Below are 68451 nucleotides of genomic sequence, written 5' to 3' on the forward strand. Positions count from 1 at the left end.
CAAGATGCTTGATGCTGGTCATTCCTCAGAGTAGAAAGCTTAGGACCTAGGATTATTCCTGTTGTTCAGAAGCAAAAGTATTGGCACAGAGCGGCACGGTGGCCACAGGCAGAAGATGAGGGAACCACAGAACCTCGGGAAGGCCGCAATTTAAGAGAACCATGGGAAGCCACCATCTGTATGATGCTAGGCCTCCCACCCCCTGTCCTTAGGCACCCCGCACACACCAGCTCTTTATGTGCTGGTTTCTGCCAGTTCCCAGGTAACTGGAAGGCAGAGAGGTAGACTTCCTGATCGGCTGGGCATGTAAGCGTTCCCATTTCATGGATGAGAAGACTGAGGGCTAGAGATGACCTTGACCTCATCGGGGTTATATTCATGGAGGACTCTTGCTAAGTCACTTTCAACGTCTCTATGACTTACCTGGCCTGGCAGAGTTATGCCCCTTGGACACAGACCCTACTCCAGCCCCATCAGCCTCAGTATCTGGAGGGGTATCTCTCTGGCGCAGCCCACTGGCCACTCGAAGGAGTTGTCACTGTATCAATGGCTCGCCAGTCCCCTGACCCAGAGTCCCTCCCGGCAAGCCGCAGCCTGGGGAAGCTCTGTCGCAATTCTCCAAGACTTGAGATTCCACCCAAAGAGCCGTAGGCTGGGCCTGGCGCGGCGGGCGGGGCAGAGGGGGGAGGGGGCGGAGCGCGGGGGGTTGTTGCTGGAGGTGGGGGCGGAGCGCAGCGTTGTGGGGGACTGGGGGCGGAGGCGGCTCCGGGCGCTGTGGCTCCCGCCTGGGCGGGCAGGCTGCCACACTCGCCTTCCTGGCCGCCGCGCCTCGGCCCCATGGACGCCCTGTGCGGCTCCAAGTTCTGGGTAAGGAGGTGTCCCGGGACTGAGGGCGCGGGCCGGCGAGCCCCCTGCGAGGGCCCTGGGGAGGGGGCGACGCCACGCGACGCCACGCGACGTCGGGTGGAGGTCTGACCATAGCCGCCCTGAGCTGGGGTCCTGGGGACCTCCGGGACCTGTCCTGCCCTCCCCGACACAGGAAGTGCCTGGGAAAGCGGGGCACGAACCAGAAGATGCCCCCACATGGACTAGGGCTCGGTTGTCCACCTTTACACCTGTCCCCGCCCTCTCTCCCGCAGCCAGCGTGCCTGCCGGTTCAACCAGTTCAGCCAGGCGGGTAGTTTGGGAAGCTGGCACTGCTCTTCTGGAAAGCAATCCTGCCACCTTCTTTTCTCGGGTGTTAAGAGCTTCTAGGAAGCAGGGAGTCCCCCTCCAGCCCTCCGTTTTTTTTGTTGTTGTTGTTGTTGTTTTAGGATGTTATTTATTTGAGAGAGAAAGAGAGGGAGAGAAAGTAAGAGTGGGGGGCAGAGGAAGAAGCAGACTTCCTGCTGAGCTGGGAGCCCCATGCAGGACTGGATCCCAGGACCCTGGGACCATGACCTGAGCCCGAAAGCTGACGCCTAACCCGCTGAGCCACCTGGGTCTCCAAGGCTCTCCTTTTATAGATGGGGAAAGGGAGGCCCAGAGAGAGGAAGGGACTTGCTCAAAGTCAGTTAGAAGAAAACAGAGCTCAGAAAACAGATGGTCTCAGATTCACGGGGCTTGTCCATGGTCAAGCAAGGAACTCCCAGCCTAGGCTGACCTCAAATCCAGGGTCTCTGATTTTTTTTTTTTTTTTTTTTTTTAAGATTTTGTTTATCAGAGAGAACATAAGGGGGGGGGGGGGGGGGGGGGGGGGCAGAGAGAGAGGAAGAAGCAGGCTCCCAGTTGAGCAGGAAGCCCAGTGTGGGGCTCTATCCCAGGACACCAGGGATCACAACCTGAGCTGAAGGCAGACGCTTAACCGACTAAGCCACCCAGGTGCCCTGCGGGCCTCTGATTTTCCAGTCTCTAAATCTTTTTCCCATTTCAAGTATCTGTACCTATGTGCCCCATGTTTGTGTGCCCAGTGGGTATGATCCATGGGTGTGCTCTGTGTGGGTGCACATGCCTGTGTGTGTACACAGGGTGTGTAGCCCCTAGGAACCCTGTTCTTGGGCTGTTTGAAACTGGGAACGTGTAAAATGGAGTCCCTCTAAAATAGTGTTTTTGAGGATCTCTTTCCCCCTTTGGGTCACTAGTCAAAGATGGTACCACCGTCTCGCCCACCGGCATGGACACCCCCCTCCGTCATCTAGCTCGGACTCATCACTGACTGCCAAGTCCAGAGGTTGTGCCTGTGGCTCGGAAGTCTACTTTGTTTCATAACTCACTGGAGCCTGGCTGGCATGGCCACCGCAAGGTCAGGGTGTCTCAGTTAGCCAGGCAGAGCACATGCAAATCAAAGGGGCAAACAGGCCCAAGCCTCAAGTGCAAAGCCACCCTGTGCCTGGGTGGACAGTACATCCCCAGAGCCTAGGACCGCCCAGAGGCAGGCTTTGAGGAAGTGGGGTGAGGAACTCCTGACTCCCTTCTTGTTGCACGCTTAGAGGTCCTTTGGCTCTACCTTTCCGTGATCTTGCAGAATCTGAGAGATTCCCCAGAACTTGGAGCTTGAAGCAGCCAGCCCAGCCCCTTACTGCAGAGCTTTGGAAGCTGAGAGCCAGGGAGGGAATGGACTTGTTAAGGACACACAACAGGAAGCGGCTGAGCATTGGACTGGGAAGCGGGACCCCTGAGATATGGTTCCAACGTGGCCACTGTCTGACTCTACATCCTTGGGCTTCTAGGCCCCTTGTCCTGAGATTCCTCACGGCTCATGAGCTGTATGTACTTCTTCTGAGAACCTCGGGGTCCATGGGAGTCAGTTTATCTATTTTAGGTCCAAGGGATGAACCCCTTGTGGTGGGTCTCTGCTTGGATACCTCATAGGACAGGGAAATCACTCCTCTTCCTCCTCCCCATCTAAACAGCTTCCGTCTTCCACATGGCCTTCTGCCTCCTGAAAGTCGTGCCAGGCTGCACCCAACCCAATGTGCTTGGAGTCAGGAGGTGGGGTAGCCCACCCCTAGCCCCTCCGCTGGAAGTTTGCAGCACTGAGACGAGGGAGGGCCTGAGACCCGGAGTTCTAGATGTCACCATTCATGGTGGGCTAGTTTGCATCTCATTTGGATTGTGTATTATTTGGGTAGACTTGTCCCTGAATCTTTTAACTCAGGAGCCTGGGGGTGACCCACCCTGTGGGAAGCTGGGAGTGAAGAAGTGGAGATGGAGGGACCCGGCATGGTTCAGGCCTGAGGGGCTGTTTGTTTGCTGAGCTTACCCGAACCGCCTCAGTTACTCTACCTGTGAAATGGGGGACTAACCCATCTCCTACGTGCCTCCCCAGAATGCTGTGGAGGTCACAGAAGTAGGGAAGGTGAGACAATTTGGTGAACGACCAAACTTTCTGTGGGTGACTGACAGGTCCTGATATTCCTGGAAATGAGGGAAGCAAAGGGAAAGGAGGTTCGAAGTGGGAGTTCGGTCTGGGAAGGCCTAGACAAGCGGGGCTGACAGGGCCGAGAAGTGAGGGGTCCTGTTTCAGCTCTTTGCTGGGGATCTTGTGGCAACATCCATCAGCCTCAGCCCCAGCTAAGTCAGAGGGCAGGAGCCCACCCCCCCCCGCGGGTCTGTGAGCCCCTGGACTTGTGCCCAGAGACCCAGGTGCTCACACACTGAAGTCCCTGGGTGAATGATCTCTCTCTTTCACTCTCGCGTCTGCCACGTCGGGGTAGAGCATCAGATCTCTGAGCGTGCCTTGGGAGTTTTTGTGGAAATAAATTCCAAATGAATGAACGACAACCAAAGGGCCCGGAGCTAATGAGGCCAAAGCAAAGATGCCTCTAGAATAAAGAGGGGGTAGTGTCCCTTTCTTTGCTGGTCCATTGAGAATTACCTTCTGTGATGAGCAATGGATACAGAGGGGCACTTAAGTGATAAAGAGAGTACAAGTGCCTTGGGAGGTCTTGACCCGTGTGCAGAATTAGCCTTGATCTGGTTGTCCCTGGAAGCTCTGGGGAGGCTGAGGTGGGCTCAGGAATCTGAAGGTCCTGACCATAAGAACAGCCCAAAGGTGGCACTGATGGCCTGAAAAGTAGTGAGCTCCCCAGCACTGAGGGTATGCAAGCACAGGGTGAGTGACCACTTTGGTAGGGATGCTGGAGAGAGGATTCAAGCCAAGGAAGGAATTGGGGTCCCACCCTGAATTTCTGTGACCAACTAGGATAAGGACCAATGTGGCTGGTGAGGATTCATGGGTTCCTTCTCTGAGATTTCCTGACGTCTCTTTCTCTGGCTTTCTCTCCGCTTCAGACATGGAGTTTGCATAGCAGCAGCTCTTGGCAAAGACCTGTGAGTCTGCCACTGGTCAGGCATCGGCACCTTCACTGCTCCCTTGGCTGTCTGCCCACCCGAGGAAGAGGCAAAGCCCTCCTCCTACGGAGGCCCAGCTCCCTGTGTCTCTTGCCAGCTACTAGTCCAGCTACTTCCATTCTCCCGCTCACTAGCTCTGTGACTTTGGGCAAGTCACTCACCCTCTCTGGGCTCCATCTGAGCTCCATCCAGGGCCCCCTTCAGGTCCAGTTTCCCAATGCTGATTCTGGGAGGCTGATCCTTAGGCTCAGGGCCGTGGCCAGGATTAGAGCCCTCCAAACATTAGGGTATTAGAATCTCCAGCTTCTTTTTGGGTCTTTGCCTAGCAGAGTAGGTGATTAGCAGAGCATAGGAGAAATGGACTCTGATTTCAATGAACTTTGACTCTCAAATGAAGGTAGTGACTTGCAAAGCTGGGAGGCAGGCAGGTGGGTGGGAGTTGGGCACCCTCCTCCCCCCCACCCCCGGCCTACTGAGCACCAGCATTTCCCCTTAAGAACCCAATCTTCGGAGCGCTTGGGTGGCTCAGTGGGTTAAAGCCTCTACCTTTGGCTCAGGTCATGATCCCAGGATCCTGGGATGGAGCCCTGCATAGGGCTCTCCACTCAGCAAGGAGTCTGCTTCCTTCTCTCTCTCTGCCTGCCTCTCTGTCTACTTGTGATTTCTGTCTGTCAAATAAAAAAATAAATATATTTAAAAAAAAATAAAAAAGAACCCAGTCCTCCCTGCCAGGTGAGGGTCTCTAGACTCCCCTCCCTCCATCCCAGCTGCAGGGCAGCAAAGCTGGGCCTGGACCATTTCGAGCCCTTGAGCTCCTGGCTCCTGTGGGAGACTCTGTGGTCCCTTGTGACCCTAGGTTGGATTCTTCCCAGCCCTGCTATTCCCCGACAGCCCCTGGACCTGGGTCTTGAGGGCCAGAGATTTAGGGAAAGAACTGAGTCAGAGGTAACATTTGGGAGTGCACTTTGCCCCGCTGTCTGCTGGCTGCCAGTCTGAGAAATGGCCTTAGGGCCCAGGGCTGGCCTCCCCAGGGAGAGAGGGGCTGCCAGCCAACCCACGCAGGAGACAGCATCAGAGTGCCTGGGTCTTATCTCCCTGCTGGGGCTGTCCCGGGACAGCAGGTGGAGCAGGATCCCTGAGGGTGGTGGGGGTGACACTTAGGTGTGCCCCTGCTGAAGAGCTGGGCCTCTCCCTGCCCTCCCCGGAGCTGTTCGTGTTCCCAGGGTCAGGAAGTGGTACTGGGGGTGCTAAGAAGGGACCAACCCTTGGATTGGATCACTCTCTGTCTCACTGGGCGTTCAGGTTTCCAGCCCACTGGCTCCCAGAATCACAGCCCCTCCCCCTCAGCTTGGTGAGAAGAACCGCAGCAAGGGGGTGACTTGGGGGGTGGGCTGCACTAGCAGAAAGGAGATTTTTAATGTTCCAACGGATCTGGACACCTGTGGGATGTCATGTTGGAGCTCTGGAGGGTGTAGATGAACCGCCATAGAGCTGGGACAAGGACTCTAGAGCTGGGCTGCCCGAGTCCAAGCGCTGGGGCCAGCCCGTGGGAACCGGTGCAGTCACTCCCCCGCCGGCTGTGGGCCTCAGCTGTTGTGAACATAATAACCAAAGTCGCTTATCATAGCCACGGCCCCCTCTTCAGCAGCGGCAGGACCTGGGCCCCCCCAAGCTCCCCCCTCACCGCGACAGGCTTCACCCCCACCCCGCGGCCTTTGCAAAGCCTCCTTTGCAGCCGCAGTAGGACAGTGATTGAGAACTGGGATCAAAACAGGCCCTTGCCCCTTCTGCACCTCCATTTCCACGGAGATAAATGAACTTGTCAGTTGATCCCTTCTCCCCCACTTCTCCCTCCTGCACGGGATTAAGGAAGTAATTACTCTTCTCACCATGGAGACTGTCAGCAAGCCTGTCCCCAGCCCCAGGTGGGGGTGTGGGGGAGGGGGCCGGGGGCTGGTGTGCTGGAAAGTCCCTGACAGCGCTGTGACCCAGCTGGGGCCATCCTCCCTCCCACCTGTCCCCTGCTTGGGTCTCTAGGGATTTCAGCCACTGTGCCCATGGAGAGGCCTTCCCCTGTGCGGTCCATTCCGGGTGTCAGACCTTATCAGCCCCATCCAGCTGTTGCATTGCATTATTAGGGAAGCTGTTGTCACCGTGGAAACTGTGTGGTGACAGCAAGGGAGGGGTGGTGGGGCTGTGCTCCCAGCCCAGCCAGTGCTCATCTTCCCAAAGGGAACGGCCGAGTGGTAGTGGTTTGAGAGGGGATCTTCCATCCCGCCCAGGAGGACTGCAAGGAGCATCATGGAGTCCAGGAATGGCCTCCCCCGACCCTGTCCTTTGCACTTGACATTGTTTGGGTGCCAAGAGCTGTGGCCTTGGTGCCAGGGAGAGAGAGGACGGTGCTCCTGGGCATTCAGCAGCAGCATCTGACTTCAGAGGACGCCCTTCATTCCTTTGTCCGCTCACTCATTCTCGTGTTCACCAAAGGCGTACGAGCGCCTTCTGTGTGCCAAGCACTGTTCCGGGCTGTGGGGACACCCTGGTCCTCGTGGAGTTCGTGTTCCAGGGGGAGCAGACAGAGAAGCAATAGACACAATAGATCACTCCCTTCTAGATTATGCTGGATGGGGATCAGGGCTACGGGGGAAGTGGGATGGGCTAAGAGGGATGGGGTGTGCGGACAGGGTGGGGATGGGGGTGAGTTCCAGCCCTCCTTGGGAAGGTCAGGGTGGACCTCCATGAGGAGTGCTCACAGGTTTGAGAGCATGAGGCATTGGACTGCCACCTTGAGGGCAGAGTGACAGAGGGCAGTGGGGGACAGGAAGTCAGAGACCTGGGGAGGCAGGCAAGAGGGTCCTGAGAGCCACATGGGACTCTGGCTTTCACTCTGAGGGAAGTGGAGAGCCTTCGGCAGGGTTGCACTGTGAGAGTGACTTGGTAGCATGGTCTGACTTGGGTTTCTGGAAAATTCTGCCGGGGCAGGTGGCAGGGGTGGGACCAGGATGACCAGAGAGGGGCTAAGACAATAATCGAGACGAGAGAGAGAGTGGGGTGGAGACAAGTGGTTGGATTCTGGATCTATCAGGGGGAGCCAAATGAAGCTGCCGTTTTGTAACTAGAAACAATTGAATAGAGCATTCCATTTAGTTCAGCCTAGTGATTGAAGGTGGAATGGACAGGATTTGCTCAAGGGTGGGGTGTGAGGGGAAGAGAAGAATCAAGGAGGACCCCAAGGATTTCGACCTGGGAAGCAGTGGCCGCCCATCGGGGCGGGCAGGCTGCCGAGGAGGGGATGGGCAGGAGTTCAATTCTGGACCCTTCGGTGTCCTGGCAGCAAGGGCTCTGGGGTGAATGGTCTAGGGACACGCGCATGAAAGATGCCTGCTGACCCTGGAGAGGGCTCTGCCAAGGTGGAAAAAAGGGGCAGGAGCTGAGGCTGGATCTCCTGGTGGGTCAGAGCAGCCCTCTGGGGCTTCACGCCCCGGAGATTTCTCAATCATTATCATCAACATGGTGCCGCTTGTCTGTGAAACCCAAACAGGCTCCCAACGGCCTCTTTCTCCAGCACCTGTGAGGGACAGGGCAATCTGCTGTTCCTTCTCCCCCTTCCGTGGGGAGCCGGCTGAAATGCTGTTGTCACTCCCAGCACTCATGCCGAGGCTGAGCTCTGGAGAGATGAAGGAGCCGTCCCCGCTTCCATGATTCAGGAGAAGCAGCTCATACCTGGTTCTCTGCATCCGGGTTGGCGGCCTCTCCCCTCCTGCCTCGGGAAGCCAGGTCACCCACTTGCACATTCCTTTTTTTTTTTCTTAAGATTTTATTTATTTATTTGACAGAGATCACAAGTAGGCAGAGAGGCAGGCAGAGAGAGAGAGGGAGAAGAAGGCTCCCCGCTGAGCAGAGAGCCAGAGGTGGGGCTCGATCCCAGGACCCTGAGATCATGACCTGAGCCAAGGCAGAGGCTTAACCCCCTGAGCCACCCAGGCGCCCCACTACTTGCACATTCCTATGGTGATTCCCTGTCGTGGCTTTGAACTTGGGCTCCATCCTGGCTACATACACACAACTAGTTAGTCGCCACCCAGCCTGGATCCTGGCTGCTCCTGAATACCCAGCCTTGTGCTGGGGGCCGGAGGGGCCGGGGCCAGCATGGAGAAGAATAGAAGATGGGATGTGTTCCCAGTGCAGATGGCTGAGGTCAGGGGAAACCCAGGCTGGGAGTCATGAAACCTGGGTGTCTGTCCCAACTCTCAACTGCCAGGTCCTTGGACCTGTCGCCAGAACAGGCGAAGCCTGCTTTCTCTTTTGTGAGCCAGCCCTGATACTGTTCTTCCTCTCTGCTTCTGGAAGTTGTTCTGAAACAGCGATCAGATAATGGCAGTGTGAGGGCTGTAATAAAAAGCTGCTGGAACATTAGGGGCCTTTGTCACTCTCAGGTAACACTCACTCACTTGGGTGCTCAGCCCATGCAGAAGACAGCAAGGAAACACCTTGTCAGAGGCAGGCGTGCCCCCGAAAGCCTTCCTGTAGGAGGGGAAGCTCAGGCTGGACCCAGCCAGGTGGGAACCGCGCTCCAGGCCCGGAGACTGTCTGGATGGTGACTGATTGGAGGGGCTTAAAGGATTTGCTAAATTCAAAACAGGGTGGGGCTGCCCATGGGCCACAGAATGGATAAATCCATCGTATGAACCGTCTACCAGGCAGGGATGAGGAGGGAGAGCCCCAATTCACGCTCCACCCCAAGGCTGACACTCACAGTGAGGCTAGATGTGAAAGATCCATACTGTATCATTTCCTTTATAGGACGACCCCAGATGGGCCAAAGCAGTCCATATTGGATAGAAGCCAGGACAGCATTCCCCTGGCGACAGACGCGGCCAGGAGGGAGGCCAAGGAGGGGGCTCTTCGGTGCCAGCAATGTCTTGTTTCTTTTCTTTTTCTTTTTTTTTTTAAAGATTTTATTTATTTGACAGACAGAAATCACAAGTAGGCAGAGAGAGAAGGAGGAAGCAGGCTCCCCTCTGAGCAGAGAGCCCGATGTGGGGCTCGATCCCAGGACCCTGGAATCATGACCTGAGCCGAAAGCAGAGGCTTTAACCCACTGAGCCACCCAGGCGCCCCGCAATGTCTTGTTTCTTGATTTGGGTGCTGGTTGCCCAGGTGTGTTCCGGGTATGAGACTCTATCGAAGTACATACTTAAAATGCGTGCACTTTTCTGTAATTTTGTAATGAGTGTTCTATAAGTTGAATAAGTATGTTTTGTTTTTTTTTTTTAAGATTTTATTTATTTATTTGTCAGAGAGAGAGAGAGCTTCAGGCAGAGGGAGAAGCAGGGTCCCTGCTGAGCAGAGAGCCTGACAATGCAGGACCCAATCCCAGAACTCTGGGATCATGACCTGAGCCGAAGGCAGATGCTTAACCGACTGAGCCACCCAGGTGTCCCTGAATAAGTGTTTTAAAAATGTATTTATTTGAGAGTGAGCGAGCACGTGTACACACAAGCAGGGGAGGGGGCAGAGGGAGAGAGGCGGGGAAAGAGGCAGACTCACTGCTGAGCACAGCCTGAAGGCAGGGCTGGATCTCGAGACCCTGAGATTATGACCTGAGCCAAAATCAAGAGTCTGACCCTTAAACGACTGAGTCACGGAGGCAACCCAAGAAGTGTTTTAAAAAAGAGAAAAGGGATGAATTAGATGTGTCTGACTCCCTATCCCCTGGGGTGCCTGACCAGGCCTAACGGGGGCCCAGCCCTGGACCAGCATACCTGCTGCTCAGGAAGAGTTCATGGGTCCTTAGCTCATGTGGCTTTAGGGACTATGGACTACAGGGCTCTAGAGTACAAGATGTATGCGGGGTGAATTTCTCCACAGGGGCTTGAATGTCATACCCCCAGGCAATGTGTCCCTGGACCTCCTGTTCTCCAAAAGCAGGAACCAGTCCGCATAGGCACGCCTAGTCCTGCATCTGACTCAGCACACTCTCGACCAAAGCCTCAACGAGTGGAAAACTGATGGTCCAGAAGCATGGGTCTCTCCCTACGGGCTGACTTCAGAAGAAGGGGGTTCCTGATGGGAGACAGAGGCTTCTAAGCCCGGCCCCCCACCCCTTCCCTGTAGTTACTGGGATTCTGACAGGTGGGAGAGAGTTGGGGGTTGAACCAAGGTGTGGGCATGGGCCCCTTGGAGCAAATTGAGAGTCAGGTGAGCTGGCAGCAGGAGAAAGGTGGGTCAGGAAGAAAAGCCCGTGGGGTGCTCAGACGTGGCTCCGGGAGCAGCAGGAAGCAGTGCAGGTTCATGGGCCTGAAGCAAGGGGCACAAAGCAGCCTTTCAGGAAAAGTCCTCTGTCAGCTATAAGCAGGGGCATCAGAGCTCAGAGGGCTGACCCAAGTGGAACCCAAGAGTAGAAGGGGAGCTGAAAAAGAGGAGGCAGGATGTGCAGAACGCCCTGTGAATATTTTCTTAAGGTGGGAGAACTGAAGCCCCTGGCTAGTTCAGTAGTTCCCGTGGACAGATGAGTCAAGGCCAGCTGGGAGCCTCGAGGGCCCTAGTAACAGGGTCGGACTTTGTCTTCTAGGCTTTAGGGCACCACTGAAAGTTAAGGGGAAAATATAAGAATAGCCTTTTGTTCCTTCATTAATTCAACAAATATTTCATTTAACTTATTTAACCACAATTTGTTCCGAGCACCTGCTACATGCTTGGCATTGTTCTAAGTACGAAGACACATCAATAAAGGAAGGAAAGATTACATGCTAGCAGGAAGAGATGAGAGAAAACATAATGGGCCGGTGACTCATGTCACATGTTAGAGGTGACGGGTGCTATAGAGAGAAGAAAGAGCAGAGAAGGTAAGGAGAGTCACTGGCATGTGGAAGGGACTGGATGGGATGACTGATGGGGAGAAGGGAAAGGGGGAGGAACGGCCCTGGGGCACTCCCACACCAAGAGCGGGGATCAGCCAGGAAAAAGGGAAAGGCTCCTTGTGTGGGCAGGGATCTGGGCTCCTTGGACACAGAAGAGAAGGGATTAGAACTCCATGGAAAGTACTCAGGAAGAAATGAGGGCTGGGGCTAGCATGCCAGCTGGATTGGAGGGACCAAGGGGGAGATGGTATCATCCCAGGGTTACTCTCAAAGAAACCGAGGTCCAGAGAGGCAAGATAAAATCACATTGCCCAGCTTGAAAGACCTAGCGCTTGTTGTAGCAAACATGGACAGAGTCAAAAAAAGTGTCAGCTCTTGGGGCACCTGGGTGGCTCAGTGGGTTAAGCCTCTGCCTTCAGCTCAGGTCACGATCCTGAGGTCTGGGGATTGAGCCCCGCATCAGGCTCTCTGCTCAGTGGGGAGCCTACTTCCCTCCCTCTCTCTCTCTCTCTCTCCTTGCCTCTCTACCTACTTGTGATCTCTGTCTGTCAAATAAATAAATAAAATCTTAAAGAAAAAAAAAAAAACCTGCCAAATTAAAAAAAAAAAAAGTGTCAGCTCTGAATATTTGTTTAACGAAAACCTGTGGTGTTTCTACACTGGAAGGATGACACTCCAACAGAAAGCACAAGACAGGGGCGCCTGGGTGGCTCAGTGGCTTAAGCCGCTGCCTTCGGCTCAGGTCATGATCTCAGGGTCCTGGGATTGAGCCCCGCATCAGGCTCTCTGCTCCGCAGGGAGCCTGCTTCCCCTCTCTCTCTGCCTGCCTCTCTACCTACTTGTGATCTCTCTCTCTCTGTCAAATAAATAAATAAAATATTAAAAAAAAAAAAAAAAAAAGAAAGCACAAGACAGATGCAGCTTCATTATCAAACAATTAGTAAATCCAACAGAAATGGTAAGAATAAATTGCTTTAAACTATGGAAGTAGATGCCAGGACAAAGTTAGCAAGTTGGACGTATTTGCTGCTGGAAAATGAACTTGGGGTGGGGAATGATGAGGCAGGGTACCATTTTCTTTTTCATGGTTTGACTTATTAAGTTATATGAAGATATAGTGTGGACTAAAAGAAACATGGCGATTATTTAAATTGTCAGTGAGGAAGTAGAAAGTTTTTTTTTTTTTTTTTTAAAGATTTTATTTATTTATTTGACAGACAGAGATCCCAAGTAGGCAGAGAGGCAGGCAGAGAGAATGGAGGAAGCAGGTCCCCCGCCAAGCAGAGAGCCCGATGCGGGGCTCAATCCCAGGGCCCTGGGATCATGACCCAAGCCAAAGGGAGCGGCTTAACCACTGAGCCACCCAGGCACCCCAGGAAATAGAAAGTTTTATACCCTCCCATGTTAACTGTTGTCCCATATAGATGAGATTGTGGATGGGTTTTTTTGTTCCTTATATTTTCTGAGCTTTCTGGAAAGTACTGCTAATGCTTTGCGAGAGGGGAATGAAAGGTCAGCTTGTTTGTGGCCTTGGAAGAAACAATCTCACTAAAATGCGTGTTGTTGTTGTTCTTTTTAATCATTGTTCTTTTTTTCTTTTAAGATGTTATTTATTTATTTGACAGAGAGAGAAATCACAAGTAGGCAGAGAGGCAGCAAAGAGAGAGAGGGAAGCAGGCTTCCGTTGAGCAGAGAGCCTGAATCAGGGCTCGATTCCAGAACCCTGGGATCATGACCTGAGCCCAAGACAGAGGCTTAACCCACAGAGCCACCCAGGTGCCCCTAAAATACGTGTTTGATGCATTCCCCCATCTCCTTCTGAAAGGTTCGGTAGGTGGAGTTCAGAGATGGGAGGGGGTCTTATGGAGACTGAGGGGCTCCCCAGGACAAGAGACTTTCTGTGCTCAATCCAGGACAGTGCCAAAGGTGGGGTGGTTGGTCACCTGGGGCTTTGTGATTTGCAAAGCTCTCCCTTTAATCTTTGCTCCTTTGAGCTCAAGCCTAGCCAGTGAGGTAGGTGGGGTGATGGATGACTTTCCTGAATTTAAAGGAGAAGGAAATAAAGCTCAGAGAAGCTCCCTATTCTTTCCTGGGAAAGGCTTAGGGGAGTGGGCTCTTCAACCATATTTACCAAATGATTACGTGGATAAAATAAAACACTGATTTAAAAGAAAAAAAAAAAAGAGTGGAAATTTAGAATGACAGAAAGCAGAGCAGTGGTCTCCTGGGAGGGACGGACTGCAGAGGGCTACAAGGTACCTCTTGGGATGATGGAAATATTCTGTATCTGACCTGTGGCAGTGACTTTGCAGTGTGCACAATGCCAAAGCCCTCGGATCGTGCCCTTTGCACGGGTGCAGTTTATTGTACTTAAATTGTACCTCAATCAGAAAGGGAGGAAAATGGGGACACAGGGACATCCGGGGCCTCGCGGGCAAGTGTGCACACCGCCAGCTCCTGCTCGTTTGCACGTTGACCATCCATCACCATCCTCCGCCTTCTGATCCCCAGAGCTCCGGGAGCGCCTCCCAGACCCCATCCCCTTCCTTGACAGAGGGGCCCCATTCTGCAGTCGCAGCTGCTGCAGCGCTGTCCTGTTTTCTCTGTCCCCAGGACTCCAATCTGTCCGTGCACACTGACAGCCCGGACCTCACTCCCTGCTTCCAGAATTCTCTGCTGGCCTGGGCGCCCTGCTTCTACCTGTGGGCTGCCCTGCCCGGCTACCTGCTCTATCGGGAATACCACTGCGGAGGCTACATCGTCCTCTCCCGCCTCTCCAGGCTCAAAACGGTCAGGGGTCCAGGGATCTCCAGCGTGGGGCGGGGGGGCTGGCACTTGGAAGGTTCTCCATTTCAAGGTTCTCCTCTCCGCCCTGCCAAACAGCCATCGATGTGTCCTAGAGACACCTGCCCAGCCAGCTGCTCAGGGCCATGGCAGCCTGCCAGCTGGGTCTGCAGTCAAACGAGATAGTCTCTGTTTGAGGAAGTTCAGGAAAGTTCTCTGGCAACGTTCTGGCCGTGCCCAGCCTAGCTTCAGGGGGCTGGACCCAGGGCAGGTCTGGCCATTTCAGAATAAAAGGCCCTTCTTTGGGGGGAACCGTCCCTCCTTTTGAAGATGGAGTCCCCAATATGTGTCCTGTTTGTAGGTCTCAGGCGTCCTGCTGTGGTGTGTCTCCTGGGCTGACCTCTTCTACTCCTTCCATGGCCTGGTTCACGGTGGGGCCCCCGCCCCAATCTTCTTTGTCACCCCCTTGGTGGTGGGGATCACCATGGTCAGTGTGGGGCCCAGGAAGGGGATGCAGGGAGTCTCCAGTGGGTTGTGGGGTTGTGCTGGGGAAACAGTGGGCTCTCGGGAGAGGGCTAGACACTGTAGCAGTGGGAAGAGGTTGAGGTGACCACAAAAACATCTGGCCATGTGGGGTGGGGAGGACAGAGGCAGGTCCAGATGTGCTCTGGCCCAGCCTTCCTCGCCCTCCCTACGCAGCTGCTGGCCACCCTGCTAATCCAGTATGATCGGCTGCGGGGGGTACAGTCCTCGGGGGTCCTCATCATTTTCTGGTTTCTGTGTGTGGTCTGTGCCATCGTCCCCTTCCGCTCCAGGATCTTGCTGGCCATGGCAAAGGTAAGGGGAAGGAGGGGAACCTGCCAGGGGCAACACTGTCTGGGGGATGGTCTCAGGGCTCAAGGTCACTACTAGGTCCTGGGCTGCCCCTCCCCTGCTCCCAGGACCTCCCCTTCTGTTCAGGCCTTTCCATGTTGTCCCCTACTTGCTGCATCTCTGCCAGGAAGCAGACTGGAGGCCTGAGGGTGAGGCCCATGTAGCACAGGGGAATGGGGCCGGACACAGCCCTCGTGGGATGTTCACGGGCGTACAAGGGGCCATTCTTAGCCATGACCGCCACCACCGAGTGTAGTGTGGGATGCGGTGTCGGCCAGCACATGAGGGCAGACACGCATGAGTAGTTTTGTCCATTATCCTGCTCTCGCCTTTCTTCCCTTCCGCCTCTGTTGTGTGGGCTTCATCTTGACCTTCACTGCAGTGATGGGGTGGGTCCTTTCTCCATGTCAAGGGGAGGCAGTCAAATGTGGTAGTCAGAAGGGCAGGTTCGGGCTGCTCTGCTTACTGTCTGTGTGACCCTGGGCAAGTTGCTCAGCCTTTTGGAGGCTCATTTCCTCAACTGCAAACAGGATATCATAAGATTTCGTACTTCGTAGGGAGGGTTGGACAAGGTGATGGAGGGGAGGTGCTTGGCCAGCCGTCACTGAACAGTGGTCCCCCTATGACCTTTCCCCATCTCTCAGAACTCTCTGGGTGGGAGCCCCAGGGGCCACCTCGGAGCTGCCTCCTACCCCTGAGGCACCTGATGCCCCAGAGGACCTCTTGGGGCAGGACTGGAGACCCAGAGTTCCCCGTGCCTCTGAGGTCCCTCTGCACTCTCCCCCTAGGGCAAGATCTCGGACCCCTTCCGCTTCACCACTTTCTACATCTACTTCGCCCTGGTGCTCTTTGCTCTCATCCTGTCCTGCTTCAGGGAGAAGCCGCCATTTTTCTCCCCAAGAAATGTCAGCCCTGTGAGTTTTCCATGGAGGCTGGGTGGGAGTGGGGGTTCCATGGCCCACATCTCAGCCCAGCCCATTACCGGCAGCCCCCGTTCCTTCTAGTTCTTTCCATCCCCATGTCATCTGCACTCCTGGGGCTGAGGGCAGGAAGGATCAAAGGTTCCTGCTCCCTCCGCTCTGGTTTGAGAGGATTCTTCCCATCCTGCCCTCTCCTCTTCTAGAATCCCTGCCCGGAGCTCAGTGCTGGCTTCCTCTCCCGCCTGTGTTTCTGGTGGTTCACAAAGTGAGTTGACTCTTCTTCCAGCCTGGGCCAGAGGGAGGGGGAGACAGGAGGTGGAGAGGAAGGGAAGTGGGCCAGAAGTTGAGGCTCTTTCCTCTGCCCCAAACCGGGCCCGTGGGCAGGTGAGGGTAGGGAAACCTGTCTTTTTGGGCTAGGGGCTGAGTACAGAGGCCGGGCTGGCCCAGCTCTGATCCCAGGCCATAGGCCAGCCCTGCATCTGTCACATCACAGGAACAGGCCCAGGGACCTGGAGAGGACCTGTAATTAGTTCCCAGCTCTTGGGTCCAGGATAAGCTTGCAGCTTGTCATTTCCTTGGCCGCCCCTCCGAGCGGCTTGAGCAGGATAATTGTGTCTGTGACCTGGGTGACAGCTCATTAGCCACACCGCACTGAGACACCTGGGTCTGGGACTCCATCCACCTAGCCTTGTCCTCTCCCGGGCCCCAGTCAGCGTAAAATTCATTACCAGGCTCCCAGGGTCAACGGAGCATCTGGGGGGGATGGGGGCGAGGTCAGAACCTGACATGGGAGGCAGTGACCTCCAGCCTGCTCCCTGGGGGAATAAAGGGTACACCGCCCTTGGCCATAGCACCTTAGGGATGTCCTCCTCTGGAGGCCTAGGGGCTCTGGAGACCCTGGTCCCCAGCTTGAGGCTGCTCAGCTCTGCCCCTGTGTGGGGTTGCTGCCCACCCCAGGATGGCCATCCTTGGGTACCGGCGCCCGCTGGAGGAGCAGGACCTCTGGTCCCTGAAGGAGGAGGACTGTTCGCAGAACGTGGTGCATGGGCTGCTGGAGGCCTGGAAGAAGCTTCAGAAGACCACTGCGCAGTGAGGCCCTCCCTGGGGTCCCCAGGTCCCCCCAACCCACCCCACTACACACGCCCCAAGTCTCCTGCAGGGGACTGAGGTGATCCCAGGGGTCGGGGTGGGGAGAAGAGCAGGAGCAGGGGGATCCCGAGCTGGGACACTCAGCCCGGAGTGGTGCCAGCTCTCCCCAGCCCTAATGACTCCAGAGGGCCCAAATGTGGTCCCAGATGAGTAGATGAGCCCAATCTCCAATAGCCCTGCAGGGGACACTCTGTTGTCTCCAGGTTACAGATGGGGAGGCGCAGGAGTGAAGATAGGACAGTGCCCCCCCCACGCCCCCTAGTGGCTGGTGGCAGAGCTGCCCTCACACCCAGGTGTCCCGGCTTACCCTGCCCTGCCTGAAAGCTGGTTTCCAGGGACTTCCATTGGAAGGGGAAGGGGCCAAGGGAAGAAGGTTGAGGCCAGCCTCTCCTCTCAATCCTGCCTCCTCCTGTTTGGAGGCAGGGGCTGGAGGAGAGGACCCTCTGGCTGAAGGGAGCTCCCACTGGCAGCTTTGCTCGCCAGCCCCAGCTGTGCTTGGCTCCTGGGGCACATGTGCCTGTTTCTACCCATGGCTTCTTCCTCCCGGAACCAGACACAAGACTGCGGTGTCATCGGGGAAGACAGTGTCTGGTGAGGACGAGATGCTGCTGGGGGGGCGGCGCAGGCCCCAGCAGCCCTCCTTCCTGTGGGCCCTGCTGGTCACCTTCCGTTCCAGCCTCCTCATCAGCATATGCCTCAAGGTGGCCCAGGACCTGCTCTCCTTCGTCAATCCACAGCTGCTCAGGTCTGACCACATGTGCTCTGGTGCCCACCCTCCCCTGGGTAGTGGGGGCTGGCTGGATGTCCCTGAGGACTGAGCCCAGAGGGACCACATGAAGTGAAGTGAGTCCTAGAGCAGGACTGAAGGGCCTATCCCCACTCCCTGGGTGACCTTTGGCGAGTGCAGTTTCTCAATTCACATTAAAAAAAAAAAAAAAAAGACTGTCTTTAAATCCCCCCAAGGATCCTACAGACAGGTGGCCCTCTTCCCATTTTGCAAGAGAGGAAGCAGGAAAACTCAAAGCAAAACAAACACATGAGGAAGCAGAAAATCAGAGAGGCGAACTGGCCCCAGGGCACACAGCTGGTCAGGATGGATGGGAGTCTGGGGCTGTGAACTCCAGCTGCAGTGCTGTTTCCCGTTGATAGGCTCTGTCGTCTGTTGCTTGGGTGGCTTGGACTGGGAGGAGCTCTCAAATGAGGGGGTAAGAAGGAGAACCGCCTAGCAGCTGAGCCCCCAATTCATGCATGTCTGCATTCTCACTCAAAGAATATTTATTGAGCCCCCAGTATACCTGAATGGGGCCAGCCACGAGGGATACAGGGATACATAAGACAGGATCTCAAAGTCTTGCAGGAGAAACCAGCATGTAAACCCGTTAGAGTGGAGTGCAGGCCGAGGTGTAGTCAGGTGTCTGGAAATTCCCAGGAGGGATGGGGAAGCCAGCCTGGGGAGGAGCAGGAGCAGGGGCGTCCCTGCCAGCCAGGGAGGTCATCAAGCTTGGAAGGACAGGCAGGTGTTCATTGACTAGGTGAGGAAGGAGGGGAGAGGGCAAGCCCCTATGTCAAATCACCAAGGTCTCCACCCGCATGGCTCAAGAACTCAAGGTATTTCTGAATTGTGGAGGACAGTGTGACCAGAGGCAGGGGCGAGAGAGGGAGCACCAAGGAAATCCTTGGAAGAGTTGATGCCCAGGAGGGGCATCTAGTGTGCGTTTCAGAAGGATCTCCCTGCCAGTCATGGGGGGGGGGTGTTGGGAGGGGTGGCTGGATGGATGGAAGGGGGATGATCAGGTCAGAAGAGGACTGGTCGGTTCAGGCCTGGAATGAGCTAGGACTCAGGTGCTGCTGGCGAGTGGGTGTGTCCCGGGGTGAGGGAGGGGTCAGACACCACCTGGGCTCTGACGTGGGTAAGTGGAGGGCGATGAATCTCTTTCACTGGGATAATGAATGTTCTGGATGGAAGGGTCTGGGCACCAGGCAGGGTGGTGAGTTGAGTCTGGGTTATATTGGGGCCGAGGTGCGGTGGTGAGGGGCCAAGGGGACAGTCCCAGCTCACTGGAGACCATGTTTTCAGGGCCATTGGGTAGAAGCCTAGGGCCCTGTGGCTGGGCTCTCCCAGAGGGCTCATGGAGGGGGTCCCAGACAGAGTCCTAGGGAACTATGACCATTAAGGGGTGAGCACAAAACTGGCTTGGAAGGGCCAGAGCTCGGGAAAGAGCAGATTGTGGCGCAGAGTGCAGAGAATGCTTCTGGGACAAGGTATGGTCTTCAGGACAGCAAGCTGACCAGAAAAACAGAGCCTGAGGCAGGCAACCTGGATTTGTTAGTGCGCACCAAGAATGGAGGCTGAGACAGAGGGGAAGCACCTAGAGCAGGGGACCTGCCTTGGAGAACAGGGACCATGGAGACCTAGAAACTTCCTGTAAAGAACACATATTCATTTTCTGTGGCTGCCCGGAACAAATTGCCACAAACTAAGAGGCTTAAAACAATAGGAATTTATTCTCTCACAGTTCTGAACACCAGAAGTCTGAAATCAAGTTGTTGGAGGGTTGGCTCCTTCTGGAGGTTCTGAATGAGAATCTGTATCAGGCCTCCTAGTTCCTGGTGGTTGCTGGCAATCCTTGGCATTCCTAGGCTTGTAGACACATCACTCCAATCTCTGCCTCCAGCATTCTCCCGTGTGCATGTGTGTGTGCACACTCCCATCTGTGTCTCTGTGTGCAAATCCCTTTCTTCTCTCATTAAGACACTAGTCCCTGGAATTAGAGCTCACCCTACTCCAGGATAATGGTATTTTTTAATTAATTTTTTAAAGATTTTATTTATTTATTGGACAGAGATCACAAGCAGGCAGAGAGAGAGGGGGAAGCAGGCTCCCTGCTGAGCAGAGAGCCCAATGCGGGGCTCAATCCCAGGACCCTGAGACCATGACCTGAGTGGAAGGCAGAGGCTTAACTCACTGAGCCACCCAGGTGCTCCCACGATAACCACATTTTAACTTGATTCCATCTGCAAAGAGCCTGTCTTCAAATAAGGTCACATTCACAGGTGCTAGAAGTTAGCACGTTTTGCAATCAACCCAGAGCAGGAGGAGAGGCGTATGGCTATGGGACCGTAGCTCCAGGGATCGAGGGAAGTTTTGTCCCAACACGGGAGAGACTTGGTCATGCCAATAGGTGAAGGTCACCAGCAGAGATAGTTATATCGGCCATCAGGAGAAAGGAGAACAATGATGGAACATGGTCCTGGGTAGGTAGGTGGTCAGGGAATCAGTGGGACAGAGCTCAGAAAGCCAGAGGGACACCTGTCCTGAGGCAGAGGAGAAAGAGAGCCAGTGGTTGGGAAGGCTGTGGTTGGCAGGGAGTTCTCACTGGGTGGTTAAGAGACAAGACATAAATAGGTAGCTACTGAGTGGGGTGGGCACTGGGGGCAGAGAGAAGGTAAGAGAGCAGAGCTGAAGGGAGCTGGGGGACAAGAAGTAGCTTAGAGCCCTGGGGAAGGTCACTGGGCAGCACCGGGGGGCCGCTGATGTTGGAGAGGGTGGATTTTGGATTTGGAGGGGAGAGCCTGTAGGGTTACGTGGTAGGCTCTCGGGCCCTCAGCAGCCAAGGAGAAGATGCAGGAAAGTCTAATCTGTGGACATGGGGCATTTCTTCCTGCCATGTGGTCCGAGAGGCAAGAAAGGTGGGTGGGTAGGCTGGCAGTGAGCACGATGGAAGGGGCGGGCGGCCGAGCCATGGCAGGTAGGGAAATCGGGGAGGACAGGAGGGAGGAAAGTTGGAGGGTCATGGTCTTGAGGCAGCCCAGGGCTGAGTCTGGCTATGGGGATGGTCTGGGTGGGGGCGTGGGGGGCCAGAGGCTCCCCCGCCCTGGGAGGTTTCAGAGGCAGCCCTGAGTGGAGGCTGAGGGCGGAAGGGAAGGGCAGCCATAGACCAAGCAGCCTGGGGAGCCTCCCACTCTCATGCCCCACTTCCGTCCCTACAGCATCCTGATCAGTTTTATCTCCAACCCCACGGCCCCCACCTGGTGGGGCTTCCTGGTGGCCGGGCTTATGTTTGCGTGCTCCATGATGCAGACCCTGATTTTACAGCAGTTTTATCACTTCGTCTTTGCGAAGGCGCTGAAACTTCGTTTGGCTATCATTGGTGTCATCTATAGGAAGGTCAGCTGGGACAGGGCAGCGGGGGGCTCTAGGGGCCAGCTTGGGGGGCCTTGGAGAGGTCTGGGGCCCAGTCCATCACCCCACTGTCTACCTGCAGGCTCTGGTTATCAGCAATTCAGCCAAACGGGAGTCCCCAGTGGGAGAAATTGTCAACCTCATGTCTACAGACGCCCAGCGCTTCATGGATCTCGCTCCCTTCCTCAACCTGGTGGTGTCCATACCCCTGCAGATCATTCTGGCAATGTACTTCCTCTGGCAGGTGACTCTTAAGCTCTGGCCTCCACCCCCTTCCTCTGACCTTGACCCTGCTGAGAAAGGACAAGAGAGAGCAAGTCTGGGTCAGCGGAGGGCTGCGTAACGGACACAAGGACTTCCCTAGCTATTTGGGTCAGGGACAGGACGGTGAGGACGCCGGTGTCTGCGCCTGAGCCTTTCCAGCCTCTGCCATTAGCCTTCTCACAGATCCCAGGGGAGGGAACAGGGACTTGGAGGCAGGGTGGGTGAGAGTCTGGCCATCGTTGTCCGTCAGTCTGTACTTGCCTTCCCATGTGTCCAGACACCCTTCTATGTTTGCCTCTTTGTCCCCGTCTGCTGTCCTTATCTGATGGCTGGCAGCTTCTGCCCATGTTCTCAGCATTTGGGCTCTCTCTGTATATCTGCTTTTCGCTATCCATTTGGCTGACTGCCATCTTTTGCTTCCTGCCCAGCCCCATGTCTCTGATCAATAGGGTTTTGTCTATGGGATCCCGTGCACATAATTTAATTATCTGTCTTATCCATCCGCCTGTGCCTCCTCAGAACCTGGGTCCCTCCATCCTGGCTGGGGTCGCTCTCATGGTCTTGCTGATCCCGCTCAATGGAGCCGTGGCCGTGAAGATGCGTGCGTTCCAGGTAAGGGCTCTGGTGGGTCTGGGCCTCCTGCCCCGAGCCACTGGCCGCTGCCTGGGGGGAAACCCTCACTAGCCTGGGGCCCCTCGGTTGCCTTGCTTACTGAGTGGGGGATGACCATAAGCCACTTCCACAAGCCTCAGCTCACTCTATCCTCACAGCACCCCGAGAGGGTCTTAGCAACCTTCTCAGTTTGTAGTTGAACAGCCAAAGCCCAGAGAGAAATAGAGATCAGGGCCGTGGGGACTCAAACCCGGGTCTTTGGGTCTAATGAGAGCCTTCTCTCTCCCACGCTGTGCCCAGTGTGAAGAGCCAGTCATCCAGTCCTTTATTTGCAAATATTTATCAGAAAGAACTTCCAGTGCATGTAGAATAAATGACAAATGCCCTCTGACCACCCACCCACCAGGCCCCTGCTCACTGCCAGCCCTCGCCCCCTGGGGAGTGACCCAGTGGCAGCCACTCTGGCCTTCTTTCTTTTCTCCAAAGCGCCAAGCTCTGCGGATCTCTGAGCCACCCCACCCCCTGTTTCCTGGGACCCACCTCATCCCTTCCTTCCCTGCTCACTCCACCCCTTTCTTCCCCGGCATGAACTCTGGCTTCCCAGTCCCCACCCCATCTCTCACAGTATCTTGTTGTTTCCCTTCAGAATGTGCCTACTGGGGCACCTGGATGGCTCATGGCTAAGTGTCTGATTCTTGATTGCAGCTCAGGTCAGAATCTCAGGGTCGTGGATGGAGCCCCCCCCCCCATAGGGCTCCTTGCTCACTCAGCAGGAAGTCTGTTGGAGATTCTCCTTCTCCCCCTCCCTCTGTCTCCACCACCCCACCCCTGCTGCATGCACACACTCTCTCAAATAAATAAATCTTTAAAAAAAAAAAAAAAAGGAATACACACACTGATTTATTAAGCATTTACTCAGGTAACTGCTATCTGCCTCCCCCATCAGACTGTCAGCTTCAGGCTGGCTGGGACCATGTTTGATCTTCTGGGTGTCCAACAACGGCCTGGGACATAGTAGGCGTTCACTAAGTCGTGTTGAATGAATCCTCAATTTGGTGTGCTGTGCCCTGGGTGAGGGTCTGGGGAAACAGAAAGAAGGAAGTGATCTGTGCCCCCAGCAGGCTCCCAGTCTAATGGTGGAGTCATGCATGCACAAAGACCTCCTCGGGAATGATAGGAAAGAACAACATGGCTTAGAAACCCAGGAAAGGTGGCAGAGAATTCAGCCTGGGGGGTAGTGGTGGGGAGGTCAGGGATGGAGGCACAGAAGGCTGGAGCTGGGCTCTGTGCACAGAGGAGAAGGGGAAGCTGGGCTGGGCTGGGCACCTGGGGGCTGAGGGACAGCCCCAGCGCTGCAGGAGGAGGGAAGAGACATGGGAGCCGTCCGAATGGCCGCTGGGCATTGTGAGTGCATGGAAGGTGGGAGCCCCTGGGGGCGGAGGTCTGGGAAAGGGAGCAGGGCACCCCACTGCCACTTTTTCCACAGGCAGAGCAAATGAAGTTCAAGGACTCACGCATCAAGCTGATGAGTGAGATCCTGGCTGGCATCAAGGTGCTAAAGCTGTATGCCTGGGAGCCGAGTTTCTTGGAGAAGGTAGAAGGCATCCGGGAGGACGAGCTCCGGCTGCTGCGCAAGTCCGCCTACCTCCAAGCCATCTCCACCTTCACCTGGGTCTGCACCCCCGTCCTGGTGAGGCTCTCCCCCCGGGGCGGGTCTCCCACCTGCCACCTGGCCAGCCCAGCCCTCTGGGCCCAACAGGCTCCATTCTGATACCCACCTTCCACCCCCTTCCCAGGTGACCCTGACCACGCTTGGGGTGTATGTGTCTGTGGACCCAAACAACGTGCTAGACGCTGAGAAGGCCTTTGTGTCCGTGTCCCTGTTCAATATTTTAAAGATTCCCCTCAACATGTTGCCTCAGTTAATCAGCAGCCTGATCCAGGTGAGCCGGGGCAGGGCTGGGCGTTCTGCTGGAGTCTGCGCAGGTTGTTAGGGTCAGGAGATAATCAAGGAGTGCTCCTGGAATTGAGGGGGTGGGTATTTGGCATGAGGCCATCAGAATCAAGGGTCATTTGGAGTCAGAGGGGGACAGGTGAGGTCCCCAGAAACCTGAAGCTCTGAGGACAACCTCCTCTTACCATCATGGACCCTGACTTTGGCAGTGGGAACCAGAGAAGTCTCAGTCATGGGAGGGGCCCCTCACCCCATCTGGGCCCTTAGGACGCCCTGCCTCTCCCAGGAAGTCGGGGAGGGGTGGCGCAGGCTACAGGAAGTGGGGGGCGGGGGAGGAGCCAGCTTCCAAGGCTGACTCACTCTCCTGCAGACCAGTGTGTCTCTGAAACGGATCCAGCATTTCCTGAGCCAAGATGAACTTGACCCCCAGTGTGTGGAAAGAAAGATCATCACCCCAGGTCCAGACACTCTTTCCCTGGACTGCCCTTGCCCCAGCCCCTGCTCCAGAAAGTCTTTTGTTCTAAGCTTCTGACTTGTTTCTTGTGACTGCCATTTCCTCTTCCCCTTTTCCCACCAGCGCCACTTTCTCCCTCTTCTGGGCTCTTCCTCAGTCTACTCCCCCAGGCCTCCCCCACTTTTCTTCCTTTCCTAGGGCTCCCAGCCCCTGGACTTCCTGCCCTTCCCCTTGAGTCCCTCCCCACCCCAGGGATTCGCCCCACCTTGCCCTGCACCCCCTGACCCTGGCCCTGTACGTCTTGGTCCTTCCAGGATATGCTGTCACCATACACAATGGCACCTTCACCTGGGCCCAGGACCTGCCCCCTACACTGCACAGGTACCAGCGTCTCCTGTCCCTTCCCAGCTACCTGAAGTGAGCCAAAGTTCAGATCAGTAGCAGAACCCAGTAACCCCCGGCCACACCCCTCCAGCCCCCATCTGTGGGCTGGAAAGCAAGGAGAGCCTCTGCTTGTCAGGGTAGCGTCTGAAAGGGAGGAGGGCTTGGGTCTCTAGGTGGAAGGTGGGGAGACCAAAATCCTGATCCCTACCTCTAACTGGGCTCCTGGCCTCCTTGCCCTCAGCCTAGACATCCAGGTGCCAAAAGGGGCACTGGTGGCCGTGGTGGGGCCCGTGGGCTGTGGGAAGTCTTCCCTGGTGTCTGCCCTGCTGGGAGAGATGGAGAAACTGGAAGGCACGGTGTGTGTGAAGGTAAGAGAGAGGGCAGAACTCCTGGCAAGGGCTGCAAGGCCAGGCCTCGTGTGGACCCTGAGATAACTTCTCCTCTGGCCAGGGCTCCGTGGCCTACGTGCCCCAGCAGGCATGGATCCAGAATTGCACACTTCAGGAAAACGTACTGTTTGGCCGAGCCCTGGATCCCAAGAGGTACCATCGGGCTCTGGAAGCCTGTGCCTTGCTAGCTGACCTGGAGATGCTGCCTGGCGGGGACCAGACAGAGATCGGAGAAAAGGTACAGAGCTCTCTCCCATCCTCTAGGGGGTCAGCCCATACAGCTGCCCAGCTCAGCCCAGCTCTGGTCTATATATGCGCACCTTCCTTCCTCCCCTACCCCCCCACCACCTTCCTGCCTTCACACATCCATGTGAATCACTCAGCTTCCATCCAGTGACAGAAAGTCTTTAAAGGTGTGAGCCAAGGAATGGTGAGTAGACCAGCATTCTGGTGTAATTTGGTGTAACTGGAGATTAGGAAGAGGTGGGTACAGGGCAAAGCAGATCCTTAAAGACCTTGGTTAAAGTTTTAGCATTTGAGGGCACCTGGGTGGGTTAAAGCCTCTGCCTTCTTCGGCTCAGGTCATGATCCCAGAGTCCTGGGATCAAGCCCTGAATCTGGCTCTCTGCTCAGCAGGGAGCCTGTTTCCTCCTCTCTCTCTCTGCCTGCCTCTCTGCCTACCTGTGATCTCTGCCTGTCAAATAAATAAATAAAATCTTACCAAAAAAAAAAGTTTTGGCCTTTGCCCTAAAAACCATGAGGCATCAGTGAAAGTTTTTGTTTTTAAATTAACTTATTTTTAATTGTTGCCAAACGCGCATGCCATAAAATTTATCACCTTGACCATTTGTAATTGTACAGGTCAGTGTTAAGAATATTCACAGTGTCGTGTGGCCAATCTCCAGAATTCCTTTCATCTTGCAAAACTGAAACCCTGTACCCAATTAAACAACTCCCCATCCCCCCCCCCCCGTTCTCCCAGCCCCTGGCAACTGCCAGTCTCTTTCCTGTCCCTAGGAAGTTGACCTACTCCGGGTACATCATATAAAGGGAATCAGACAATATCTGGGTTATTTTGAGACTGGCTCATTTCACTCAGTATCGTATCTTCAAGGTTCATCCATGTTCTCGCATGTGTCAGAATTTCTTTCCTTTTTAAAGTTGAACAACATTTTATTATGTGTGTAGATCACATTTTGTTTATCCACTCACTTGTCAGGGGTCACTTGGGTTGTTTCCAACATGTTAGCTATTATGAATAAGACTGCTGTGCTGATGGGGCACCTGGGTGGCTCAGTGGGTTAAAGCCTCTGCCTTCGGCTCAGGTCATGATCCTAGGGTCCTGGGATCAAGCCCCGCATTGGGCTCTCTGCTCAGCGGGGAGCCTGCTTCTCCCTCTCTCTCTCTGCCTGCCTCTCTGCCTACTCGTGATCTCTGTCTGTCAAATAAATGAATAAAACCTTAAAAAGAAAAAAAAAAAGACTGCTGTGCTGAGGGTTCCCCGGGGGGAAGGGGGATAGGGAGAGGGTGGTTGGGTTATGGACATTGGGGAAGGTATGTGCTATGGTGAGTGCTGTGAAGTGTGTAAGCCTGATGATTCACAGACCTGTACCCCTGGGGCTAATAATACATTATACGTTAATAAAAAATAAATTTTAAAAAAGAGATTAAAAAAAGACTGCTGTAAGGGGCACCTGGGTGGCTCAGTGGGTTAAGCCTCTGCCTTTGGCTCAGGTCATGATCTCAGGGTCTTGGGATCGAGGCTTGCATCGGGCTCTCTGCTCGGTGGGGAGCCTACTTCCCCCCTCTCTCTCTGCCTGCCTCTCTGTGTACTTGTGATCTCTCTCTCTGTCAAATAAATAAATAAAATCTTTTAAAAATTAAAAAAAACTGCTGTGAACATGGGTGGGCAAATATCTCTTAATGACTCTACTCTCATGTCTTTTGAGCATATACTCAGAAACAGAATTTCTCAATCCCATGGTAATTCCTTCTTTTTTTTTTTTTTTTTTTTGAGGAAATTGCCATGCTAGGAAATGCTATGCTCTTTTCCATAATGGCTGCACCATTTTAAGTTCCCACCGAGAGTGCACAAGGCTTCCACCATCTACCCATCCTCGCCAACACAGTTCTTTTCTTGGGGAGGGACCTTTGGGTTTTGATAGCAACCATTCTGATGGGTGTCAGGTGATACTTCATTGAGGGTTTGGTTTGCATTTCCCTGATGAGAAATGATGCTGAGCATCTTTTCTTAGGTTTATTGGCCATGTATGTATTTTCTTTGGAGAAATGTTTAGCCAAGTCATTGCTGATTTTTTTTTAAGATTTTATTTATTTATTTGAGAGAGAGACAGTGAGAGAGAGCATGAGAGGCGAGAAGGTCAGAGGGAGAAACAGACTCCCGATGGAGCTGGGATCCTGATGCGGGACTCGATCCTGGGACTCCGGGACCGTGACCTGAACCGAAGGCAGTTGCCTAACCAACTGAGCCACCCAGGTGCCCCTATTTGCTCATTTTTTAATCTTTGTTTTTTTGTTGTTGATTTATAGGCGTTCCTTATATATCCCAGATATTAACCCTTATCAAATATACAAGTTGTAAATATTTGCTCCTATTCTGAAGGTTGCCTTTTCACCCTGTTGATAGTGTCCTTTGATGCACAAAAGTTTTCAACTTTGGGGCACCTGGCTGGCTCAGTCAGAAGAGCATGTGACACTTGATCTTGGGGTTTTGAGTTCAAACCCCGTATTGGGTGTAGAGATTGCTTAAAAATAAAATCTTTATTTTTTAAAGGTCTTTTTTTTTAAATTGATTTGACAGAGACATCAAGAGTGGGAACACAAGCATGGGGAGTGGGAGAGGGAGAAGAAGGCTTCCTGTAGAACAGGGAGCCCAACATGGGGTTCGATCCCAGAATCCTGGGATCATGACTGGAGCCAAAGGCAGACACTTAATGATTGGGCCACCCAGGCACCCCAAAAAATAAAATCTTAAACAAAAAACACTTTCAATTTTGATGTAATCCAGTATATCTTTTTCTTTTTACTTTTGTTGCCTGTGCATTTAATATCATATCTGAAAAATCATTGTCAAATCTGATGAACAGTTTCCCCCGGTGTTTTCTTCTAAGAGTTTTATAGTTTTAGCTCTTTGGGGTGTTTGGTTGTTGTTTTTTTTTAAGATTTTTATTTATATATTTGATAGACAGAGATCACAAGTAGGCAGAGAGGCAGGCAGAGAGAGAGAGAGGAGGAAGCAGACTCTCACTGAGCAGAGAGCCCAATGCGGGGCTCGATCCCAGGACCCTGAGATCATAACCTGTGCTGAAAGCAGAGGCTTAATTAACCCTCTGAGCCATCCAGGCACCCCCTGTTTGGTTTTTTTAATACTAATGACTTTGGTGGGCACCTGAATGGCTCAGTGGTTTAAAGCCACTGCCTTTGGCTCAGGTCATGATCTGATCGACCTGATGCATCGACCCCCCATCGGGCTCTCTGCTCAGCAGAGAGCGTGCTTCCCCTTCTCTCTCTCTTTGCCTACCTCTCTGCCTACTTGTGATCTCTGTCTGTCAAATAAATAAAAAATCTTTAAAAATTTTTGTAAAAAAAATACTAATGACTTTGGTGCATATCCCTTCAAGACAGGCATTCTCTAGTGTGACTATAGTCAAATTATCAAAATCAGGAAATTTAACATCGATACAAGATTATTTACTTCACTGTTTGTATTCACATGTCATCGTTTGTTCCAGTAAATGTCTTTTTTTCGTTATTTTCTTTCCTGGGCGAGGATCCAATCCAGGATCATGAGTTGCAGTTACTTGTCACAGTTCTTTATTTTCTGTCAATCTGGATAATTCCTCAGTCTTTGTCTTCCAAGACCTTGACACTTTGGAAAAGTACAGGCCAGCTATTTTATAGAATATCTCTCAATTTGAACACAGTTCAGTGCTCAGCACATAGTAGGCACTGAAGACTGGTTGGTTGAATGAAGACACACTCACATGCCTCAGTCACTACAGCTGCACACCCACCTCCTGCTTCTCCCCAACAGCTCCTCTCCCATCCCACACTTGCTACCCCACCCACCTCACGCTAGGCTCAGTTGCTCAGGGTACCTGAAAAAGCTGGGCCCTATTCCAGAGGGAATGAGGAAAGCTGGAGGTAGGAAAGCAGGCTTGATCTCTGGGGTCTGCTTTCTGGGCCCAGCCCTGCTGCGAGGTGCCTCAGTTTCCCATGATGGGTTTTAGGAGAGATCTTACCTCTCCTCTAGCTCCTGAACCATCTCAGGGTCAAATTTTAGGATTGGAGCTGGCTTTCCGTTCTTGCTTCTGCCCTGAATAGTTCAGGACCTTGGACAAAGCCATCAACATCTTGGGCTCTGATTTCTTCACCTAGAAAGTGGGGCTGATGGTACCTCCCTGAAAGGACTGACGTGAAAATCAAATGGGATCCGTGTTATGAAAGTCATCTGCAAACTGGTTGGGCGATGGGAGATTAAAAGGCCTATTGCGGATCCCCTGGGGATTTCCAGCCTTTCAGAATATAAAGGCAGCAGGCAGGAAAACCAGCTGGGCAGGGTAGTGGGGCAAAGGGAGCAGGTTGTCCTCACCTGCCCCTGGAGGACTTTTGAGAGCCACCATCTCTTCCTCTGTGGCCTCAGACCTTTCCAGGGACAAGACCAGGCATATCAAATGCGAATTTTGAGGTCGGCCTTGTTGAAGGACGGTGACAAGGCCCTTGTCTCCTTCCACCTGTCTGACTCCCTTCTATCCGATACACACCTCCCACCTCTCTCCCCATCCAGGGCATTAACCTGTCTGGGGGCCAGCGACAGCGGGTCAGTCTGGCCCGAGCTGTTTACAGTGAAGCTGATCTTTTCTTGCTGGATGACCCACTGTCAGCCGTGGACTCTCATGTGGCCAAGCATATCTTTGACCAAGTCATCGGGCCAGAAGGTGTGCTGGCAGGCAAGGTGAGGCCTCCGGGAGGTTGTGGGGGGTCCCTAAGGTGAGATCTAGGACCCTAGGAGAGAGCTGGTGGGAGACCCCAGGGTTTGGAGGAAACCTGGAAGAACAGGAGGCTTGAGAAGCAGGAATGTTGGTTGGGTGGCGGGGGACCCACCCTGGAGGCACTGACCCCATGCCATGGGGCTAGTCACTGATGTACTTGTCTTTGCTCCCTGGCATATGGGCACCTCACACCCTCTCCATGGCCCTGTACCTGTGCCAGGGGTGTGTGCTAAGGATGGTGGAAATGGTAGCCTGCTGTCCTCTCCCCAGACACGGGTGCTGGTGACACACAGCATCAGCTTCCTGCCCCAGATGGACATCATCATAGTGCTGGCTGAAGGGCAGGTGTCCGAGGTGGGCTCCTACCCAGACCTGCTGGGACGCAATGGCTCCTTTGCCAACTTTCTCTGCAACTACGCGCCCGAGGAGGACAAAGAGAGCCTGAAGGAGGACAGCAGGCCTGGTATCCGCCATCCCTGACCCTCCGCGTTCGGTGCCCTCCCACCATCTCCCCTGTCTTGGGGATCTCTGAGTGTCTCTGGATGGGCCCGGTGTTCTACAAGGGAGGTTCGAGGAACTTGGGCCATCTGTGTGAGAGTCCAACATCGCCAAGTGCCTCCCCCTCCTTTCCCCTAACAGTGTGACCTTATGGGCAGCTCAGGCCTCGGGGCCCCACACTTCCTGTGTGTCCAAAGGGCATAAGGGCCCAGGCCCAGTCTGTAGGCAAGACTGTTTCACAGATAAGTCATTCGGTAAATGGACAAGTGGTTGGAAGGGTCATTTCTTTATCAACAAAGATTGAGTAATTACTATGTCCTAGCACTACTCTCAGCACTGAGAGATGGCAGCGAACAAATGGAAAATTCTGTGTCCTCATGGAGTGCTTTGAAGTCTCTGGACCCCTAAGACCCCCTCCCCCCCTACTTTTTGTCCAGTCCTGACTCTTCAACCTCCCAGACCTCTTCCTGAGTCTGCTTGCCTACTGCTGCATAGATGGCTGTCATGTGTTGAACATGTGCCAAGGGCTGCGCCCCTTGCTAAGCATTTGACACACATTCTTTCCTTTAATCCTCACAATGACAATGACACCATGAAGCGGGTACTATTATTATCCCCATTTTACATGCCCGCCTAAAGTCATGCAGGGAGAAAGTGGCATTTGAGCTCAGCCAGTGTGCCCCTAGAGCCCAAGCTCCTGACCCTTATATTTGAGACCTTCTCCACAGTCCCCGATGGGAAGTTTTTCTCCTTGTCTAACCTAAGTCTTTCTTGCTGCCTCTTTTTTTCTTTCCCCAGCTCAAAACTGGTCATTTATTTTTGTCCTTGTCCTTGCTGTTCTTTCATGCCTCTTGTGTTCTCTCCTGCGTGTCCACTGGGGCGTCTTCTCTGGCCTGGGGACTGGAGAACACTGGCGGCTTGCAGGGCGAGCTAGCCTGGCGCTTCTCCTTTCCCCCAACCTGCTGCAGCCTTGGAGAGCACAGAGGATGAGGAACTGCTGCTGATTGAAGACACGCTGAGCAATCACACAGACCTGACAGACAACGAGCCGGTCCTGTATGAGGTCCAGAAGCAGTTTATGAGGTGAGCCCCCGAGAGCTCCCGGTGCCATCCCTAAGCCCCACCAGGTGGGACATGGGTGGGCAATCTCCCTGCCGCTCAGAGCCTGGGCCTCCAGCTACAGCCTGAACCCCCTGGGGCTCTGGCCTGTGGGTGTGTTAGAGACCACCTCCCTGGGCCTGACCAGCTGCCTCCACAGACAGCTGAGTGTCATGTCCTCGGAAGGCGAGGGCCAGGGCCGGCCTGTGCCCCGGAGACGCCTGGGTTCAGCAGAGAAGGCACTGCAGGCAGCAGAGGCAAAGGCGAGGGGGGCGCTGATCCAGGAGGAGAAGACGGCAATGGGCACTGTGAGTAGGATGGACAAGGGAGGCTGGAGAGGGTGAGCAGGCCCCCAGCCATCCCGGGGCTCACGAGAGTCCTCTGCCCTTGACTGCCGTGCCATGCAGGTGAAGCTGAGTGTGTTCTGGGATTATGCCAAGGCCATGGGGCTCTATACCACAGTGGCTATCTGTGTCCTATACCTGTGTCAAACTGCGGCTGCCATTGGGGCCAACGTATGGCTCAGCGCCTGGACCAATGAGGCTATGGTGGACAGCCGACAGAATAACACCTCCATGAGGCTGGGTGTCTATGCTGCCTTGGGAGTTCTGCAAGGTGAGAGGCAGAGATGTCTGGAAGTTATTTTCCTCACATCTGGGCCGCCAGATCCCCCAAACCCTGCCCTTGCCTCTTTCTCAATCATCATGGCCATTGCCCTGCCCTAGCGCCTCCCTAGCAGCCCATCTGCCTCTGGGCATCTTGAGCTTAACCCGGCGGTGGCACTGCCTCTCTGAGCCTGCTGGCCACGGCAGCCATCCCGTATCTCCTTACCTGCCCACCCCACGCCCTACATGCCCCACACCAGCCCCAGTGAACACTCCTCCGCCTCCTCCAACAGGAATCCTGGTGATGCTGGCAGCCGTCACGCTGACGGTGGGCAGCGTCCACGCTGCACGCTCGCTTCACCAGGCGCTGCTGCATAACAAGATGCGCTCACCACAGTCCTTCTTCGACACGACGCCCTCCGGCCGTATCCTAAACCGCTTCTCCAAAGATATCTACGTCATCGATGAGGTTCTGGCCCCCACTATCCTCATGCTGCTGAATTCCTTCTACAACTCCCTCGCCACCCTCGTGGTCATCGTTGCCAGCACGCCGCTCTTCACCGTGGTCACCCTGCCCCTGGGGATCTTCTATGTCTTGATGCAGGTCCGCAGCCAGTGGGTGGGCGAGGTGCTGGTATGGGCCGGGCTCCGTGTGGGCCGGGCTTCGTGTGGGCCGGGCTCCGTGTGGGCGGGACTCCCCGTATGGGCGGGGCTCCCTGTAGACGAGGCGCTAAAGCCGGCTGGGCTCTCCGGTTCACTAACAGTCAACCTGGGTTGGGACTTAGGGAGGTCAGACTGCGGGTCGGTTAGGGACAGTAGATACTTCACGTCTTTGAAACTCATTTTCCTCACCTGTAAAGCAGCATCATAGAACCTACTTCGTAGGGTTGTTGCTAGGATAAAATAAAATCCTTGTAAATTGTGGCTAACCCTGGAACTCCTTCTTGCTGCCTATTTTTTTTTTTTAAGATTTTTATCTATTTATTTATTTGACAGAAAGATAGAGCCAGAGAGCACAAGCGGGGGTAATGGCAGAGGGAGAGGGAGAAGCAGGCTTCCTGCTGAGCAGGGAGCCTGATGCAGGGATTGATTCCAGGCCCCTGGGATCATGACCTGAGCCGAAGGCAGACACGTAACCGACTGAGCCACCCCGGGATCCCTTGCTGCCTATTTTTAACTAAAATGCTGTTAACAGTGTGAGACGCATTATCCTTCCCCTCCTTTATACATATCTAAACATATATGTGCATTTATGTTTTTAACATAGATGACTTGGTAACGTTCAGATACAGGTCAGAGGCTCAGCGGGGCATCTGCCATTCCCCCTGCTTGTGTAGCTGAGCCCCTGTACTGCCATGAGTTTAATCAGTTGCTAAAGGTAACCCACGAGGTGGCTGGAAACTCAGGTGATGTGGGCTGTGCTCTGTGCAGGGACAGGGGGCTCTCAGATACCCGTCCTTTTAGGCCCTGGCCATGTTGGGGCCCACAGGCTAGAGGATGGAAGCTGGAGACAGAAATGTGTTTTTGTAGGGCTGAAGTTCAAAAAAAACAGAGTGAGGTGGGGAGAGGCTCTCTAAGAAAAAGAATACAAAATTATCTTATTTTTGCAAAGTTTGTGATATTCTGACTATGTAGGCACATCGCTGGGGCACATCAGAGGAGACAGACATAGTCACTGATGGAGGAGGCCAAGCGAAGTGGGTCCTGTAATCAAGGCCCCTACACGGGGTGAGGGGGTCAGGAGCTGAGAGGGAATCAGGAAGGGCTTCATGGAGGAAGCAGCCTGGAAGACCCAGCAGGAGGGGACCAGGGGGAAAGGGAGGACTGAGTCAGGGGGTCTCACGGAGCTGACCTCAAGCTCTTTCTCCAACCTCTGCCAGCGCTTTTATGTGGCGACGTCACGGCAGCTGAAGAGGCTGGAGTCCATCAGCCGCTCGCCCATTTACTCCCACTTTTCGGAGACAGTGACGGGCTCCAGCGTCATCCGGGCCTACGGCCGCAGCCAAGACTTCCAGGCTATCAGTGACGCTAAAGTGGATGCCAACCAGAGGAGCTGCTATGCCCACATTGCCTCCAACAGGTCAGAAGCCTCCTCCCTCAGCCCCTGCCCCTCCGGGAGTCCCCACCAGGATCTCCTGCAGGAGAGACCTTGAAGTTCTGGGTCCCACTTCCGCCTTCCCCCATACAGGAAATTACCTCCTTCCTCCACCTGCCCCACCTCCTGCTCGTCTTGTCCCCACAGGTGGCTGGGAGTCCAAGTGGAGTTCGTGGGCAACTGTGTTGTGTTCTTTGCTGCACTCTTTGCTGTGATCGGCAGAAACAGCCTGAGTCCGGGGCTGGTGGGCCTATCCGTGTCCTACGCCCTACAGGTACGCAGGGGTCAGGGCCCCAGGGCAAGGCCACACTGAGGCAGAGGCCACCCAGGGGTCACAAGCATCTCCTGGGCCTTTGCTCTGCCCAGTATGGGGACCAGCCACAGGTTCTGCTCCCCAGGATTGTGAGCTCAGTGGAGCACAGAGAAGACAGTCCCCGCAACAGGGGACTGTAACGCAGGGTGAATAGGTCTTTGTGGAGGAAGGACCCAAACATGGTGAGAACCCGGAAGACAGTCTCTACCTTGGGTTTTGGTGCTGGAGAAATTATCTTAGAGCTTGGCCCCAAAAGACAAATAGAACTTGTCCTGCCTGTGTGCAGGATTGGGAGGGTCAGTTCTACCAGTGGTTCTAGGCCAGGGATATGTAGGGGCAGAGTACACCCAATTTCCCAGGCCTTCGGAGAAAGTACACAGAGAAGCCAGGGCTGGAGGGCGGGCTGTCACCCCAATATCAGCCTGTATTGTCAGAGGCTTAAATAACTACACATGGCATTTTTGTGACTCAGATCGCATTTTCAAGGCCACAGAGAGCTCAAGCCTTGAATGCTTTGGAACAAAAGACAATCTAGACAAATGAGTCTTCTCAGACTTTCCCGTGCTGTTGAGTCAGCTGGAGATCTTGTGAAAATGTGGTTTCTGATATGGCAGGGCTAGGATGGGTCACAGAGTTCTGCATGTCTACCAAGACCCCTTGGGACACAGTGTGATCTGGGGACGGGTTATATCAACATCACCTGGAAGTTTGTTAAAAGTGCAGAATCTCCAGGATACCTGGGTGGCTCAGTTGGTTAAGCGTCTGCCTTCAGCTCAGGTCATGATCCCAGGGTCCTGGAATCAAGCCCCACATCAGGGTCCTTGCTCAGCGGAGAGCCTGCTTCTCCTTCTGCCTGCCATTCTCCCTGCTTATGCTCTCTCTCTCTTTCTGTCTCTCTGACAAATAAAATCTTTTTAAAATGCTGCAGAATCAAAAAAATAAAAATTAAAAAATTAAATGATGCCGAATCTCAAGTCCCACTGCAGACCTACTGAATCAGAAGCCACATTTTAACAAGATTCCCTGGGAAGTCTTCTTTAAATATACCAACATTTGAGACACATGGGGGCTAGGGGGCCCTGGGTCAAGCCTACAAGGTCACTGCCTGAGATACAGTTGTGATTAGAGCCCCAGGTGGCCCACCTATGGGGTTGCCCAGACCTACCTACTTTGTAAAGGCAAGGAGCATCATTAGGGAGTCAGAACTCCTCCCACAGCTGTTGTGGGGAAAGGGAAGATTACCGTATCCATGACCCAGTCCCTTTGGCCAGATAACATTGACTCTGAATTGGATGATCCGAATGATGTCCGACTTGGAGGCTAACATTGTGGCCGTAGAGAGAGTCAAGGAGTACTCCAAGACGGAGACCGAGGTGGGTACTGGGATGAGCCTGGGGCAGGGTGATTCTGGAATAGCTGGGGAGGGGTGCTTGGTGACCCATCATCTCTACATTTCAAGGCCAGCTCTTCATTTGGGGGGCTCTTCATTCATTCATTCATTCATCCACTCATGGCCTATTGAGCATCAGCCAGATGTCCCAGCAAGTATGGAGAGTCCAGAGTTGAGCAAGACAGGGTCTATCCTCAAGCAGATTCTGATGTCGTGGGCAAAGTAAGACAGGGCTCTGCCCTGGAAGACAGGAGCTCTGGGGTGATGCGCCCAAAGAAAGCAGATGGGAGAATCGTTCAGCTGGAGGTGGTCAGCTGGAGGGTGAGAATTCCAGCCAGAGATCAGCCTAGTTGAAGGAGCAGGGGCAGGGTAGCATGCCCTTTGTTGCGGAAAGGGAGTGTCCCCTACTTGGGGGAGGGGGGGATGTGGACTTTTGTCCACTTACATCTTCCCATGGCCACACCCCAGACCTCTTCAAGCTCAGAAGCTGCACCATCTCTGAGATCTTAAGTCAAACTTTTAGACCACCCTTCCCAACCCTCCCAGCTCTCTTGCCCCAAATCCTCTGCTGTCTCAGAACTTTGTCCTTGTTGGGACTCCAGTCTTATGACCTACCCTTGTCCCTCTGTCCACTAACTCATCTAGCCTGGATTCCTTGCTCCATAGGTACCAGCCCATGCCTCCCTTGTCCTCCCCTCTCTCAGGGGTCCTCACCTACAAAACCCCTCCCTGGTTGAGCCCCTCTGTCTGCCTTCTACGTCTAGCACTCAACAGCTAAGATATTCCTGGAGAAAAATCACTGATTTTACTTCAAGCTTATGACCAGACACCACTGCTGCAGAGTCCCATTTTGCTTCCCCAAGAAGCCCGTGTTCCCACTTCCAGAAAGATCTGTTGTGAACCTTCTTTCCTCCATCCCCCCATCTCCTCCCCTTTGCTCAGCCATGGACCTTGCGTGACTTGCCAGTGAGAAAACAGTATGAGATACGAACTCCCTCAACCTTCCTGCCCCCAGACTTTCCATCATGCTTGTGGTCTGTTCACCTTTTCCTTCCTCTTTTAGCAGGAAGCGTCCCTCCTCCAATCAAAATCCACGCCTTCAGACTTCACCTCCCTAATTATACCCTCCTGCTCCTACAGCCTGCTCCTTGTGTTAGATGACTCCCATCCATGGGCAAACATAAGCTCTTGTAGCTTCCATCCTAGACATACAAACCAACCTCCCTTCCCACTGTGTTTCTCTGCTCTCCTTTGTCATGAAGCTTGTTTTAAAACCCACATGCTCTCACCGCTTCCCTATCACCCTTTATCACATCTGCCTCCCACAGTCTTGTTTCTGGCCCTGTCATTCCACTGATGACCTGCCTGGTTCCAAACCCAGGGGACACATTTCTGTTCTCATCTAATTCAGCCTCTCAGCGACATTCAGACACACTGACCCCTGCCTTCTTCTTGGAAGGCTCTCCTTCCTGGCTTCTGTGACCCGGGCTCTCGCTCTGTCAGTCTCCATTGAGCCCCTGGCCTGCCTGTTCCTCCCAGTCTGGCTCCCCTCCCTCCCCCAGCCTTCCCCAGTCATCTCCTGTCACCCCCCTCATCCCCCACTGTCTGGGATCTTCAAATGCTCCCTCTTTGCATCTAGCATTCCCATTTCCCCCATCCATACCCATGATCTTGTCTCCACAGCCTGAGAAGTTCTGCCCCGAACCCTCCTGCCCGTTCTTTTGACACCATCTCGAGAGAACGGTCTATACTGGCTGTTTTGCTTTTTGACTGTTGGCAGTCTGCCTTCCCCTGTCACAAAGCAGGGCCACCTTCCCTGAACTGCACAGACTCATAGGTCCCTATACTCAGAAGGACCTTACATTGGGTTTAATGTTCTGCTGTCACCACTTGGACATTCTTCATAATTACTGAACAAGAATCCCCACCTTTCCATTTTGTACGGGGCCTCCCAAATGGTAGCTCATCATGTCTCAAAGCCACCATCATCTTATGCCCAATTTATTTTAAGAACCTCCTCACTAGCTTCCCTATTTCCCATCATCCTCTCTCCCTTCTCTTAGCAGCCCGAGGAATCCTTTAAAAACACACCAAACCATATCATTGCTCTGTGCACAGCCCTCTGAGGGCTCTGCATCTTAGAGTAAAAAACCATAGTCCTTAAAATGGCCTGCAAAGCCCTTTGTTATGGGGCCACCCACTATCTCTCTCCTACCTCCTTTGTCCCCATGCTCCAGAACACACCTGGGCGAGCATTTGCAGTTTCTGTTCCTTCTGCCTGGCATGTCGTTCCCCCCAGGCATTTACTTGGCTTGTTGCCTCACCTCCTTTCGGTCTTTATTTAAATATTGCCTTCTCCAGGAAGCCTTCACTGACCACCCTGTACTGCCACACCACCAAGCATTTCTCAGCACTTATCACTTTCCTACATTAGGTACATTTGCTTTTTTGTTGATGGTAGGCACCCTCCCCCCATACTAAATGTAAGCCTCACAAGGAGGCAAAGACTTTGTCTGGTTCACCACTGTGATCCCAGTAGCCATTCAGTAGGAAGGTTTTGGAGCTCTGCACAGAATAAAGATAGAGAGATAAAGGATTCATTGGACTACATGGTTGGGCCCCGGGAGACACTGGGGACTCTCCCCCAGGGACCCTGATAGGGGAGGATGGAGGGGGCCTCGGGAGAGAGGTAGACTGAAGAGGGAGAGGGCCAGGCTGGGGAGAAGGGGCCACCCTAATGCAGACCCATTTTCCCCTCCCGGCCAGGCCCCCTGGGTGGTGGAGGGCAGCCGCCCTCCCGCAGGCTGGCCCCTGAAAGGCGAGGTGGAGTTCCGCAATTACTCCGTGCGCTACCGGCCTGGCCTGGAGCTGGTGCTGAAGAACCTGAGTCTGCGCGTGCGCGGTGGCGAGAAGGTGCGCAAGGGCGGGGGGTGTGCGTGGCACGTGGTCGGAACCTATGGGCGAGCAGGTGTGATGCCCCCGCAGACTCCTCCCCACCCCCTGACGGCCTCGCTCACTCCCTCCAGGTGGGGATCGTGGGCCGCACGGGGGCCGGCAAATCATCCATGACCCTGTGCCTGTTCCGCATCCTGGAGGCGGCGGAGGGTGAAATCCGCATCGACGACCTCAACGTGGCAGACATCGGCCTCCACGACCTCCGCTCTCAGCTGACCATCATTCCCCAGGTCCGAGCCTGTTATAGACCGAGGTTGACCCACAGTCCTAGGGGTGGGGGGGTGCGTGGGGGGGGACAGGCCCCACTCTGCTCTGTAGCTTGGGGTCCAAGCCTGGGACCCCTGACCTCCAGCAGGTGTGGAGCCACAGAGCGGTGCCCTGTCATGGATCCAAAAGGGTCCAGCGCGTCCTGGGCCAGTCTGCCTCTGCCCTCTAACCCCCTGGGCCGCCAGGTGAGACCAGGATCGCAGGACCCTTCAAGCACCCCACCCTCTGAGAGGCTCTGCCCTGGTCTCCCTGTTCTGCGGCTCGGAATCACATATCACTCTTTCTGGCTCTTCTGGAAGGCTTTTTTTTTTTTCCTTCCCTGCTGACTGGGCACTTTGGAGTCAGATTAGTGGCTCCGCTTTCTTCTTTGGTGGAGGACTTCGTGATTGGCAAAGCCGAGGTTTATCACTTCCCCACAGGCATGTATCAGCCCATGGCCTCCCACCTGGTGGGCCGGGGGCAGAATGGGAGTGCTGCTACCTAATCCCCAGCTTTCTCCCTGGCCCTGGGGCCCATGGCTCCTCATGGGGCCTGAGTTGCCCTCCTCTGAGGACTTGTCCTGTTCCCAGGACCCCATCCTGTTCTCCGCATCCCTGCGTACGAACCTGGACCCCTTTGGGCATTACTCGGAGGAAGATATATGGCGAGCCTTGGAGCTGTCCCACCTACACAGCTTTGTGAGCTCCCAGCCGGCAGGCCTGGAATTCCAGTGCTCTGAGGGAGGGGAGAATCTCAGGTAATGGCTGGGATTGGGTGGGTTAGGAACAGCACCTTGAGGAGCCGGATGATCTGGCCTCAGATGACACAGAGTCTGGGCCTCCAAACTCCCATCTCAGCCTGGGTGTGCTCAGGGCACGTCGTTAAATACTGAACATACACTGTGTGCCAGGCATGGTGCACTGTCACACTGACTTCTCGCACAAGCCCCAGATGTGGTGATGGCCCTACTTTGCAGATGAAGAAACTGAGGCAGAGCCAAAGTCACCTAGCTGGGAGAAGGCCTGCCTGGGATTTGAGCCCTCGGGGAGATTCCAAAGCCCAATTCCATCCTGTCCTGTGAGGTTGTCAGTGCTGCGCTTGGCCTGGGGTGGGGGATCAGTACTAAGCCTGTGGATCAGGTAAGAGGAAGTCTACTGTGCATTAGGGAGATCACAGATATTTCCCAAGATGGTACTGCAGTCTCCTCTGTAGCTTAGGACTGAGCAGAGCACTCCAGTTCATGTGCCTGGCCCAAGCCCTGCTCCAGGCCCTTCTTTGCTTTCTTATAGCCCCCATGTTATATCCCCAGCCACTCGGCTGTGCAACGGGGAGGCCCAGAAGTCACTTCTTACTAAGTCTAAGTGCTTGAGATTCTGCTACCTGTGTTAGCTGTGTGACTTGGGGCAAGTTGCTTAACCTCTCTGTTCTATCTCTGCCTTCACTTTAAAATGGGAGCAATAACAGTCCTCTACCTCTTTGCACCATGCTGCCCACTAAAAATACAACAGGAGCCACATGTGTGTAATTAAAGTTTTTTCCAGTAGCCACATTAAAAAAAGGAAAAAGAAACAGGTGAAATAAACTTGAATAGTATATTTTATTTATCCCAATATACCTGAGATAGTATTATTACTACAAGTAGTTGATACAAAAATTATTAGAGACATTTTGCAGGTTTTTTCATACTAAGCTTGAAGTCCCGTGTGTATTTTCACATTTACGGTACTTCCTGATTTAGACTAGCCATATTTCAAGTGTTTAGTAGCCACATGTGGCCAGTGGCTAGCATTTGGACAGGACAGTCTTTAGGTCATTGTGATGAAATAGAGAGCGCTTGGCCTGGATGGGATCCTGCAGTATTTAGCTATTCTTATTCATATTTGTATTATTCTGCCCGGTCCACACCCATGGACTCTCTCCAGACCTCAGAAACAAAAACAAAACCTTTACATTGGCTCAGCACTTTATAGTGTTCAAAGCACTTTGGTATCCACGATCTTGTTTAATCTTTGCTGCAGTCCTGTGGGCCAGAAATGAGGCTCCAAAATATAAAAGTATTGTCCAAAGCTGCTCAGCTGGCGGAGGGAGGGGCAGGGGCTCAGGGGAGCAGGGGGTTTTGCCCTAAATCCTTCATCGCTGCATCACAGACTTGGGTGGGAGGCCCGCCAAACTGCCACCATCCCCCACTACCTTAGGCAGTCCTGTGTATGCCCTTCAACTGGATTTCCCTTCCACAGCTGAGTTGGGGTGGCTGGTGGACATGCACAAGCTTCCAGACCCTGCACTCCACAGCGGGTTTTGCTCCATTTTCCTACCCCTGCTTGCTAGCCACACTTCTCGGAGAACATTTCCTCCATTGCCATAGAGGCCAGGGTCTGAGCTGGGTCGGCTCCCCTCCTCCCTCCCTGAGCTTGGAGCCACTTTAATAATTTTTTTTAAGACTTTATTTATTTATTTAACAGAGAGAGACACAGTGACAGAGGGAACACAAGCAGGGGGAGTGGGAGAGGGAGAAGCAGGCTCCCTGCTCAGCAGGGAGTCTAATGTGGGGCTCAATCCCAGGACCCCAGGATCATGACCTGAGCCGAAGGTAGATGCTTAATAACTGAGCCACCCAGGCACCCCTTGGAGCCACTTTAATAAGCATAACCTGCATCCTATGCCAGTCCTACCATAAATCAGCCCTGAGTTCTAGCTAGAGGCTCCCTCCGCTGCCAGAACCTTCATTAGCTGCGGGAATGGGCCAGGGAGAGAGCCTGGCCTTCACTTGTGCTGTGGTGACTCACCCCTTTGGGAAAGGCTGCGGTATTTGTCCTTGGGTGTGGGGGCATAGCCGCCTCTGTGGTTGGGAACACAGCCTTGCTTGTTCGCTGGCTCTGGCTTCCAAGGCAAAAGGTGGAAGGTATGCATCCCTCCCCTCCTCCATCTCCCCAGTGACCAGACCCAGGAGTCCCCATGTCCTCCCCTGCACCTTCCTGTTCCCACAACAGAGCCCTGGCCTGCATTCCCCCATGGGGCTGGGAGATGAAGGTCTGAATTTTGTGACATTAAGCTCAGCAAGATAGCATGATGTGTACATATCCAGGAAGTGCCATTTCAGTGTATTCTGTCTAGAGTGTGAATGACTGATAGAGTTAAAAAGCAAAGAAAGATCTTGGAACTAGCTGAGGAGCAAGGACACGGGAGAAAGGCACAGAGAGAGGAGGCCGAGGGTTCCAGAGACAGACTGGACTTCACAACATTGTCGAGCACTGGCTCTACCCCAGACCCCTCATCATCCTTGTGGGGTCCAGACCCCGATGACACCATGTTCCAGGAGGACTGGGCTGAGGCAGGAATGGGAGAGCTTAGACAGAAAGCAGGTCTTGGGCCATTGGGAAGGAAAGGCAGGGCTTCCCAAGTTATGGGTAAGGGGTGGGACAGAGTGGAGTCATCGGCACTTGGGGGCCCAGGGACGTTTTCTGAGACAGGACACTTTCAGTTTCCCAGCGTGCAAGGAAGGGGCACACTGGGGCTCCCTAGGCATTCCAAATTGTTCAGGGATCGAGGCCTGGGTGGGGTGGAGGCAGGTGGGGGCGTCGGGCTCAAGACCCCTGCCTTCTCTGTTGCTAGTGTGGGCCAGCGCCAGCTTGTGTGCCTGGCCCGAGCCCTGCTCCGCAAGAGCCGAATCCTGGTCTTAGACGAGGCCACGGCAGCCATCGACCTAGAGACGGACGACTTCATCCAGGCCATCATCCGCACCCAGTTTGAGAGCTGCACGGTGCTGACCATCGCCCACCGGCTCAACACCATCATGGACTACACCAGGTGGGACACCAGAACCCAGCCGGAGGGGAGTCTGGTGGAGTCATGTGTCCACTGGGAAGGCAGATAAAGGTGGTCTGGACACAGGAGAGCTCATGGGATTGTCTAGGGCCCGGGAGTGGGGGAAAGGCAGGGCTTCCCAAGTTATGGGTAAGGGGTGGGACAGAGTGGAGTCATCGGCACTTGGGGGCCCAGGGACGTTTTCTGAGACAGGACACTTTCAGTTTCCCAGCGTGCAAGGAAGGGGCACACTGGGGCTCCCTAGGCATTCCAAATTGTACCCAGGCCACCTCCCTCCAGCCTTCTGTGAATGCCGTGAGGCGGGGCTGGCTCCTTCCTGACCGCACTCTCACTCCCTGGGCCCCAGGGTTTAGGGCCCACACCCCTCGTTCGTACCTCACTCCCGCAATCTGAGTGGGGGATAGAGATGAGGGAGCCACTGAAAGAAGTTCACGATGCTCAGGTCCCTGCCTTGGGGGGCTGGACCTGACAGCACTGTGAGAGGCAAACGCACTGTGGTGAGAGCTCGGGGAGGGGGCGGGGGAGGCTGAGTTCCAGCCCCTGCAGCTGCTGGGCCCCTGTGACCTTGGCCAAGGGGCCAAACCAATCTCTCTCTCTCTCTCTATCTCGGGGTTGTTGTAGGGAGTTAATGAACCCCTTTCCCCCTTTCTTTAACCCTCCCTGGCACCAGGGCATCTAAGGATTAGGAACGGGTTCTTGCCCTCTAGATCTTACGCCTTCCCTGGAGAGGCAGCCGCTCAGCCAAAAGGAAAACCTGGGAAAGGAAAATCTATTCCCTCATTGTGTCCAGTGCTAAGGTTCACTGTTGGAGGACAGCATGAGGGGCTGAGGGCCAGAAGTGTTAGGAAAGTGACCTGGCGCTGGCCTGGCAGACTGGCCGCCTCGGAGACGTGGGAGCTCGGGGGGGATGAAAGGGAGGAAGCTGCAGCCAGTCTGTGTTGAAGGAATGTGGGGGGAGCACAGCCACAGGCGTCCATTCACAACATAAACCCCCACAGCAGGGGGACATGGGAAGATGCCACAGACTGGACGATGGGGCAGACCTTGTCCCTGTCTCAGATGTGTCCCCACACAGCCCTCAGGGGCTTGAGAACCAAGCTGAGAATGCCCGATGCTGCCATCCGTCTGTTCCATCCCTCCCCCACTCTCATCCAGTACCCCACTGAGAGAGGAAAGGGTAGACAGGAGGTCCTAGGCCCTGGGTCCAGACAAGGGACAAGGAGGGACTGAGAGAATCTATTCATTCTGTTGGGACCGATGGAAATGAATCTGACAATCATGCTATTGAATGTATAACTAGAGCTTGGAGGAAGGAAGTAAGGGTCCGTGTGTGTAGAAGGGAGGAAGCCAGTCTGCTAGGGCAGCCAGAACACTACCTCTCGTAAGAAGAGAAAGTGTCCGCCAGGCCCTAAAGGATGAGTAAGAGTTGGGGAGTGGGTGAAATGGGGTATGGACACAAATGTCAGGCAAAGGATGCAACACATGCAAAGGCCCTGGGGTAGGAAGGCACGTGAGGCTGGAGCATACACGGTGAAGGGGGCAGTAGAACCAAACAGAGGAGGTGAGAGGGACAGGCCCCACTAGGCCCCACTTCAGGAACTGTGGTAGAGCCATCCGTCCTCACCCTAAGAACAGTGAGAAACCACTGAAGAGGGAAGGGCAGTCTGCAGGCTCTAGTTCAGGCAGTGGCCAGGCAGAGATGTGCTCAGACACATTCCTCCCAGAACAAGTTTCCAGGAGCCCTGTAGTTAAGGAAGCAGAGTATGGCCATCCCCTCCCATCGAGGGGCATCTCCCTAGGGCTCAAGAGAACCCTTTCTGCACCTGCCTCTCCCTGGGAGCCAGGCTGCTGATCCTGCCCCAGGTGCACCCTGTGGTTCCTTGGCAGGGGATTGGAATCCCAGGCCCAGGCCTGACTCTTTGTGTGTGTGTGTGTGTGTGTGTGTGTGCACACGCGCACGCACACACGTATAGATCCACCCATCAGCAGCAACCAGATTTGCAGCCAAAGTCCCAGATTCCAGGGTCAGGCCTCAGCACAGCCTGGTCCCCTGCCGTGAGCCTTTGTGACTTGGCACAAAGCAGATGGAACTGCACAGGGGCTAGCACACAGGCCCGTGGCTCCCTGAGCATGGTCCTGCGACCCCGGTGAGGGAAGGGCTCATTAAGGAAGCTTTTCGGAGCCCCGACTAGCAGAGATGAATAGCAACCTTGTGTTTGATCCCAGAAACCACCTCATCTGCCAGGAGAGCAAAGGGAGAGGCTAAAATAACCAGCCCTGCAAACGTGCACGTGTGGCTTCGCGGCTGTTTTGGGTGGGTTGCCCGAAGCAGGAGGCTTGGCCTGTCCCTGCAGGGCCTGGGTGGTCCCCGGATGGGGTGGGGTGGATTGGACGGCCAGGCCTAGGCTGATGGAGCCCTGACCACTTCTTCTCTTTGGCTAGGGTCCTGGTCCTCGACAAAGGGACGATAGCAGAATTTGACTCTCCGGCCAACCTCATTGCAGCCAGAGGCATCTTCTATGGGATGGCCAGAGATGCTGGACTTGCTTAGAATACATTCCCGGGACCTCCTCCTGGCTATTCCTGGTTTTCCAAGTACGTCTGCAGGATGGACTCGATAGCAGAGGCTGGGGGCATCCATTGGGAGTTTTGCCCTGTTGGGTGCCTCCCAGAATAATTGTGCTTAAATGCTTTAAATGCAGAAAGCAGGGCCCTAGAGGTGACTGACATGCCTGAGGTCACAGCTGGCTGAAGGCAGAGCCCAGATGGGTGCCCCGGTCTCCTGATTCCCATCCTGGTGTTATTTCCACGCTGTGCTGTTCTCAATCATCTCATGGAATGACCTCTCTACTCTGTATGATTTTTCATATTTTCTACTCTGAAGTAGTTTGGTTTTTTTTTTTTTTTTTTTTTTTTTTAAGTAAAGCTTTTTCCTCCTGGAACACCAGACTGCCGGGTCAGGCCGTCCTCAGGAACAGAGTCCTGTACTCTGGGGTGCTGGCCTGAATCCATTAAAACCGGGGCACTGACGAAATAAAGCTACGTGGTCAACAATACGTATGCCCCAACGCTGCCTTCCTCTGCCTGTTCACAAGGTTTGGGACTTAGGACCTTTGGGGGAGGTAGGGGGAGAGGTGGTAGAGGTAGACTTTACATATATTCACATGGCTGGAATTATCTGAAAACTTCAGACTCGAGAGCTTTTGGCTAGATATATCGTCTTCACAGCCAAAATTTATGGGGTAATTGCCAGGAATTCCTGCTCGGCTGTGCAGATACTGTAAAAAGGCAAGAATTAAAGCCCCTGAAATCTGACCCAAGGCCTCCTGGGAAGGCTGCTGTGAACACCTTCACGTTTATGTCATCCCTCAGACCTCCAAGCCTGTTCCTCTAGGGGCTGAAATGGGCATGGGGCTTCATTTCCTTGCTCCTTTAGAATGTTCCAGACAGGTCCCCATAAGCAGCGAGGCCTCCAAGCCACTCCTCTTCCTCTGTCTGGCCAAAGCTGAATATGGGAGCAAATAGCAGCCTGGGGGCCGCATCACACACACACACACCCCACCGCCCCCGCCAATCCCAGACTGGTAAATACATCTTGAGGGGGTAAATTAAATTTGGTCCGAGCAAGCCAACAGTGGACTCATTTTCTGCAGGTCAGAGTCCATCTGGCATAAGGCCTTCTATTTGGAATGGATCTCTCTTCTTTGTTACCTTAGAGTTTTCTGTGACTCTCTCACTCCTTTGACCTTTCTGCTGTCTGATGGGACTGGTTGGAGGTGACGGTTTATCTTTCTTCCCTAAATGGTTTGCGGTAGGCGCAGAGATGTCTCCTTTGATCTGGTTCTCCTCTACCTTTTGGGTTGGCCTGTGCTGTGGGACCATTTGTTAAAGGTTAATCACATTTTTTTTGGCAGCCTGTTTCTGCCCAGGATGTTTATGAGCGTACAGAAGAAGACTTCCATCCTTGTGATAAAGCGAGTATGAAAGCACAAATGCCCGAATTATTCCGCCTCTCCTTGGTGCTAAGAAAAGGTCTCTGCTGTGTTCCTGGATTTATTAGGCCAATTTGGCATGACGTCTGCTTTGTGAGGCTCCAGCCGCCCTAGACCAACAGGAACGCGGATTCATTCGGACAGCAGGCTCCGCGGAGGCCCTGAAGGTGTAAGGCTGTATTTCCTCTCCTGCCTTGGGAGTTTGCTTCTGAGCTCACGGAGGTCCTGACAGGTGCTGACAGCCCAGAGGAGAGGCTCAGTTGTATAAAGTAAATAGCATAATCAAAACCTGTAGTTAACAGAGGATGACCTCCATCTATCTAGCTCAGCCACTCCGGGGAAATGAAGCTCACTGCTGTGAACTGGGAGGAAGGGCGCTATACAAAACACCCATCTCCAGCTGCCACCGACAGGCCACGAGCACCACGGCAGCCACGGGAGGGAGGGAGGCAGCTCAGGTGGAGGGAACGCTGTCCAGGAATTTGAACCCCCTGGGCTGAGAAGTGCCATGCTGTTTAGGAGGCCGAAATGAAAGAAGATGGGCTCAGTCCGTTAATATTTGATTTTAATAATACTTGTTATGTTTGAACAGTTGGCAATGCACAAAGAAAAAAGTTTTCCGTGAATGTTTACACATAGTGTGAACACATGCTTTAAATATGCGGTGGAGGAGGGGTGAATTCACAGTTAACAAAGCTAAAAAAAAAAAAAGTCCTTGTTATAAATTACACAAAGCATATAAAAATATTTCTCTGAATGCATAGATTAAGACTTTAAACTCACCTACCATCAACTGTGCAGTCTCAGCCCACCGCCAGACGCAGGAGTCAGCTGACTACAGGAGACTTGATGAAGGAGAAGGGAGGCCAGGGGAGAGCTCAGCCCTCCCCTGAGATGCCAAGCCCCTCCCTCACTCTCACTCTCACCTCTGTTTCAGGGGAAATGCCCCTGGACAGACTCCTCCGTAGGGGTCACCTCCGGGCCAGGGACCTCCACTGCCTCTGAGTCTCTAACTGATCTAGATGGCTAGAAGAGTTTTTACCCCAGTGATTTAGACATAAATTAATACTGGATTATTTCCTCCGACAGAACTAGCCTTCGTGTTATCAGTAAATTGTAACTTCTCCCAACAGGAAGGAAAAAAGGTTAGTAGGTCTAGGTAAACTAGCTTCTGATTGGTTGAAACACAAGGGAGGTTTCTTCTTTAAAGCACTTCAGAGAAGGGATAGTAAATAACCTTTACTCAGTGATGCAAACACTGTACAAGGGTGATTAAGTCACATCAGTAACTAGTGGAATACGGGTAAGTCACCGGACACAGTGACTCCGTGAAGCTGGCCTTGAAAACACCTCGGCCTCAGCTCGGCCCTGAGGCAGCAGCGGGAGGCCATTCGCTTAGCACAACATTCTCTTCCGTTGACATCTTCTGCATGTTCTCGCTCAATTAGTCGCAGTGTTCCAATAAAATTAACACAGGAAGTTCAGTTTCTTTGGAAACTATAGGCACTATGGGGAAAAAGCTTCTTAAGACAGCAGGGATGCTCTTCAGCTGGCTTCGAACCCCTGCCCTCCTGCTTGTCCAAGTGTGCTCGTTCTTGCTTCTAAAGTTAAGCTGTTTGTCTCAACAAGACAGTGGCTCTTTTACCATTAATGACACTGAAGGAGAGGAAAAGAATTCTTGAATGCGCTCTTTAAAAAAACATTCGGATGCCATGTTCCAGAGTTTAATCAGGTGTCTTCCAGAACAAAGCCCAGGAAGCTCTCGACTGGCTCTGTTAAGTGGACTGGTGGTGGTAGTAGGGGAGCCCTAAGAGCAAACAATTTGTTTACAAAAAGCAACAGGTTTCAGAGTTGTGTAAAAATCCTAATAATTTCAAAATAACCTTTATCTTTGATACAAAAATAAAGATGCTATCTCCTTTAGCTCAGTTTCCCACAGTAGCCTTTAAAATAGCAACAGATTCAGTTTCAAAAATTGCTTTTTCGTTTCTAGTGGGAAATGGAAGTGGAGAACACGGGCCGGCCATGTTTGTGCTCTTCTCAGACAGGTGCAATTAAACACGCAGAGGACAGGAACGGCTTTAGAGATTGAAAAGGGGTGAGGGGGGAAAAAAAAAGTAGTCGCTTTTTTGGAAAGCATCAGAGAGCCCTCTAGCGGCCACAGAGTTAATGCAGCAAGGGCGGTCCAGGCAATGGCGGCCTAGAGATGGGGAAGCAGTCTTGAGGGCTCACAAAGGAGGGGCGGGGGAGGGGCAGCTCTTTTGGTTAACAGCATACTTACAACTAGGAAACTGAATTCTTAAAGACTTTGAACCTGAGTAACATTTATAAGTAGGGTATGTGAAACCTCACAGCCACTAGTCACACTAAAATTCTTTTGCCCAGTACCTGTGCTTTCCCCAGTTTCCTCTGTGGCCAGCTCCTCCTTGCGGAGAGGTGGGAGGAGGCGACACCAAGAGAGCATGTCCACCCTGCAGGCGCCCCTGCGAGAGAGGCTCCGCGCTCTCTCAGCATCTGCGTGGACAGCTCACTGCCACGGGGCACACAAAACTGTGTTTCGGGACTCGGGACTGCCGGCTGCTGCCTCTCCAGACCACTTCTCAGCTGTTCACAGCTTCAAGCAATAGGTTTATTGTGCACCAAGAGGCTTGGAAGAGTGGCACCGCTGCTGGGGGGGTCGGGGCCTCCTACCTTGGCAGAACGATGTTAGTGTATGCTACACAGTGGCGCCCAAGGCATTTCCATCTATGGCTGGTCCTTGGCCCAGAGGGGATGCGCACTGTCACAATACTCAGCGAGGAAAGTCCCTGCTGCATTAGTAAGTCAGTTTGGAAGCTCTCCTGTTGTAGCAAGGTCTTTCAGTCAGTGTAGATGCAGCATTTCTGAACAGAAAATTGTTCTCACTTATCATTAGAACCAGTTCCAGCTCCTGGAAGTCTTGGAGTCGAGCAACGTCTTTATCCTAAAACAAAATAGGTTGGGCATGTTAAGAGCAGTCACTTGTCTCTATATGTTTGGTGTGTTGTGTCAATACCAGTATCTCAGCTCCTTTTAAGAGTCTCATGCTCTACCGACTGAGCTAGCTGGGCTCTCCGCTCATTTTCAAGCCAGGGAAAAAAGGGGGAGGAGGAGAAGCAGGGGGAGGAGGAGAAGAAGGGGAGGAGGAGGAAGAGGACAAAGAGGAAGAGGAGGAGGAGGAGGGTCGAGAAAAGAAGTGGAAGAGGGTCCAGAAGAGGAATAGAAGAGGAGGAGGAAGAGAAAGAAGAAGAAGAGGGGGAGGAGGCTCGGCAAGAAAAGTGGGAGGAGGAGGAGGAAGATGAGGAGGAGGAGGAGGAAGAAGAGGAGGAGGAAGAGAAAGAAGAGAAGGAAGAGGAGAAGGAGGAGTGGGAGGAGAAGGAGGAGAGGGAGGAGAAGAGGAAGATCCCAGTGGCAGGCTGTGGGGGCCAGTGCAGGAGAGAACCTGGGGGTATGAGCTGGGTTGGCGTGGAGGCGGAAGCCCTTACCAGCAGCTGCTCCAGGATGAGCACCCCCTGAAGCGAGAGGCCATTCAGATCTGTTCTCCCCAGGTGCCCTGAGACGCCATGGGTGCTGGGAGGACCACACATGTGTCCATGTGGATTTGTGTTATCATCTAACCTGGTTCTTAACACAGGCCGTATCTGATAGTGCAGTACAGTGACCCTCACCTATCACTCCACAACCAACCAAAAATAGGTACATGGGAATTGTAATTCAGAACATTCTCTCTGGTATGCTACAACTTTCAAAAACGTCACATCTCTGTAGACGCAGTAGAGGGAAAGAAAGCTCAATGACAGCGGCTGGAAAACCACCCTTTGCTCCTTGTCTAGTCTCTTTTCAGTTCTCAACTATGATTCACACAGCCAAGGAGGAAGCTGGGTATTTTCCAAATGCAAAAAGCCACCAACCACTCGTGCTTAACAGACCTTCCTTACCTTTCTTACCAGAGTATTGGGTAACTTTCTGATCTTCTCCACCTGATCTGGATTAACACCCAGCTCACAGCAACTCACTCTGAGCAATTCTTGATAGGTGAGCTCCTGTCGGTCCAGTTCAATTTCAATGAAATCATTTTCTCGAAGAGATGGGTTCTGAATCCTCACCTTGAGTACCAGCTCTAAAAAAAAGAGAGAGAGAAATGTTCACGGAGGAGGCCTGCACCATCAGCCCATGTAATTTAAGATCTTCCCTAGAAGACAGTTCTACATAACCACGTCCCGTGCCAAAGGCCTGCACCACCCTGTGAGAGAAGCCAGCCCCGCTGGCAGGGTCAACTCAGCCCCACTTCCGGCTCCTCCGCCACTCTCCTGCGCTGCCTGCCCTACGTGGAAAACTGCAGTTCACAGAGCAAAAGAGGGGAGCGTTGCGGGGGAAGACAACCATCCAGTGTGCAGAAGGACAATTTACTTTTGCTGCTGGAGCACAGGAGGTGAAGGTGTCCAGATGGCTTCGGGTATCAAACCACACAGGAGCAGGGCAGGGAAAGAGAGCTGAAAGGAAGGCACAGGCAGGGTATGGGAGAGGAGTGACTCTAAAAGGACTTAATACCTATGGATATAAAGCTATCTCTGAATGATGACATTCCTTGCAACAAACACAGTAAGACAGCGGAAAGATAAGCTACTAATAAGAAAGACCGTCTGGGGTGCCTGGGTGGCTCAGTGGGTTAAAGCCTCTGCCTTCAGCTCAGGTCATGATCCCAGGGTCCTGGGATCTAGCCCTGCATCCAGGTCTTTGCTTGGCGGGGAACCTGCTTCGCTTCCTGTTTCTCTTTCTGCGTGCCTCTCTGCCTACTTGTGATCTCTGTCTATCAAATAAATAAATAAAATCTTAAAAAAAAAAAAAAGAAAGAAATACAGTCTGACTGTGATCTGAATGCAGTATACCTCAGCATGGAAAGAATCTGGACTTTGGGAGTGAATAAGCACTATTATTCAAGGGTCTGGGATCTAAGCCCTCCGTCCCTAAATTCTGAGCCTGGCTGCCAAGATGGCCCACGCCAAGCACCTACATGGGTCTGTGGGTTCTACTCTGCTCTTTACGTATGAATCCCTCATGGCAGCCCTAGGCCATGCCTATCAGCACCTGAATATACTTCTTTCCTAGCTCTTTTCTCCGTGTAGACCTAGACGGCATGACACAGCTGGAGTCTAAGTACACCCAGTGTGCAGAGCCTCATGTCTGAACACCACTCTCCGCCAGAAGGAACCAGGGTTCCTTGGAAAAACAGCTGCCTCTGGGGCTGGGGTGGGGAAAGCTACACTGGAAGCCTGGACCTTCTTGCCACACCAGAAAGGACACACTCCAAGAATGATGGGACATGTCCACGCAACACAAGAACTGGCTTGAAGGGGCTCCCTCTGGACAGATTTGGTGTAATTTGAACATCAAGACAATGCTAGTAATGAATTATAACCTAATGTAAAGAAACTACGAGTTCATATTGATATAAAATATGGAGGTGAAGGGAAGGTCCTTCTTTGCAGTAGAATAGCGACTAGTATGTAGAGAAAGATGATAGGGGATCATATTACACAATACTGGGCCTGGATTCTTCAAAAATACTGAGGGCCAAAATGACAGAGAAAGGCTGAGGAACCTTCTAAATGAAAGGAAAATGGAGCAACAGGATAACTAAATGCAACGGGTGACTCCGGGTAGGGGGCAGGGGGCAGGGGGCAGAGGTGGAGGGAGAGCGCAGAGCTGCCAGAGGGCACCGTGGAGATAACCAACAACAACTGAATTCCGCCTGGATTAGCGAATGGTAATGTAGCAAGGTTACATTTCCTGAACTCCATCACTGGATGGTGCTTATGTAAGAGACCACCCTTGTTCTTGGAAAATACATACTTAACTATTTCAAGATAAACAATTTGTGAATCTGGGTAAAGAGAGCTCCTTAAACTAGTCTTGCAAAATTTCTGTAACTCTGAGATTAGATTCTCAATACCTACATAAATCTCACCCCCTACCGCCCCTTCTACCCTCCTGCCCCCAACCGAGAAGTGCATCACTAGACCTCTGGACACGGGCCAGCCCGCAGCGATGGCTGCTTCCTGCCACAGGCTTACCTTGCATATTAAATGGAAATGCCCCCGTGAAGAAGAACGGCTGGAATGCTGGCGTCGGGCCTGCATATGTCCCATTTTGAGGCTCCAGAGACACTGGTGGCTTGGACGGGACAGAAGAGAACAGCGAGCGGCTCTGACTCACTGGTGGCTGACAGACAGGACCTGGTTTTGTGCTTTCTGGTGTTCTGAGTATGGCAGAGGGGGCAGACACATCCCGGTTCTGAACCAGTGCCAAAGAGGTGTGGTCCCGTGGAAAGGCCCCGGCCAGGGGAGGCTCCCCCGTGGGGAGCAGTGGAGGAGAGCCATCTGCAGCAGGCGACGCTGGCGGTGTGGAGGGACCCCCGTTCTGTAGCTGGCCTGGATCCTCTGCCGCAGGGGTGTAGATGAAAGGGAAGGCTGGGTTGGCCAAATAGTTGGGAACAAAGGGCAGTTCTGACTCCTTCTTCAGCTGCGGGAGGCTGTCAGCACCATCATCTTCTTCCACTTACAAAGAAGAAAATGCATAACATTTACACAGCCCTTTAAAAATCACCAGGGAAGGAATGTCTTGGGAAAGCTAGTGGTATGTGACATCTTTTGTTCAATGTTTATCACCTCTTCAAATCAGAAGAGAAAAAAAGCGTTTCATCAGGTTTATGATCGCCATTTTTATCACCTTAAATTTTACAGATTAAAAAAATAAAACCCGGTAGCACCGACTTGTCTGGAAATCACACGGAATTGCTATCTTGGCACGGTAATATTACCTTTGCTTTTAAAAACAGATTTGTGGTTTGAGTGGCATCAGGATCGCGGCCAACACCACTGTGAGTCTTAAATTAGTTTGACAAAATCAGAGGTTGCCCCCAACACAGACTCACCTCCCATGATCTTCCTGATTTCTCTCCTTGATGTCAATTGTACTGGCATTTCTCCTTTTGTCGTAAGAATCTCTTTGTCAGCTCCTGATTGTAGTAAGTAGGAGACCACCTGACCGTGATTGCGCTTACATGCCCAGTGTAAACAGGTCCTGTCCCAAGGAAAGGGAAAAGAGTGAGTTAAAAGGCGAGAGGTGACTCGGAATTTCAAATCACATGTGCTAGTCAAGAAATATATCCTGGTTCAGATAGAACCAGGAAACCAGGCTGACAACAACTTTTCTTTCCAGAAAGCAGGTGCTTGAAATTTATTTCTAAATTTCATTCTGGGCCCTTGGGAAAAACCAATTTATCCTAGCAGCTTTCATGTCAATGGCTTCCACGAGGCTGGCTGGCCAGCGAACCCTGATGGTACTGCTGAGTGGTCTTCCATCAGTGACGCTCATTAGACTATCCCAGTTTCTTTACGATGTTTTTATAGGGCCACATTCCTTTTTAGGGACAATGGCAACTTGCTTCATATGCACCAAATGACCCATGAAAATTAAATATTATCAGGCTAATAATCATCTACAGCTTGCTCTGCTGCTAAAATTATTATTGCTACAGTCGATATTCCCAGGCGAATCTCGGTTGCTCAGTCTTTTCCTTTTCCTTTTCTTTCCTTCACACACACACACACACACACACACACACACACACACACAAGGTTCTGAAATTTCCATTTCTGAAAAAGTTGGCTTCTCTAGTTCTCTCGTACAGCACCGCACTCAGACTTTAATTCCTACGGCATTTACAAAATGTACATCAACGACCAAAATTTTGAAGAACAAACTCTTCTGGGGTGCCTGGGTGGTTCAGTGGGTTAAGCCTCTGCCTTCAGCTCAGGTCATGATGTCAGGGTCCCAGGATCAAGCCCAGCATCAGGCTCTCTGCTCAGCAGGGAGCCTGCTTCCTCCTCTCTCTGTGCCCGCCTCTCTGCCTAATTGTGATCTTTCTCTATCAAATAAATAAATAAAATCTTTTTAAAGATTAAAAAAGAAGAAAAAAGAACAAACTCTTCTAACAGATTAGACTCATTTAAGTAAAACTAATTATTTACTATTGTACACATAGGAAGGGTTTATGCATACTCTGAAGGGCTATTAACACTGCATAGAAATATAATTAGCATGCCAGTTAAAAATTCCATCTTAACAGAAATGAAAGGACTCAAAGTTACTAAATTCATCCCCAGTTGCCAAAAGCTGAATGATATTAAAGGAAAATATTTTTCCCCTCTGTTCTGAAATGTCCTCACTCACCAATTCTCTAATTGAACAGAGGTAAATATCTGCAGAGTTTATAGCCAAATAAGCCAATATGGTAAAAGAACAGAACAATATGTTCAGTAGTGAGGGGCAGGTCACTAACCTGGAAGTTTAACTATCCAGACAGTTCCTTGGGTTCCAGGGAGACATTGATTTGCTCTGGCCTCCTAAACATTTCTGACTTACTGAAAGCCAGCCACTCCACTGATATTTCAGAGTGATATCCTGCGCTATTATTCATTAGAGTTAGATTATCTGGGTACCTTTAAGATATACTCTATGAAGAAAAGATTGCCATTTGGGGAGAAATAAGGGAAGAGGCTTGATCTCAGCATCTGAAATATAAGCTCATGAAGACAAGAAAGTGTCTGCTTGGACAACCAGGTACTTTACCACTGAACACATGAACCAAGAACAAGGTGGACACTGCTCCGAGTGGAAGGAGCCAATACATCCTTGACCATGGGCAAACTGCAGCTAAGTGAGTGAGTGTGTGTGTGTGTGTGTGTGTGCATGTGTATCTCTGGCACAGGCTTGAAAAGTGAATAATGATAATAAGCGACCATTCAAAAATGAATGGAGCATGATGAGAAAAATACATTCCCTTTTAGAAATAAACTACTCACTTGCTGGTAGTAAATCACTTGTCCATGACAAGCTTGAGACTGAAGAAACTAATTTACTGCCAGTGGGTCTGAGACCCTCTGGGAAAACCAACTAACTAAAGCATCACCATGTAAAGTGGGGTTCAGTCAATGTGGCGTGATTCCCCACAACCCCATGCCCTGAGTGATCATTTACAGTCCAGACTTGCGTGGCTCTGGGCAGCCATAACTCAACCAGGGAGCACTTTCAACTTTTTCAGGAGCCATTATACTTGTTCCTTAAGGCCAAGGGGGTATGCACACCCTTGAATTACAACTGCTGTGGGAACCCTCTCTCTGAACTTCCAACTCTTTCGGCTTTAAATTTGCAGTCAGACTATCCGGTTAGTCCGGGGAAAGTATTTCAGACCAGAGGCACTGGCCATCATTCATCGGTGCTGAAATTGTGGTTATTGAGCAACTACAAATTGAAAGCAGTTACCATTCTGCTTTTTTATGCTAGAGGCTATGTTTTTTGAGGGTAACCTTTATATCCCATTACTCAGCACACTGCTTAATAAGAAGAAAACAACAGTTAACACAGATATAATGCTTTTTACACGGAGGACACTGTTCTAAAGGCTTCACATCTATTAACTCATTCCATCTCTGAACAACCCGTGTTACCAACATTCCCCGCATTTTCCAGGAGAGGAAACAGAGGTAGTCAGCAAATAAGGGAACTGAACAGTACCCTAGGTGGTAATTATGCTTTAGAGGGACGATAAAACAAAGGAAGGGACTAGGGAGTGCCAGAGGCAGGGGAGGGGCATGGTGCCATTTTAAATCAAGCACCGAGGAGAGGCTCACCAAGGTGACATCTGCACTGATACCTAAAGGAGATGAGGGAACAAAAGAATTTTCGACTTAGAGGGAAGAAAAAACACAAAGGCCTTGAATCAGGGCCAAGGCCGGTGTTCTGGGAAAAGCTGGGAGGCAGGGGAGCAGAATGAGGGAAGCAAGGGTCAAATTCAGAGATGAGGCACAGAGGTAAGGAGGGAGGACAGTGCAGACAGGAGGCGGAAACTCTAGGACTGCAGGCTTTTACTCGGAGTGGGATGGCAGCCATGAGAGGGTTCTGAGCAGAGTGAAACAATTCGACTTACAACTTCCGTTTTACGCTCCCTCTGGCTGCTGTGCTGAGAAAAGACTGCAGGGTATTAAGGGTAGACGCAAGGAAATGAGTTGAGGGGCGGCCTTGAGAGTCTGGGCAACAGGATGATGGTGGCTGTGTACCAGAGGTGTAGAGGTAGAGCTAGTGAGAAGCGGTCCAATTCTGACCACAGCTGTAGGTAAAGCTGGCAGAATTAGCCGACTGGCCGGATGTGGAATATGAGGGAAAGACAGGAGGCGAGAAGGGCACCGAGAGCTCTGGCCCGAGCACCCCAGACACCAAGATGAGCTGGGATGGTAGGGGGAGGAGGGGAGATCAGGAATGCAACCTGGAACCTCCAACATGAGGTGCCTAACAGACATCTTCCTGGATGGATGAGGAGCTTCCTCAAATTCAAATTTACATATACTGAGCACCTCCTATGGGGCAGGCATCATGATGAGGAAAGTAGGGTCTGGAGTCAGATGCTGGCTTCCTTTCTAGTAAATTCCATGACCTTGGGGGAAATTACTTAATCGTGCTGGGCCTCAGTTTCCTCATCTGTAAAATGGAGAGAGTAACATCTATGTTCTTGAGTAGTTGTGAAAGAGATAATGAGGCAAAGCTCTCAGAGCCTTGTTTATGTCACAAACTCAGTAAATGTTAGTGATTCCTACGATGCTTCCGATTCCTGCGATGCTTCCTCCCCTTCAGTGGTCACAACACTCTTCTCAGACAGCTGGAAAATGAAGGGACTCAGGCAAGGTTGTACTAGCTAAAGCAGGAAAGGGAGAAGAACCTGCGGGAAAGACCAGGCTCCTTCTTCTACACAACACTGCCTCCCACTGCCAAAACAGTGAGTCACAGCTTACGAACCACAGAGCCACAGAAAAGGTACACACAGAACAGCAGTCTTGTTTGCAAACACTTTTGAAGAAAACAAAACACAATGAAAATAGCTAATGTTTCCTGGCCTTCTGGTGAGCTATCCCGGCTGTTCTCCTTAGGAGATAGGTATCTTTGAAGGAGTCGGGAGACAATGGTTGTGGTCCCTGCTATCTTATTAATAGCTGTGTGACCTAGGGCAGGTTATTTTCTGCGGTTGGACTCAACCACCCATCTCTAATATCCCTCTCAGTTCCAAACTGTATGATTCCACTTTAAAAAACAAAGCCTTGAGGTGCCTGGGTGGTTCAGTGGGTTAAGCCTCTGCCTTTGGCTGGGGTCATGATCTCAGGGTCCTGGGATTGAGCCCCCGCATTGGGCTCTCTACTCAGCAGGGAGCCTGCTTCCCCACCTCTCTCTCAGCCTGCTTGTGATCTCTGTCTGTATATATATATATATATATATATATATAATCCATCTTATATATATATATACAGACATATATAAATAAAATCTTAGAAAAAAAATAAAGCCTTAAAAAAATAAAATAAAAAATAGTCTTTCCAAGCTCACTTTAACTCTAAGCTAGTGAAACAGGCTGGTTAAGCGATACTTGGATCAAATAAAAATTTAAAATTTAAGTGTGAAGAGGACAGAATGACACCACACTCGGGAACTTAACACTAAAAATTTGACCAGCACATCCTAAAATGACACTCTTTTTAGACTGGGAAGGACTCAGTCTACAGGCAGCCATCTAGAGTCTTGATTCCAATTCTGTATTTAAGATTGTCATTAAATAAAGCTAAACACTCCATGGGATAAACGAGTAAGTCTTCCATCAACAGGCAGCCGTCGGCAGCAGCAAACCACTGGTGCAGTGAGACAACAGAGACACAGAATAGTGATGCAAGTGACTGGGGGTTTTTGCTTTTGTTTTTCCGGTCTTGGGAAAAGAAATCGTGCTAATTTATAAGATTCGTATTTGCTCGGTTGCTTATGCGTTTTTGCTCTGAACAGGTGTGTTCTCCAGAAACTCCCAGGGCAAAATAATTCAACACTCGAACCGGGGTGAGCTCTATAGGAGCGTGCGAATCATTGGAATCGTGGCCGCCAGGGTTCCGGCCCAGCGAGCCAGGGGAGCGCGGGTGGGGTGCGGGGCTCGGCGGGGCGGGGGGGAGGGGCGGGCAGGGCTTGGGTGGGCGCTGCCCCGGGAGGACCACGTGGGCGTGGATTGGGGCAGGCCGCGCTCCCCACCGCACCGCGCAGGTCGGGGGGCCGGGGCCGGCCTCGCGAGCGCCGGGCCTCAAAGGCCCCGGCGCCGGGCCACGCCTTGATGGGCGTCCGCGGGCAGCGCCGGGCCTCGGTCGCCCGCCCAGCGCCCAGCGCCCCGGGCCCCGGCCAGCTGCTCGGACCTAGGCCTCCCCCGCTCCCCACTTACCAGCCGTTGACCTCATTTTGGGAGTTCACATCCACCCCGCTCTCCACCAGTTTCTGCACCTCCCGAATGTCCCCCAAGGCCGCGGCCTCCCGCAGCCTCTCCTGCTGCTCCTTCTGCTCTAGGAGAGCGCTCATCTTCCCCCTCGGGCCCAAGCCCCCGCCCGCCCCGCCCCGGGCCCGTCAGCGCCGCCGCCGCCGCGGCCCGCTCCCCGCCATGGGGAGAGCGCGGGGCTCGCCCGCCCTGCTCGCGCCCGGCCCGGGGCTGCTGCTCCCGCCCGCCGCCGCCCGCAGCTCCCCGGGCTGCTCCCGGCCGGCCACAGGCCCTAGCCTCCGCCCCGGCCGCGCCTCCCGCGGGCCGACTGCGGGGGACCCTATTCGGAGTGACAACCCTGACCCAGATAATTTCCGTTCCTACCCTCGGCCCGGGCGCCCGGCTGGCTGTTTATGTAACCGCTGCACAACATTACCCGCCGTGATTCATGGGCTATTTTTAGACCTCCCCGCCCCGCTGCTTCAGGGGAGGAGGACAGACACATGGAAAGGGAAGAAAGCATAGCTGAGAGCCAGAAAAGCCTTATCCTCTGGCGCAGGCTGTTTACCAGGCATCAAAAATAATTGGTGTTTCTTCGCCGCCACCCCCCAAGTCTGTTTGGCTCTTTTTCCTTATCTGAGCCAACGCCTGCCCAGCAGGACGTGGAAACGGGCTGAAAACGATCCTACTATTATAGGCCCATAATTGCAGACGTAGATTACGCTGTTCTTTCTTCTCCCGACAGTGCTTGGGACCATCCGGTTCGACTATTTCTTTCAATCGTTGCTGTTTTCTATCTCGTTTTAGGCAGAGATTTCTTCTAACTTGGCTTGCAGGGAAAATATTTATATTGTGCCCGGAGTCTCTAAACTGTAATTTATTACCGCTTATAAATCATGATTAATTACTCTCCATGAAGGCCATGTAAGGATAAAAGAGAGCGAGGAAGGCTCTCTTTTTTTTTATCCTGGCCCTGATGCCGGGATCTCTGGGGAGAGCTGGGGTGTGAGTCCGCGCAGCATTTTGCTTGACTCCTGCCTGATCAATGCAACGAGGCTCAGAGCCTGGGTTGGCACTGGTTTACTACCCAGTGGGAGAAACACAGAACACGGTTTTGCTGAGCCCAGGTGCCTCGGAGAGATCTTCCAAAGCGGCACGGGTCAGAACCGAGCAAATGGGGTCAGGAAGATTAAGGAAATAACCCTGTGGTGGAAAGGAGAAAGGCCTGAACAAAGAGAGGAGATGAAATGGAAAGAGACAAATGTAGGCACAGAGTTTTCATTTCCCTCTCTTGGGGCTGCCCAGGGTCTGCACAGCAAGCATTTTTCTTGCTACTGTTTGAGAAAAAGCCATGTCTGTCGGCTTATTATGACACAGTAATTCACACAGCACTCAGCGCACACCAGGCGTTGCTGATTATAAACTGACTGCTCACCTCAATTGACCCCCCAGGCAAATTGGAGCCCAGCTTGAGCTTACATTTTTTATTTGTCCCCCAATTTAAATTTTAATTCTCAGATCAAGCATGATACTCCATCTGAAGCTGACGTGCGCAGCACTGGAATTGGGTCCTTTTAAAAAATATTTTATTTATTTATTTGACAGAGAGAGATCACAAGTAGGCATAGAGGCAGGCAGAGAGAGAGGGGAAGCAGGCTTCCTGCTGAGCAGAGAGCTACATTGGGGTGGAGGGGGCTCAATCCCAGGACCTTGAGACCATGACCTGAGCCCAAGGCAGTGGGGTTACACTGAGCCACCCAGGCACCCCAAATCGGGTCCTTTAAACATTCTTTGAGTGACATGAGCGTAGGTAGTGGCCTCTTTTTTTTTAAAGCAGTTTTAGAAAATGGGTAGTGACTGCACCACAGTCTGTGAATCCTTCCTTAAAAGGATTATAGCACGTGCCCTACAACAACTGTTAAATCAGCGGATATTAATATCTTCTTAACATCAACCTCTGCTCGCCCGGCTAGCTCAGTCGGAAGAGCATGAGACTCTTAACATCAACCTCTGCTCATCTTTGACTTCAATCTTCTCCTTGTTATCCTTACATTAAAAAAAAAGAATAGAGAAGAAAGAAACAACTTAGTCCACTAACAAAAATCTCCGGCCATAACTGAATGCGACCCGATGGCTCTTCTTTCGCCTCTCCCTGTTTATACTGTGTCTCTAACTCACTGGGTGTATTAAGCGCGCATTGTTTGCCAGGCACTATTCTGGTCACCAAAGGTGATGCTGCAAACAAATCAAGAATCCCTGATTTCAAAGAACAGAGTCTGGCAGGGGAGATGAGACCAACCACAGAATGTGGTAAGTCTTACAATAGAAGCCGTAGGGCTCCCGGCTCCGGGTTTGTGAGCATGAAGGTTAAAAGCAGACTGCACAGATTTGCCTCCCAGTCTTTGCCACTCATATAATCTTAGATGCGTTACTTAACCTTTCTGTGCCTCAAATTGTGCATCCGCAAAACAGGGAGTAATAATAGCACCTACTTTGCAGGACTGTTCTACGGACTGGATGAATGTCTAAAGTCTGGACATCGGAAAGGCTGAGGAGATCCTAAGTATGTGGAAGGAAAGTCGAGTCAAGGATGAGCCCCTGATAGGATAGGAAGGCAGCGGTGGTCAGGAAAGGATAACACCCAGGTTTCCAGCTGGGGAGATAGTGGTGCCGTTTACAGGGATTTGAGTCAAAGAAGAAAGAAAAGGTTTCAGGTATGGGGATGGTTGACTTCTGAATCTGCTGAGTTGAGCCTTCGGAAGAGCTCTCATTACTGCTTCTACCAACATTTATTCATTTCCAGGCACTACTCTAAGCGCTGTACCTGGATGATCTCATTTGATTCTCACAGCAAACCCATAAGGTAAAACCCTCATTACTGTCTGAGGCACAGAGGGGTAAGTAACTTTCCCAACATCGTATCGCTTAGGCAATGATAGAGCAAGGCTTTGAACTTAAGCAGCTTGACTCCAGAGCCCATGCTTTCTTTTCTGATTTTCATGTAAGAAGAGATGCCCGCAAAGAGTTGTGTATATGGGTGTGGCATTTAGAAAGGAGTTCTGGGCTGGTGACTGGGATTTGGTAGTCCGTCAGTAAAAGGTGCTAGCTGAAGTCATGGGAATAGCAGGGATAGCCCCAACGGAGTGTGTTGAGTATTGAGAGAAGATGCCAAATACAGAACCCTCAAAACAACCAATGTTTTAATGATGGACAGAAGAGAAATCTACAAATGAGATTGAAGGGGAGCCACTGGAATTGTACGAGGAAAAGCAAAGGAATGGGAAAGTTTGGAGAAAAGCGCAGAGTCAAATGCTGCAGAAAGGGCAAGAAAGGACTGAAAAGTGTAGAATGGATGTAGCCACAAGGTGGTGGTGCTGGGGACCTTGGAGAAGGAAGTTGCTGTGGAGCTTAAGCGATGGCGGCCAGACTGTCATGGGGTTAGGAGAGAATACAAGCCACCTCCTGTGTATTAATATACTGTGTGGGAATCTGGGAGTACAGGGATGAATAAGAAATGGCATATGACTGACAATAACTTTCATTTTATTTATTTAAAAAAATTTTTTTAAAGATTTTATTTATTTATTTGACAGAGAGAGATCACAAGTAGGTAGAGAGGCAGGCAGAGAGAGAGAGAGGGAAGCAGGCTCCCTGCTGAGCAGAGATTCCCAATGTGGGACTCGATCCCAGCACCCTGAGATCATGACCTGAGCCGAAGGCAGCGGCTTAACCCCCTGAGCCACACAGGCGCCCCAATTTTTTTTTTTAATTAGAGAGAGAGAGAGAACAAACAATGGGAGGGACAGAGAGAGCAAGAAGCAGGCTCCCAGCCAAATAGGAAGCCCGACTGTGGGACTCGATCCCAGGATGCTCATGACCCGAGTCAAAGGCAGACACTCAACCAACTGAGCCACCCAGGTGCCCCTATTTATTTATTTTTAAAGATTTTATTTATTTATTTGGAGAAAGAGAGAGCGAGAGCATGCATGAGAAAGAGCACAAGAGAGAGAACATGAGCAGTGGGGACAAGGGCAGAGGGAGAGAAAGAAGCAGACTCTTCCCTGAGTAAGGAGCCTGATGCGGGGCTTGATCCCAGGACCCAGGGATCATGACCTGAGCCAAAGGCAGACACTTAACCAACTGAGCCAACCAGGCACCCAGGAACTTTCTTTTTAAATGAAGGGAAAGACTCATATTTACAATATTGTGCATGTTTGTTTAAGGTAAAATTGTGGTACAGAGAGAGGGTAATCAGTTGTGTGTGGCCAGTGGGCAGTGAGGGTCCAGGTTGGTTTTATAGAGCTGGTGATTCTTGAGGTGGGGGTGGTCTTTGCTGGAGTGAGGGAAGAACATTGCATGCCTGGAGCAGCGGGACATAGTGTAATGTAGTAGGAAACTGGCGATTAGAGGGTGTCAGGGACCAGTAGCAGATGAAGTTAGAGAGGCAGGTCAGATTGTGGGTAACCTTGCCATTTTTTAATTTTATTTTTTAAAAGATTTTATTTATTTATTTATTTGACAGAGAGAGACCGTGAGAGGGAGGGAATACAAGCAGGGGAAGTGGGAGAGGGAGAAGCAGGCTTCCCGCTGAGCGAAGAGCCCAATGTGGGGATGTGGGGCTCCATCCCAGGACCCCAGGATCATGAACTGAGCCAAAGGCAGACGCTTAATGACTGAGTCACCGAGGTGCCCCTGGTTTTTTAATTTTAGAGTGAGGGGTGATGGGCAGCCATTGAAGGGTTTCAAGCAGGAAAGAGACACGGCCAGATTTACATTTATCAAGCTGGTTGATCAAGGCAGCCAAGCAGATGGAGGACGGCGTAATGGGGGCCATGCTGGAAACTGGGAAGTAGTTAGGAGACCTGTAGTACCTATGGTTTGTTTCTTTTCTGTATTAGCTCGCTAGAGCTGCCATAACAAAATACCATAGACTGGGTGGTTTAAACAACAGAAATTTATTTTCTTACAGTTCTGGAGGCAAAAAGTCCACGATCAAGGTTTCATCAGTTTTGGTTTTTCCTGAGGCCTCTCCTTGGCTTGCAGATGTCTGTCTTCCCTCTGTGTATGAGTTTCCTTGGTGTCTCTTTGTGTGTTCAAATCTCCTTTTCTTAGAAGGACACCAGTAATATCTGATTTTTTTTTAAGTAGGCTCTACGCTCTGATTAGACTTGAGATTAAGATCTGAGCTAAGAATTGGATGCTTAACCAACTGAGACACACAGGTGATTAATCACCTCTTTTAAAGGCCCTATCTCCAAATTTAGTCACATTCTGAGATACTGGGGATTAGAATTTCAACATATGAATTTGAGGGGGGAGGGGACACAATTCAGTCCATTAATATTTTCCATTAGTAACATGTAAGGAATGGGGTCTGGAGACCCCTGCCTGATAAGATCAAGTCGCTTCCCTTCTCATCATTGGGAAACAACAAACTCATATAATCTGTGTTAACAGTAAATTGGATATTATGATGTTAATAAAGACTACTTTTATTTCTGAGTCTCTGATGTCCAGCAGAGTGTGAAACAGATGATACTGGTGCTCACTGAATTAATGTAGGAGAGATGAATGAATCTGTTATCTGCACTTGTAAGACACATGGAATTGTGTCTGCTCTTAGAATCTAGGGAAAGGAGAGTTGTAGTGTTAAGACTTACTGAGGGTGTGACTGGATAAGATCCAAAGGCATTTAGTATTTTCATTTACATTTCATTTCAAGTCACTGCTCCATTTTGTCTGTCTTCCGTTGATCAGGAGTTCCCTGGGAAAGGGTCTTACACAACTGTCTGAGCATTCCTAGCCACTAATCCAGTTCCTGGCCCAGAGCACAGAGCCTGGCATGGAGCACGTGATACCAGTGAAGTTTGTGGAATGAATGAGGGAATTAGATTTAAAAGTTTTAGTGAGTAGAAGCTGTAACTTTGCATCCAGCTTTTATAGTTCTTGGCGGTTCAAGCGTATAATTTTTTTCCCTTTTTAGTAGTATAGTGGCACTGGTGAACCTTTAAAAAAATGCTTCATTGAGCAAAGAGTAGTCTAGCCATCAGCTGAGAACTCCTCCTTCTCACTGCTATATCAACAAACTGATATGGCTTTTTCTCTTTCTCCTGTGGAGAGAGGTCCTTTCTTGTAGCAATGGCCAATAGCTACAAGTATGCCCTGAAGCCTGTACCACCATTATCTTCTTCTTCCTCTTCTTTTTAAATTTTTGCTTCTTTAAAACATAAAGCTTGGGGCACCTGGATGGCTCAGTCAGTTAAGTGTCTGCCTTTGGCTCAGCCCATGATCTTGGGGTCCTGGGATCAAGCCCCAAATCGGGATCCCTTCCCTGTAAGAGTCTGCTTCCCCTTCTCCCTCTGCTGCTCCCCTGATCGTCTGCTCATACTCTCTTCTCTTGCTCTCAAATAAATAAAATCTTAATTAATAATACTAAAGCTTGGTTACCCTATGTTCTCCTGCAAATGGACCTTGGGAGCTTGTTTGGAGGTTCTAACTGGGGAGCACAGCTACTTGTATAACCTTGACCAAAGCAAGGTCCTTCTCTATCAGGGAAGGTAGATAAGTTTGTTTGTTTGTTTGTTTGTTTTTCCAAGATTTTATTTTTTTATTTGACAGACAGAGATCACAAGTGGGCAGAGAGGCAGGCAGAAAGAGAGAGGAGGAAGCAGGCTCTTCTTGGAGCAGAGAGCCCGATGTGGGGCTTGATCCCAGGACCCTGGGATCATGACCTGAGCGGAAGGCAGAGGCTTTAACCCACTGAGCCACCCAGGTGCCCCAAGGTTGTCCTCTTGAACCAAATACCTAACTTCAGGGTTGGGGGAGGTGGGTGCCCATGGAGTGGTAAGTGTGGTAGGGGGACATCCGCTTAGCCAGCCAGATCAGCTGAATCAACCCTGGTGCTCAATGGGGTGACAGATGTCACAGTCAGATCACCTTCACATCGTTCTTTTTTAAGTTTGAAGATCTAATCGGCTTTATTAAATGATTCATGAATTGGGCAGCATCCCATCTGGCTGACAGAGATGAAGTCTGCTACCACCTTCTTTAGTATATGTGCTGCCGAAGCGAGCACATGCTACCACCTTCTTAAAAACTTAACTTTTGGAGCCCCTGGCTCGCTCAGTTGGAAAAACATGTGACTCTTGATCTTAGGGTTGTGCGTTCAAGCCCCACACTGGGTGTAGAGATTCTTTATTTATTTTTTTTAAAAGAATTTATTTATTTATTTGACAGAGCGATCACAAGTAGGCAGAGAGAGAGGAGGAAGCAGGCTCTTCTTGGAGCAGAGAGCCCGATGTGGGGCTTGATCCCAGGACCCTGGGATCATGACCTGAGCGGAAGGCAGAGGCTTTAACCCACTGAGCCACCCAGGTGCCCTGAGAGTCTTTAAATAAAAACAAAACAAACAAACAAAAAAGAACTTACAACCTTTATCTCCCACCTCTTCCTCTGATGTTAAAGATATTCTAATTTCCCATGTTAAAAAAGCATCCCTTGACCCATACCTCCTTTTTCCCCTGATCATTATAACAGCTAATGATTAAAGGAACTTAAAATGTGTTGGGCCTGTTCTACATGTCTTGTGTTGTATCAATCCGTTTAACCATCACAATAACATCCTGTGTATAGGGGACTATGGAAAAAAAAACCCAAAATTTAACTAAAATATTTGAAGACCTAATTGGCTGTATGACAAGGATTCATGAATGGGCAGCATCCTATCCAGCAAGTAGACAGGAGCTCTGAAGAGCTGTACAGAATGGAAGGATTTTATAGGTAGAAGGACCCTGGACAAGGAAGGTAAGAGTGGATTGTTTCAGGCAAAGTTACCTTCCTGTGAGGGAGGGTCTTATCATGACCTCACTAGAACTGATCAGAAAATTTCAGATTTATTGGTTTAAATTCTAATTACTTTAGAGGCTAAAACTGCAGTTAGGTCACATATTAAAACACACAGTTAGGTCACACTTAACAGTGACTCCGATTTGAGCCTGTTAACTCTTTTTAACAGGACAGTTACCATAAATCCCATTTTTCGGATGGGGAAAAATAAGGTACAGGGTGGCAGAGCCAGGATTACCAAACCAGGTTGATCTGGCTTTAGACTCCATCCCCTTCACTGTGATGGAGAACTTAACGCAACTCATGTTGACAGATTTCATTTTATTTCTTCAGTGACCGTCAAACTTCAAGGGCTTACCGGGAACACAGTAAATACTCAGTTGTTGAATAGACGCATTTAAAAATAACCTCGGGGGAGCCTGGGTGGCTCAGTGGGTTAAAGCCTCTGTCTTCGGCTCAGGTCATGATCCCAGGGTGCTGGGATCAAGCCCCACATCGGGCTCTCTGCTCCAAGAAGAGCCTGCTTCCTCCTCTCTCTCTGCCTACTTGTGATCTCCCTCTCTTTGTGTGCAATAAATAAAATCTTTTTTTTTTTTTTAAAGATTTTATTTATTTATTTGACAGAGATCACAAGTAGGCATAGAGGCACAGAGGCAGGCAGAGAGAGAGAGGAGGAAGCAGGCTCCCTGCCAAGCAGAGAGCCCGATGCGGGACTCGATCCCAGGACCCTGAGATCATGACCTGAGCCGAAGACAGCGGCTTAACCCACTGAGCCACCCAGGCGCCCCGCAATAAATAAAATCTTAAAAAAAAATTAAAAAAAATTCGATTAATTCGAGTAATTTAAAAAAAAAAAAAAACAACCGAAAAACTCCTCACTCTGGTTGACTTTATAGAAACCTTGTTATCTCTCTTTCTCCCTGCTTGATTTCCCACCCAGTGAATCAGGGGAATTGGGGTGGGAGGACAGCTGGGTAAAGGAGGAGGCGAGCGCAAGTGACTAGGAACAGGAGGTCGGAACCCGGAATTGGGAGGGCAGATCTTCAGCCTCCTCCACTGGAAGA

General features: G+C 51.9%; 2 protein-coding genes across 11 annotated transcripts; one reads left to right on the forward strand and one right to left on the reverse strand.

Moving 5' to 3' along the window:
* The first annotated feature begins 757 nt into the window (after positions 1-757).
* Positions 758-49113, forward strand: ABCC3 (ATP binding cassette subfamily C member 3). Of its 7 annotated transcripts, XM_059378542.1 has the most exons (32): positions 2578-2744; positions 13809-13985; positions 14341-14410; positions 14679-14816; positions 15641-15766; positions 15976-16037; positions 16730-16861; positions 17475-17666; positions 20912-21089; positions 21187-21348; positions 21888-21980; positions 23467-23670; positions 23777-23923; positions 24305-24392; positions 24703-24769; positions 25014-25140; positions 25223-25399; positions 29969-30136; positions 30444-30636; positions 31640-31754; positions 31930-32077; positions 32177-32384; positions 32668-32978; positions 34255-34454; positions 34617-34743; positions 36054-36155; positions 38939-39085; positions 39199-39357; positions 39964-40130; positions 42986-43180; positions 45641-45793; positions 47113-49113. In XM_059378542.1, the coding sequence occupies exons 1-31, from the start codon at positions 2593-2595 to the stop codon at positions 45747-45749; spliced, it is 4641 nt and encodes a 1546-aa protein (XP_059234525.1). In that variant the 5' UTR covers positions 2578-2592; the 3' UTR covers positions 45750-45793; positions 47113-49113. The 7 variants fall into 7 exon arrangements, with proteins under 7 accessions (XP_059234527.1, XP_059234525.1, XP_059234526.1 ...); XM_059378544.1 differs by lacking the exons at positions 2578-2744; positions 47113-49113 and adding an exon at positions 758-867 and having other exon boundaries at positions 14341-14466; positions 45641-46254; XM_059378543.1 differs by lacking the exon at positions 47113-49113 and having other exon boundaries at positions 14341-14466; positions 14795-14816; positions 45641-46254.
* On the reverse strand, positions 47738-59691 carry ANKRD40 (ankyrin repeat domain 40). Of its 4 annotated transcripts, XR_009400161.1 has the most exons (6): positions 59513-59689; positions 54143-54291; positions 53283-53765; positions 51147-51328; positions 49882-50152; positions 47738-48997 (listed from the first exon to the last, which is right to left on the reverse strand). XR_009400161.1 is itself a non-coding variant. In XM_059378549.1 (5 exons), the coding sequence occupies exons 1-5, from the start codon at positions 59644-59646 to the stop codon at positions 50006-50008; spliced, it is 1086 nt and encodes a 361-aa protein (XP_059234532.1). In that variant the 5' UTR covers positions 59647-59691; the 3' UTR covers positions 47738-50005. The 4 variants fall into 4 exon arrangements, 3 of the variants coding, with proteins under 3 accessions (XP_059234532.1, XP_059234533.1, XP_059234531.1); XM_059378549.1 differs by having other exon boundaries at positions 47738-50152; positions 51156-51328; positions 59513-59691; XM_059378550.1 differs by having other exon boundaries at positions 47738-50152; positions 51225-51328; positions 59513-59690.
* Between the last annotated feature and the right edge of the window lie 8760 nt (positions 59692-68451).

Source organism: Mustela nigripes, chromosome 16, assembly GCF_022355385.1.
Source record: "Mustela nigripes isolate SB6536 chromosome 16, MUSNIG.SB6536, whole genome shotgun sequence".
Classification (NCBI taxonomy): domain Eukaryota; kingdom Metazoa; phylum Chordata; class Mammalia; order Carnivora; family Mustelidae; genus Mustela; species Mustela nigripes.

Coding starts and splice junctions, on each gene's coding strand:
- ABCC3 (XM_059378542.1), top strand. CDS start 2,593: ATGGACTTGTTAAGGACACACAACAGGAAGCGGCTGAGCATTGGACTG. Junction 15,767..15,975: donor CCCCAAGAAATGTCAGCCCT/GTGAGTTTTCCA, acceptor CTCCTCTTCTAG/AATCCCTGCCCGGAGCTCAG. Junction 21,349..21,887: donor CAATGTACTTCCTCTGGCAG/GTGACTCTTAAG, acceptor GTGCCTCCTCAG/AACCTGGGTCCCTCCATCCT.
- ANKRD40 (XM_059378548.1), bottom strand. CDS start 59,646: ATGAGCGCTCTCCTAGAGCAGAAGGAGCAGCAGGAGAGGCTGCGGGAG. Junction 53,766..54,142: donor AATCAGGAAGATCATGGGAG/GTGAGTCTGTGT, acceptor CTTCTTTGTAAG/TGGAAGAAGATGATGGTGCT. Junction 51,329..53,282: donor ATTTCCATTTAATATGCAAG/GTAAGCCTGTGG, acceptor TCTTTTTTTTAG/AGCTGGTACTCAAGGTGAGG.